This window comes from Gobio gobio (genome assembly GCF_949357685.1).
Source record: "Gobio gobio genome assembly, chromosome: 22".
Classification (NCBI taxonomy): domain Eukaryota; kingdom Metazoa; phylum Chordata; class Actinopteri; order Cypriniformes; family Gobionidae; genus Gobio; species Gobio gobio.
Window position 1 is genome coordinate 14,521,492 of NC_137118.1, and position 72,089 is coordinate 14,593,580.

The 72,089-nt window shown below is 37.7% G+C and overlaps 3 protein-coding genes across 11 annotated transcripts in view; 1 reads left to right on the forward strand and 2 right to left on the reverse strand.

Annotated features, from left to right (window-relative positions):
• Window positions 1-16,132: 16,132 nt before the first annotated feature.
• Window positions 16,133-51,244, reverse strand: dmtn (dematin actin binding protein). Of its 9 annotated transcripts, none has more exons than XM_079804953.1 (16): window positions 51,004-51,216; window positions 33,707-33,766; window positions 32,124-32,186; window positions 31,798-31,953; window positions 31,485-31,529; window positions 29,826-29,958; window positions 29,690-29,734; window positions 29,417-29,560; window positions 22,899-23,008; window positions 22,538-22,643; window positions 22,099-22,163; window positions 20,181-20,226; window positions 19,623-19,878; window positions 19,011-19,410; window positions 18,620-18,700; window positions 16,135-17,302 (listed from the first exon to the last, which is right to left on the reverse strand). In XM_079804953.1, the coding sequence occupies exons 2-13, from the start codon at window positions 33,713-33,715 to the stop codon at window positions 19,790-19,792; spliced, it is 1,011 nt and encodes a 336-aa protein (XP_079661079.1). In that variant the 5' UTR covers window positions 33,716-33,766; window positions 51,004-51,216; the 3' UTR covers window positions 16,135-17,302; window positions 18,620-18,700; window positions 19,011-19,410; window positions 19,623-19,789. The 9 variants fall into 9 exon arrangements, with proteins under 9 accessions (XP_079661078.1, XP_079661076.1, XP_079661077.1 ...); XM_079804954.1 differs by lacking the exon at window positions 51,004-51,216 and adding an exon at window positions 47,508-47,655; XM_079804952.1 differs by having other exon boundaries at window positions 16,133-17,302; window positions 19,011-19,878.
• A 4,147-nt stretch (window positions 51,245-55,391) lies between these two features.
• pbdc1 (polysaccharide biosynthesis domain containing 1) lies at window positions 55,392-57,006 on the forward strand. The gene is made up of 6 exons (XM_079804371.1): window positions 55,392-55,451; window positions 55,867-55,932; window positions 56,020-56,079; window positions 56,166-56,306; window positions 56,382-56,493; window positions 56,584-57,006. The coding sequence occupies exons 1-6, from the start codon at window positions 55,422-55,424 to the stop codon at window positions 56,691-56,693; spliced, it is 519 nt and encodes a 172-aa protein (XP_079660497.1). The 5' UTR covers window positions 55,392-55,421; the 3' UTR covers window positions 56,694-57,006.
• Window positions 57,007-59,801: 2,795 nt separating this feature from the next.
• Window positions 59,802-72,089, reverse strand: part of xpo7 (exportin 7) — a 23,213-nt gene continuing 10,925 nt past the window's right edge. The window contains exons 10-28 of the mRNA XM_079804821.1: window positions 71,555-71,701; window positions 71,262-71,434; window positions 70,972-71,165; window positions 70,785-70,890; window positions 69,556-69,691; window positions 66,520-66,593; window positions 66,334-66,414; window positions 66,115-66,178; window positions 65,823-65,931; window positions 65,606-65,712; window positions 65,349-65,437; window positions 65,036-65,143; window positions 63,435-63,517; window positions 63,125-63,339; window positions 62,903-63,041; window positions 62,629-62,789; window positions 62,281-62,379; window positions 61,576-61,703; window positions 59,802-60,035 (exon numbers count right to left, since the gene is read on the reverse strand). Of these exons, the coding sequence (XP_079660947.1) occupies window positions 59,942-60,035; window positions 61,576-61,703; window positions 62,281-62,379; window positions 62,629-62,789; window positions 62,903-63,041; window positions 63,125-63,339; window positions 63,435-63,517; window positions 65,036-65,143; window positions 65,349-65,437; window positions 65,606-65,712; window positions 65,823-65,931; window positions 66,115-66,178; window positions 66,334-66,414; window positions 66,520-66,593; window positions 69,556-69,691; window positions 70,785-70,890; window positions 70,972-71,165; window positions 71,262-71,434; window positions 71,555-71,701 (2,307 nt within the window). The 3' untranslated portion in view covers window positions 59,802-59,941. The remainder of the gene's footprint in view (window positions 60,036-61,575; window positions 61,704-62,280; window positions 62,380-62,628; window positions 62,790-62,902; window positions 63,042-63,124; window positions 63,340-63,434; window positions 63,518-65,035; window positions 65,144-65,348; window positions 65,438-65,605; window positions 65,713-65,822; window positions 65,932-66,114; window positions 66,179-66,333; window positions 66,415-66,519; window positions 66,594-69,555; window positions 69,692-70,784; window positions 70,891-70,971; window positions 71,166-71,261; window positions 71,435-71,554; window positions 71,702-72,089) is intronic.

Below are 72,089 nucleotides of genomic sequence, written 5' to 3' on the forward strand. Positions count from 1 at the left end.
AACCTTCAGATCCAAATCCTTCAGAAAGAATTACTAATTATTTGGAACAGTATTCTAAAGAGAACAGCATGATAACTCTATAATGATTGAAGTCACAAGCTTTTGAGGTTTTTGTAAGGTTTTTGATGGTATTGACTCGAGTGTTACTACATCCTTCTAAAGGAATATTTGGATCTGGATATTTGGAACAGTATTCTAAAGTAAACATCATGGTAACCCACTAGTAATGACTCAAGTGTTACTACATACTTCTTTGCTGATTAGCTAATCGTGAACTACCTCATTCCACTGATTGATATTAATTCACTTTACTAAAGTACACAAGCTAATAACTTACAAATTAGTTAATCAGAGTTTCTTGATAGCGGTTACTAGAATGTTAATAGTGCATTACTCATTTGTTCATTAATGACAGAACAGTATTTTAAAGTCACTTTTGTGCTTTTCTTAGCACTATCAGTTGTGTTTAGGAAGGGCGTTGCTAGACTCTTATTACTGGGGCACGAGCCCCTGTTAAAAACCGCTGTGCCCCTGTAAAACATTACTGATAAATCCTCATTGTTCAATGGAGATTACAGTATAACTTTGATAAACATAAAGAGCGCCAGATGAGGCGGATATTTACCCGCAATCCATTTTGGGAAACAAAACTTGGAAATGTCTTTGTTTTTCATTTTGTGAACCACTCTACTGGAGGAAAAGGCAATTTCCATTCTTAACAGTATCAAAAGAAGAGTATCAAAATATGTTTAGGATAGGGTTTAGTCTAGGTCCAGTTGTACGTTATTTTCAATTCCTCTTGAACCAAAACAAAGAGCTCATGCTGCGTTCACGCCATAACTTACATATTTGTAAGAAATGGAAACCTGTGCCGTTATACTCTGAGCGGTTTGGGATTCAATGGCAACACTATCAGTGCCGAAATGATTCTTCAGCAGTCAGGTGATACTGGTAAGTGCTCTTTAAAGGTGCTGTATGTAAGCTTTACTAAAGTACAAAAATACCATAATATGCTTGCAGATATTTAGGAATCATGCAAAATTCACCAACTTGTTTATCAGAAAACCAATGCTACAGCCAATTATTTTACTTCGAAATGTGCTTTCCGTGTTGGAATGTCTGTTTTTGTTTTGGTCTGCGCGATACAGCACGCCGCCAGTTTACCCAAAAGTATTTCGACACCACAGGTTGCCAGTTGGCAGAAAACAGTGTATTGTAGCCATGGAAGCCAGCAAACAAACTAGGTCAGAAATCACTGATTCCACTTGACCTAAGAAGCTTCGGCATTCATCTAAAAATCTCTATGAACGAGAACAAATTAAAACGCAGAGAAATCAACTCATCAACTTACATTGTGTAAGTCTCTTCGGCTTTCATTGTCAATTGCGCTTGCTTCTGTTGCGTGTTCTCAAGCTGGCAAGCCTTGAGTCTGAGGAGGAGGGGGCAGGGGAAACAACGATCTCCAATGTTTTGAATTTGGACTGCAGTACCTATTTCGACCACTAGCTGTCAATCCTACATATTGTACCTTTAAGTTGTTTATGTTGATTATTATTGTAATGTTATGTGCTTCAAGACATGAGGTAGTTTAAAGCCATCTCTCATGGCACTTTTGTTTGTTTCCTGCTGTATGCGTTTATGTGGAGGGAAACGGAAGGAAAGCTAGAAAATTACCCTACGTTTAATGCACAGCTAGATCCCTATCTGTTGTGCTTCCTTGAATTTAACATGAGATAGCTTTATTTATATGAGTGACAAAACATAATATGGTCTTTTCTTAAAAAACAAATACAGATTAAATCATACACAACAAATAAATAGGTAAAAAATAAAACAAGTTGATGTGGGTACAAATTTCAGATTTGCCATGAATAGGTACTGTGTAAATCTGCATGGAAGTTTATTGCTTTATTAACCCTTTAAAAGTGTTGTGGCATTTTGTTATTTGAAAATTAAATGTGTAGATATTAGGCCTGTATTATATGCACTTTTACAAATGTGTTGTCTGATGTGTAATCTGAACGGCGAAAGACGGGTTTAAGAACTTTATATATAAAGATTGTATAAATAATGTGACCAGATGTGCTAAATATTCAATTGACAATTTGAACTTCATAGTCAACACGTCAGAGAGCTTGTATCAGTATTCTGCTTGTATATGCTGTGCACTCAGTGTTTGTTTTGTAAAATGGTGTACGAACCTATAGCTGTCTCAATACTCATGTTTTCTTAATAAATATTACCCTAATGAATATTCAATTGCACATGCATTTCATTAGAATACGCTAGAAGCCCAAGTGTCTTCTATGCTTGTTTACCATGTGTTATAGGTCTTGAATATTAGCGCTAATGTGTTTACCTCAAGTCAGCATTTTAAAATCTGCCTGAAAGTGAAAATGACGGAAAAGCTAAATAAATATACTGACTTATAGTTTTGCACAGGCAAGCACCACTGAGCAACCACTTAGAAAACCACTGAGAACATCCTTGCAACCACCTAGTGTAACGGATGCCAGCTAGTGACGCCTCTGATCTCACTGATGCTAGCCTAGAAACTGCAGAGACACCGGTTTGAGTGCCGCTCTGAGCCGGGTGAGCATGACCAGAGGGGTTACATTTTACATTTAATCATTTAGCAGACGCTTTTATCCAAAGCGACTTACAAAAGAGTAGAGCAATAGAAGCAATCAGACAAACAAGGGGCGACAGCATGAAGTCTCAGTTAGTCTAGCACAGTACACACAGGTTTTGGTTTTTTTTTTAGAAAAGAAAAATGAATAGAATAGGTAAGAGCTAGTCTTATTTGGTCAGGTGCTGCTGGAAAAGATTTTGAAAAGTTTTTTTAAATTGGCTACAGACTCGGCTGCTCGAATCGAGATTGGCAAATCGTTCCACCGGGTGGGAACGGTCCAGGAAAATGTCTGCGAGAGGGATTTTGTGCCTCTTTGGGATGGCACCACGAGGCATCGTTCATTTGCGGAATGCAAGCTTCTGGAGGGCACATGTCTGAACAAGCGAGTTTAGGTACAGTATATTGGTGCAGAGCCTGTGGTTGTCTTGTAGGCAAACACCAGTGCCTTGAATTTGATGCGAGTGTCTATTGGTAGCCAGTGCACGCTGATGAAAAGTGGTGTGAAAAGTGGGCTTTCTTCGGCTCATTGAAGACCATCCTCACTGCTGCATTCTGGATCAGCTGCAAGCGTTTGATAGTACATGCCAGAAGGCCCGCTAAGAGAGCATTACCAGGGTTCCCACTCTTTTTCGGCGATCCTTTTCCAGGACCTTTCCAGGATATTTTCAATTTTACTACGACAGGAATAATTAATTCATTAGACAAGGATCATGCCAAATATTGCTCTCTAAGGGTGTGTTCACACTTGTAGTTTGGTCCGGACCAAAAAACGAAAACAAAACATATAGTCCTGGTCCACTTAGCGTTCACACTGGCATTTTTAACAGCGAACCTAAAGTTACCGAACCAAAGGCATAGGGATACGGTCACAGCCTGATTGGTCGGCTTTTATGACGTATATTTTGCGACGGAGCTTGCTTACCGAACATTCAAAACAATGCTGTGTGCTGGATTAAACGCCATCATTTTATGCGTGTACATATGGTTTTATTTTTACCAGTTGAGAACTCACAAAGAGCTCATAAAATGTTCAAAACATTCAAAAAAGCACCAGGATTCTGCATATATTGATGAGGCACTTTACCTCCTCGTTGCTCCACGTTTGCCCTCTCATTTTGGATACACCGATCTTTCCGCGTCGTCAAATCAGCTGACTTGTAGCGTCGCATCTTGTGACATCATGTCCTGTTTTTGGTTCGTTTACATGTCTCTGGTCCGTGTTACGTTCATTTATTAATCGAACCGAGTTCGTTTGGAAGCGGACCGAGACCCATCTTTTTAGCAGTCTTGGTCCGCTTGTTTGGTGCGCACCAGGGTTCAGATGGCAGTGTTCACATATGTTCAAATGAACCGCACTAACCGAGCAATCGCACCAGGATTCGTTTTAATCTAACCAAACATGACAAGTGTGAACGCACCCTAAGTCTTTAAAAGGCACAGTTTATTGCCATGCCTATAAAACCAGTTGTTAATATGAGCTCTTATTCGCCACAGAATAAACAAAAAAAAGGAAATTGCAACTTTTTATCTCGCTATTCTGAATTTTTCTCGCAATTGCGAGTTTACATAATTGTGATATAAACTCGTAATTGTGAGTTATAGAGTCAGAATTGTGAGATATAAATTCGCAATTCTGAAAAAATTGAGTTTATATCTCACAATTCTGAGAAAAGAAGTCAGATATGCAAGATATAAACTTGCAATTGTCCGAAAGAAAGTAAATTGTGAGAAAAAGTCAGAATTGCGAGTTTATATCTCGCAATTCTGACTTAATGATTCAATTGCAAGTGTACTGTATATCAAAAATATGTGATTAGGTAGCTGCTTACCAGTTAACATTCACTGCATACATTTGAGCAATTAATAGCATTAGCTGACTGTTAATAAATTGTTACATTTTTTATCCTTTCTGAATTACTCTGTAATTATTAACTATCTCCAGTATTGAACGGTATAATTGCAACAAAAAGTTAAAACAGAATGATTAAATGTGTGACTAACTATTAAAGATAAATTACCAAATAACCAATTGATAGTCTAACCTAAATTCGAGTTTATGATAAAATGGAGTCAGATAAAGAATATTATAATCAAATCCAGTTTGAAACACTGAACGCGCAGCGACCTTCAACCGCAGTAGTTACCGTCCTTGGAACGAGATTTTTGTGGGCCTTACAACCATAACTTTGTGAGTTGTGATTGATGATCAGTTAAACTTCACTGACCATATTACTACAATGGCCTGGTCCTGCAGATTTGCGTTAAGATTAGACCCTTATCAGAGCAGACCACACAACTCCTGGTCCAAGCTCTTGTTCTCTCCAGACTGGACTATTGTAATCAGGGTTCCCACTCGTCCTTGAAAACCTGGAAAATTGATGACCAATTTTCCTGTCCTTGAAAACACATGATGATGTTTAGTCTTGTTGCCACTTGCAGTAGTTAGTGTATAATGCCAATTACATAATCAATTCAAAGATAATCCATACACAACATCAAATACTCTGTAGCAAAGAATAAGATATTGATACCTGACTTCTGAATATTACGCAACGCAGAGACGGGCCAACCTCATTACAGTATGCTCCCCGAACTCATTGCTACATCGCTTTAAGTAGTTCAGACCAGACCGAAACCTCTTTCAAATGGAAACATCTGATAACAAAGGGAATTTAAATTGAATCGATGTCCCATTTGCCTGGATTGAAAGAAGAGACCAAATGGCTCCAAAAGCCACACCCACCAACATGAGTAAAATATATCTAAGCTCTAAAAACTCTTATTAACTTCTTATACTTCTGTGGTTATAATATTTTTGTACCAGTCGCACTGAGACATTTCAAATTATATCAAACACATATAATACTGTATAGTGAGAATTGACATTAAATAGATTTTGGGTGAATTCTAAGTGATATCTTAGCAGGAAGTGGAATAAGATGGTGGAAATTCGGGGCAAGGTAAATATATGCAAATTAAAGGTAGGGTAGGTAAGATTTGGTTAAAAAACTTTTTTTCCAAATTTGTTTAAACTTTCTTTATATATCAATACATAATTAAAATGTAAGTACTCTGAAAAAGAAAGTATAAAAATTGAGTGTCTGTAGACCTCTCACGACTGTTTTAAAGACAGCTCATTATTTCCATTCACTCCACCTTCTCCCTTCTGGGCTCTTTCCAAAGCCACACCCCCGAAACACATGAACGCGCTACGCCGACCGCGATCAGCTCAGCTGAAAGACGCATTATTTACCTGAGGCGAGCGGAGAAGAAGTGCATGTAGTGACATCATGTCAGAATCACATGTAATAAAAACTCTAACTTTATCATTATGAATATAAACAAATAAGATGTCTTTTAGTACTCACTATCAAGCTAGAATAACGATACTGGTAAAGTTTAAAATACACACACAACACAGTGTCTACGACACACACAGATACAAGATAAAAACATCAGTAAACATAGGTAGAGAATATAAAAACAAACCAAGGGCCGAAATAAACGTGCACGTAAAGTTGCCGGTGAACATGGTAAAAGAGTTTAGACAGAGGGTAGTAGCTAAAGCTATCTTAGTTCTAAAAAAGTTCCTGGATGCGGTGTACTAGCTTTTACACATGCATTTTGTTATCTAAAGTTACATTTTGCGAAATTCAACACGACAGGGATCAGCTTGAGCTAAGCATATTGAGTATTTATCATCTCTACTAATGGTTCGCTAAGTGTAACTTTATGCTAAGTAATGTTATGTTCGCTATATTAGGCAGCTACGTGTGCTAGTGATACATGCTTCGTGAAAACATAAACCAAAAAAATGTATAATCAAAATTAAAGATTACCTGTTCAGCAGAAATACAGCCTCTTGAACTCCTCAAATCAAACGGGTGCGCCAGGGTTGCCAAGTTTTCACAACAAAATCCGCCCAATTGCTACTCAAAACTAGCCCAAAACAAGCCCAATCGTGTTTCTCCGGTAAAAATCGCATTTGGGGGGTAAAATATGTGTATTTTTGGTAGGGCTGCCTGCTAAAATTCGCAAATCCCTGGGCAAAATATCACATAATTGGGGTCGCTTCAACCCGCGGACATGAAAATCAGCCCGCGGCAACAGTGTTGAAGTAGCCCGACTTGGCAACACTGGGGCGCGCGCATGTGGGCAGATCCTGTAGCAAAAGGGGTGGTAGCCATGGTAGCGAGAGAGAGTGACAGTCGCCCAAGCCAATCACTTGTTTCGTCCCGGACGAAAATAATGAGCGGTGTTTATTGCAGATTAAAAAGTCTAGAATCACTCGATTTTTATACTCTTTTTCAGAGTACTTACATTTTAATTATGTATTGACATATAAAGAAAGTTTAAACAAATTTGGACAAAAGTGTTTTAGATCATTCTTACCTACCCTACCTTTAAGGCCATTCCCAATTGATTCACTCAGTGGGACATCAGCTGCGAAAAGTGTCCTCTCAGTGAGTAATTGTCTTTCGCCAGACAATCTATGCAAGTTTTCACAGTCTTTCATGGTTGATGAACCTATAGCTGAATGGAGAAGTTGTGATGAAGTGATGAAGTGCTGGGTTGGCTGATACCACTAGCAGTTCTGTCTTAGCGAGGTTGAGTTGAAGGTGATGGTCCTTCATCTAGCCAGAAATGTCTGTCAGGCAGGCTGCAATGCGACCAGCAGCCGTTGGATCATGTGGCTGAAATAGGGTTACACTAGCAAGACCCTAGCAACCACATAGCAAAGTGCCAAAAATACTTGCGTGTGAATTATAAACATTTTGTTCTGCATGCTTTACAGTAAACTAAATCGTTCCTTACCTTGATGGTGAATGTGAGTTTGCCTGATTGAATGTTATGCTGTGTAACGTTACAAGCGATGACAAGGAATGTCCAGTTTATGAAACAAATGACTCGTATGAGCCGGTTACTTTCAGTAAATCAAACTATACAGCCTCCTGAAACAAATTAAACAACTGCCTCACAAAATTAGAAGAGTATTTGATATTTCAACACTCAATGTGTAATTTACAAAACGTGAGCAGAATAAATTTCTGTGTAAAACACGAAAGACATGCTTATGCATATTAGTCACACAAATAATGAGCAAATAATTTTGTACAATCCAAATTAAATAGTGACTCAAAACCACAATGCGACAAGTGTAGCATTATTCCAGAAACAAATGACTCTTATGAGCAGTTATTTTTAATGAATCAATAACATTGAAAGTGACCAAAGTAGCAAGATCCATTCTAGAAAAATATTACTATTAGCCTATGATCTGGTTCTATTTAGTGAATCAAAATTTTGTTCCAAAATGTTTTTATTCATTTTCAAATCACATGCGACGCGAACAGTGGCTGTGTCCGACTCAGTGACTTGACTTGATGCGATTCAGTGATTTTTTTCTGTGATTCCTCAAGATCAATACATTAGAAACACGACCCTGTAGAACAGTGGTTCTCAAAGTGTGGTACGAGTACCACTAGTGGTACTCAGGCTGCCTCTAGTGGTACGCAGAGGAATCACTAAATAAAGTAATGTTAAAACAGTCTATGGTTAAAACGCAATACATTTTTTGACTTTTAGGTACAACACATTTTAATGTAATCATTTAATTATTTAATTTACCTGTATGTAAGCGTAGTGCAGTGTTAATGTACAAACTGTGTATTTGCAATGTTTAAGTGTTTGACAACAATAAATATTATTAGGAATAAACTGCCTCGTTTTTGAACTGTACAGAGATGTAGCTGAACAGTTATGCCTACTACGCTACTGTATTCTAATGTTGGTCATTGTGGTACTTGGAGAGCAAAATACTTTCTGAGGTGGTACTTGGTATAAAAAGTTTGAGAACCACTGCTGTAGAATTTACACTTTATTTTATATGAAAGCAAAATGGAAATTATAATAGAAATATGCCCATATTAATCAGAATCGAATTAATGGGAGTCTTCAAAGCTTATGAAATGGAATCAAATTGATTCTCAGCCCTGTTAGATATCTCTAACTCGTCATTTCTTTGAGGAAAGTTGCACATACTAGATAAACACTAATAAGTGAAGAAACAGCAGCCACAGAGGCACTGAAGAACCACATGCAACTACACCATGAGTGGAGGTGTGATGAAGCTGCAAGATGCATCACTTAGCACTAAAGATATAGTGCAAGTCTGCTGCTCAGAATCATCAGATAACTTTTTTTGAGTGCTGCTCAAGGCCTTCTACATACACTTTCACTCGTGTACTGAAATGAAAGTTCTGAATTAGATCTACTCACTTGAGGGTTAGCCATCTGCCCTGGTTTCTCCATCCCAAAACATTGCTCCATTGAAGTGACAGCTTCTGACATCTCCATTTCCCCTTCTGGGTGATAAAGACACTGAACTTTGCTTAAAGCCAGCATGAAACGGATTTTGATGCAGCTATATCCAATTGAAATGGCTTCTCAAACAAGAACAAATGTAGGGCAGGACTTGATTTTGACCACTGGGGAATCATTGGACTATGGAAGCTTTTTCTGCCTCAGAATAAAAAATAAAAAAGTAATTGTGACTTTATAACTCGCAATTCTGACTTTATAGCTCGCAATTCTGACTTTCTAACATGCAAGTCTGACTATATCACGCAATTCTGACTTTATAACTGACAATTCTGACTTTATGACTCGCAATTGCGACTTTATATTGCGCAATTCTTAGAAAAAATAGCAGAATTGCGAGATGTAAACAAAGTGTCTGTGGATTAGAGTCCGAGAGACTGATGACGAGACGTTGTCCTGCTCCACTTCACAGATGATGAGTGGAAGGAGAACATTTAGAATGACACGACAGTCATTTATGACACTTTAAACTACGGGACTGTTGAATGCTTGAATCTGATTGGTTGACGAATGTCGACAAAAACCTGACAAATGTCTTGAAATAAATCATTTGAACAATGTTTTGAGGTATCTATTGACTCTGGGCCATTGAATTATTGAAAAATACATTATTTTTCAAATAATTCAACGGCCCGCCGTCAATTATTCCTTACTTATTCAACAATAACAACATCTTGTTCCCTTGCGCCAAACATCATTATGCCATTGCACATGCGCAGTAGCCTACTTTCCAGTTAAATTTTTTCCCTTCAATTACAAAAGGTTAAACCACCTCTTTTAATCCGGATGAAATTTTAAACGGATTTGGCCAATTTTTCCGATTGACATGGTTATGTGACTTCCGACTGTGCTAGTAGTTTAATCTCCACTTTCAAGGTAGTAAAGACATCAGTAAAATTGTCCATGTGACTACAGTGATTCAACCTCGTGAAGCACCAACGCTGTTCACGTGAGCACCACGACGCAGGCACAAGAGTCATTCTGCCATAGAACTAATGCTGCGTTCCAGGCAGGTTTTTGAGCCAGTAAGGTACAACTTCAAACCATGACTCGTGACTTTGTAGCGTTCCAGGCAAAGTCACGCCAAACTGCCTGAGCGCAAGGAATCGTGTGGTAGCTAGATGTAAACAAAGCATGGCGGACCGTATGAGGCTTATGCTAAATTTACAATAATTTCTATCGCCAAAGGTGCTTACTTACTTGCTTATTTAAGGGAAACGGAGGGGAAAAACGGCGTATACGGAAAGAGAAGCTGTTATACCTTTTATTTAACGTTAATTGTATATTTGTTTCATAAACACTGCATCCATACGGGGCTGACATTGTTGTTTCGCGAGCTATGTGACATCAGATCTCGTAACTGGGAGTATATAGATCTAGTACGAGTTCACGGGTGGGAAGTCACGGGTTTGACTGCCGTTCCAGTGCACTTTCACGGGTAGAAGGTTGTAAAAACACGGGTTACCAGTTGCCTGGAACGCGGCATTAGATGTTTTCACTAATGCCGCGTTCCAGGCAACCCGTAACCTGTGTTTTTCCAACCTTCTACCCGTGAAAGTGCACTGGAACGGCAGTCAAACCCGTGACTTCCCACCCGTGAACTCGTACTATACTCCCAGTTACGAGCTCTGAAGTCACCTAGCCCACGAAACAACAATGGCAGCCCCCTATGGATGCTGTGTTTATGGAAGTCGTACACGTTATTTTACAAATAACGTAAAATAAAAGGTATAACAGCTTCTCTTGCCGTATGCGCCGTTTTTTCTCCACAGTTTCCCTCAAATAAGCAAGAAGTAAGCATCTTTGGCGATAGAAATGATTGTAACTGAGCATAAGCACCGTACGGTCCGCCATGCTTACATCTAGCTACCACAATTCCTTGCACTCAGGCAGTTTGGCGTGACTTTGGTCGAACGCTACAAAGTCGTGAGTCGTGGTTTGAAGTCGTGATTTACGGGCTCAAAAACCTGCCTGGAACACAGCATAAGAGTCTGACAGACTTGAAGAAATTGTTGAATAAAGTTGTTGTTTTGTTTTTTTTGCGCACAAAAATATTCTCGTTGATTCATAAAATTAAGGTTGAACCCCTGTAGTCACATGGACTATTTTAACAACGTGTTTACTACCTTTCTGGGCCTTGAAAGTTGGCCTATTCAATAAATAGGTCTATTGATGGGTCAGAAAGCTCTCGGATTTTATCAAAAATATCTTCATTTGTGTTCCGAAGATGAACAAAGGTCTTATGGGTTTGGAACGACATGAGGGTGAGTAATTAATGACAGAATTTTCATTTTGGGGTGAACTAGCCTTTTAACATAGTGGCTAAGTCTATGGTCCCAGTCAAATTAACATTAGGCTAAGTTCGTCTAATTAAAATTGGATCAAAGTGAAAGGAGAGAAACTTAAAAGTGGTTTAGTTTGAATTTATGCTGCTTTATGGGGGATTTATTTGGTTTTAGCCTACTGATGGTTGTCTGTACCCATACTACATCCAGTCATTCATGTCTTAAAGCTCATGCTCATTAACGTGCTGCGAAGACATGAAAAGAATGGGGAAAAAATAGCATATTTCGTGTTCGTGGGCCACGTTAAATTTTCTTTAGATAAGCACAATGGAGCACCGAGGACTGGATAAAACGGATCGCCACTGAACCAGGCTGTCTCGGAACCGGGTATAGAGAGAGGTTCTGTATTTTTCAGTGCACTTGGCTTCCCTGCGGCTATCGCTTTGTCTTGATTTGAGTCATAGGTGGTCATGTGACCTGTCTCCAATCATTCTATTGAGGGAGTAAAACAGCCAGAAACCCATTTAGACCTCCAGAAAGTGAAAGGTATGGCAGCTAAGTCTAATGACCTGATGGGCCACCTGAGGGTTTGCCGCTCTAATCGCACAATGGAGATCTGCAGCAGCGCTCCTGCAAACCCAATTCAGCACGACATTATGGACAGGCAGTTTGTTTTATGAGGTGGGTATGGATACGGTAGAAGTTAACTTCCAAAAGTGTGGTAGAAGTTAGTTTGACATTTACGCTGCCTTCATGTGCTATCGGAATTATCTATAGGCCTACTAGTTTCCTAGTTAAAAATATTGGACATGAACGCCCTCTCAAGTCAAAATTTGGAGTGGGATGAGTTCACCTCGATTTCAGAAATGGGAAGTAGGAAATTTACGATAGCACGTGAAGGCAGCATAAACATCCTGATGATGCACTTAATTTGTTGTTTTTTTTCCCCTCATCCCCTCAAATACGTAATTTTTGACATCAATTGAACCCTATACAAGTGTATGTATGTATGTGTGTATATATATATATATATACACTCACCTAAAGGATTATTAGGAACACCTGTTCAATTTCTCATTAATGCAATTATCTAATCAACCAATCACATGGCAGTTGCTTCAATGCATTTAGGGGTCTGGTCCTAGTCAAGACAATCTCCTGAACTCCAAACTGAATGTCAGAATGGGAAAGAAAGGTGATTTAAGCAATTTTGAGCGTGGCAGGGTTGTTGGTGCCAGACGGGCCGGTCTGAGTATTTCACAATCTGCTCAGTTACTGGGATTTTCACGCACAACCATTTCTAGGGTTTACAAAGAATGGTGTGAAAAGGGAAAAACATCCAGTATACGGCAGTCCTGTGGGCAAAAATGCCTTGTTGATGCTAAAGGTCAGAGGAGAATGGGCCGACTGATTCAAGCTGATAGAAGAGCAACTTTGACTGAAATAACCACTCGTTACAACCGAGGTATGCAGCAAAGCATTTATGAAGCCACAACACGCACAACCTTGAGGCGGATGGGCTACAACAGCAGAAGACCCCACCGGGTACCACTCATCTCCACTACAAATAGGAAAAAGAGGCTACAATTTGCACGAGCTCACAAAAATTGGACAGTTGAAGACTGGTAAAATGTTGCCTGGTCTGATGAGTCTCGATTTCTGTTGAGACATTCAGATGGTAGAGTCAGAATTTGGCGTAAACAGAATGAGAACATGGATCCATCATGCCTTGTAACCACTGTGCAGGCTGGTGGTGGTGGTGTAATGGTGTGGGGGATGTTTTCTTGGCACACTTTAGGCCCCTTAGTGCCAATTGGGCATCGTTTAAATGCCACGGCCTACCTGAGCATTGTTTCTGACCATGTCCATCCCTTTATGACCACCATGTTCCCATCCTCTGATGGCTACATCCAGCAGGATAATGCACCATGTCACAAAGCTCGAATCATTTCAAATTGGTTTCTTGAACATGACAATGAGTTCACTGTACTAAAATGGCCCCCACAGTCACCAGATCTCAACCCAATAGAGCATCTTTGGGATGTGGTGGAACGGGAGCTTCGTGCCCTGGATGTGCATTCCACAAATCTCCATCAACTGCAAGATGCTATCCTATCAATATGGGCCAACATGTCTAAAGAATGCTTTCAGCACCTTGTTGAATCAATGCCACATAGAATTAAGGCAGTTCTGAAGGCGAAAGGGGGTCAAACACAGTATTAGTATGGTGTTCCTAATAATCCTTTAGGTGAGTGTATATATATATTTACAAGTAGCTAGGGAAAATCTCAGGGGACCCACTTTATATTAGGTGGCCTTAACAACTATGTACTAACATTGTAATTAATCATTTGATACATTGCACTTATTGTGTACATTAGACATGTGCCGGTAAACGGTAATACGATATACCGCAATAATGAACGTGCACAATATTGTTATCGTGGGCACTTCAAAATACAGTGAATAATTATTTATTACGAATTATTCAGATTTTTAGAATGAATTTTAAGAATACTTTACCCATCAACCATTTAAAATGAAAAACATGTCAAAGAGGAACGCTCACTGATGTAAATAGACCGTGCATGAGCCGAGCACATGGCGGAATGAGGAGACACGCTGAAGTGCACATTCATTCTTCGACAGCAGAGGGCGCTGACGGAACAGCAGAAATGCAGCCGTTTCCCCAGTAATCACATAACCTAATACATAATACTTAAAGACTTAAGGCTATTCATTTTCAAACTTGCATTTTATATTTTAATCTGGACTAAATTACATGCCCTAGATATTGTTTGAATATGTTCTGACTGTTGTTCAATCACACACTTTACAAGGCTCCAGTATTAAACATTAGTTCCTTCATTAACAAACTGACAATGAAAAATACTTCTAAAGCATGTATTAATCTTAGTTAAATGTACTTTTCAGCATACCTATTGTTCTTTATAATTCTTTTGCACTTTACTCTGTTTTAAATATTTGTTTACTTTATACATTTTTGTGTATTGCTTTATTGTATTTAAATGTTTGGTTCTTTTGTTATAAGAAAGTGATTTAACCTGTTATAGTATGACAACACTTTTTTTGCAACTTATTTCAATATCGTGATAATACCGTATACCATGATAAAAGCTTCAGCAATTAATCGCAACATGAAAGTTTGATACCGGCACATGCCTAGTTTACATAAATGTTTTTACATTGTACTTACATTTTTAAAAATACCTTCATGTAATTACATCTGTAATTAACTTCTGTAATTACATTTGTTATTACACTGTTGACACTTCCCTTACACCTAACCCTACTCTTAAACTTACCCATACCACCACACCTTTCCCTAACTTTACCTGTATCCCACCTTAATATCAGCAAAGGTGTTTTGCAACACTATATGAACACAGTAAGTACATTGTACTTATTTTTTTATGTAAGTACATAGTAGTTAAGGCCACCTATTTTAAAGTGGGGCCATCTCAGAATAGACAATACAGTAGTCAGATGTCCTGACAGAAGCATTGAACACTGCTGACACCTTGTGTTCAGTTATATGAAAAACAGACTCGACGGGTAATATTCTTTATTTCATTTTTTACAGTCTATGGTAATAAATCATAAAGGGAAAAAAAGAACATAGCTGCCAGTGCCTGTTATTCTCTAATGGAACTAGGCTACACTAAAGTGTCTTAATGTTATATAGGCCTAAATAGTTTACTACTTTGTGATTAAATACTGTGGTTGAGTTCACCCAAAAATGAAAAATTAGACTTTCTCCGTAGTTTAATACGGAAGGCAGATATTTTACTTCATAAAGTTGGATATTTATGGATATTTTTCTTACACAAACCCATCGATTCACTTCAGAAAGCCTCACCTTTTTGGGCTTCAAATTGTGGGCTGCCTTTCACTGCCATTATAATGCTTGAATTAGTCAGGACATGTTTTAATATACCGGTAACTCCCATTGTGTCCGTCTGAAAGAAGAATGTCATATACATATGAGGGTGAGGGTAAATTATGGGAAAAAAATGTCTTCGTTTTTTGGTGAACTATCCCTTTAAAATCAGTGAATAATCTGGAAATAAACACTTCCTTTTTCTATCACTATAAAATGGTTATAATTTAAACATTGCTAAAACATTAAAGGCCAGTAAATTGGTTACAAGTTATCTTATCAAATAGGTTAAAAAAACATGTAAATGTAAAATTAATATAGTAAAATAATAAAAATACAAACAATTAAAAATTTAATATTTTTAAAAAAAAAATCATAATATTATATATAATACATGTTAAAAAATATTTTTTTTTAAATATTTTTTAAAGTATGAAGTAACGTATAATGTACAGTGAAAATGTATACAATTTAAACAAGGTTTGGGGTAAGATTTTCTTTTTAAAAGAAACTATTAATTTAATTCAGAAGTGACAGTATAACATTCATTGTTACAAAATATTTCAAATAAATGCTGTTCTTTTGAGCTTTCTATTTCAAAGAATCCGGAAAAGTAGTGTAGTTTCCACAAAAATATGAATACGAAGCAGTTATTTGATAATAATCGTTTTTTGAGACTGAAAACTGTAGTTATGATGCTGAAAATTCAGCTTTGCATCACAAGAATAAATTACATTTTAAAATATAATCACATAGAAAACGGTAATTTAACAATATTACTGTTTTTTTTTAACTTTTCAAAAACATTCAAAATCTTACAGACCCCAAACTTTTAAAAGCTATGATTCTATTTAACAAAACATGTGTGCATAGTTAGCAGATTATTATTTCATTGATTCAAATTTACCTAACAAATGTTTCTCGACACAGAATCTAACATGAAGCTTTTATTTTTTTTCAACAGTACACCATGTTGTTACAGAAAAACGGTGATATGAGACACACAACTATGACCAGACACATAATCGTTGGACAGTCTCCATTAAGCGTGCAATGCATGATTTGATAACACCTATGCCATTTTAAAAGACACCGCAATGGAGACCAACTACTAACGGCAGTAAAAAAAAACGTAGGTATGCATCGACAACAGACATTCGAAATCTGAGTAAATGGATTGCTAGTGGCTTCGTGTGGAACAAAGATCTTCTAGTGTTGTTCAGTAATTACAACCTACTGCATGAAGCACCAACAGTGTACGAGAACCAAAAGCCAGAGCTTTCCAGCAAGCCCGAGCTTAGATATTTCATATTAGTCCACAATATAACACTGTTGCTATTAGCACGAATATGAGTCATATATCGCAGTGGGGTTTATCGGTAAAACTCAATAAATTATGTAGACTCGGTGTCCATGCATTTTTTAATGAATGAATGGATTTTTATGATTTTTTTTCTAGGTGTTAGAAATGTTCCTCTAGTGATTGTTAAAGCTGAACTTTGACAAATCAAGAATAGATAAAAATAACATGAAATATGTACAGTGCCATACATGTTTGGGATTCAATAAATTAAGTTTATAGTGTAATCTCAGTGAACACAGCTGAAAAAATGGGATGGTTTACAATTTAAACTTTGTGTAAATATATAGGCCTATTATTATAAACTTCTCTGGGCACTTTAAGAATTTGAAATAGACATAAGGCGTAAAGAAAGGGCTGGAGCGGTTGATGTTCCATCATTAATAATCCGAGTTTTCAGCTATGGAGCGACTGTAGGGGATGCGAGAATCGTCATCCTGTCTTTATTATGTACACCACAGACATATAGAGATTGCTGTATATGTGATTGAAATGAGCTCTGGTAATGTTGCGTCATCTTCCTTGCTTATCTTGAAATGTCTGCATAGCATCCGCATTAGGTTAGAGTGGATATTACTAGCGTCTCTGGAGGGAGAGTGTTTCAATGTCCAAGTCCAAATGTCCAAATGTTAGAAAAGGGACACTTTCTTCTTCAGGTCGTTTCGTTTCCATAGTGACAGACGATCAAATTCTGTGATGCACATTCCAAATAAGCTCTGGAACTCTTCTGGAGACAGATGCCTCTATAAAAGACAAAATAAAAACAATCAGTCACTTTGCAGTATATGTGCAGTCAGAGACAAAAAAAAAACACATCTTAACTTCAAATATTGCTATTAATATTATATATAAAATAAATTCTGATTATTGTTTCTCACCTAATATGATGCATGGATACCATAATCATTATAATCGTTTAGTCAGTTTTAAAAGCAAAAGTTTTACTAAATAAAAAATATTTAGTAAAAATGTCTTATTTTTATTTATTTTATTAACATTTATTTTTTGTGGTAGGAGTGTTTGGAAAAACATAATAATAATACTAATACTAATAATACTAATAATAATAATACTAATAATAATAATAATAATAATAATAAGAAGAAGAATAATAAGAAATGTATTAAAACAATGTTAATTTTAATTAATTAATTTGTTTATTTATTTATTTTTTTAATTGTGGCAGGAGTGTTTGGGAAAATGTTGCAGTAATTAACAATTTGAAAATATTAAAAATTATTTAAAAATAAATATATTTGTGGTAGGAGTGTTTCGAAAACATTTAATAATAATAATAAATAAATAACAACAATAAACAACAACAACAACAATAATAAATAATAAATAAACAATTTGAAAATAATCAAATGTATTTTAAAAATATTGTTTGTTTATTTGTCATAGGAGTGTTTGGAAAACATAATACAAATTTATTGAAAACAATATTTATTTTATTAAAATGTATTAAAACAATTGGAAAATATTTATATATATATTTTGTATTTATTTCTTTGTTGTAGGAGTGTTTGGATAATACTAAATAATAATAATAATAATAATAATAATAATAATAATAATAATAATAATAATAATAATAATAATAATAGTTTATTGAAAACAATATTCATCTAATTCAATTATTTATAGGACTGTTTGGAAATAGTAGTAATAATAATGGTGAAAAATGTGAAAATTAATTTATTTAAAAAATATATATGTGTGTTTGGAAAAAGAAAAACGTAAAATAATAATAATAATAATAATAATAATAATAATAATAATAATAATAAATGAACAATTTGAAAATATTAAAGTATTTTACATGTTTTTGTTTATTTATTTGTTGTAGAAGTGTTTGGAAAACATAATATATTAATAACAACAACAATAACAACAACATAATTTAATATGAATATTATTTGTTTATTAATATTATTTTTCTTTTGAGCTGATTGTGGCAAAGAAATTACACACTTCGCCTTTTAAGGACCTCTGAAACTGTTGCATTAACTTAACGTTAACTTTTTACTAATGTTAACTAGTGCTTGTTTGTGACTTACCTCTAATCTGGTTCTGTCAACCCCTGGAGGAAGCTTACTGCGCCCTCTGTGGGTAACAACTAGCATTTCATATGGATATATCTGAAGGGAGAGGCGAGATTTTATGATGTTGTGGGAACATTATATTCAGTACTCGCTCATCCTTTTTGATTCATTGGCCAAAGGCTTCCTTTCCTTTGGAAAGGAAGCCTTGCTCAATGGAAAATGTTTACTACACATTCAGCCTCCAAAGTTTTCAGTTCAATATTGTCTTTAGTGATACTGCCATATTGAATTCTGCATTCAATGGATGCAAGGCTGAGACGCAACATGGATGTGAGTGAATGTATGGCATGGGGTTAGAAGAGAGAAAGAGAGCATACTTTGGAGGGTCTCTTAAGATCTGCCTCACCTTCTGTTCCAGAATACTAGGAAGAGAGTTTCCTCTGTCCATTCTCCCACTCTGGGAATCGCCATTCTATGAAGACACCACCACCCCAGCCCCGAGAAAAATGCCCCCCAGGACAAAGGAGATCAATATGAGACAGGTACATCTAGAGAAGAGGGTCTCACTACATCCATAATAATGAATCAGGATCGTTTGACGCATTTTTATGGATGCAAACAGTATGTGGAGATCAAATGAGTCAGAAGCCATGAAAAAGGAGTGTAGGCTGATGTCAGGGTAAAGATACATTAGTAGCAGGAACAGGATGTGGTTTCCATGTCAGAGCCTATAGCTGTCAGCAAATTCTAAAATCCAAACGCCATGCTTGTTAAATCAAATAAACAAAGCCCTCTTACCTGTACACCTGAGGAACATATGAAGAAAAAAAAAGGATTAGAATGAGTAAAATAAAAACAGGTTCATTTGGGAAATATTCCGAAAAATACAGTGAGATCCAAAGGATTCAATCAAAAGGGGGATGTACCAAATATTCATTCATACTCATGTTCATTTCAATTCAGAATCTCACTCAAATTATTATGCTGTTAATACACTGATCAGGCATAACATTATGACCTGATATTGTGATGGTCCCCCTTTTGCTGCCAAAACAGCCCTCATCTGTCGAGGCATGGACTCCACTAGACCCCTGAAGGTGTGCTGTGGTATCTGGCACCAAGATGTTAGCGGCAGATCCTTTAAGTCCTGTAAGTTGTGAGGTGGACCTTTGCTCCCCACGTGCATCAATGAGCCTTGGCCGCCCATGACCCTGTCACCGGTTCACCACTGTTCCTTCCTTGGACCACTTTTGATTGATACTGACCACTGCAGACTGGGAACACCCCACAAGAGTTTTGTAGATTCTCTGACCCAGTCATCTAGCCATCACAATTTAGCCCTTGTCAAACTCGCTCAAATCCTTACGCTTGCCCTTTTTTCCTGCTTCTAACACATCAACTTTGAGGCCAAAATGTTCACTTTCTACCTAATATATCCCACCCTCTAACAAGTGCCGTGATGAAGAGATAATCATTGTTATTCACTTCATAATGTAATGCCTGATCGGTGTATAATTCATAAAGGAAATTTAATGCATAATGAGAATCTTGCTTGTGTATCCTAACATTTTCTGACCTTTTATTTTTCCATTGTCTGTGGAGGGAAAGTCTGCAGACTGCAGCTACATGCAGAAAGAAAAACAATTACACATATTAGAGACACTAAAGGACTACAAGAACATTTTAAACAACAATGACATGTTTTTCACATGATTGGCTGATCTTTAAAATGGTCACATGAAAAATGTGACTTGACTTTGTGAAATAAAAGTTCAATGTAGTATCTAAACCAGGGGTGTCAAACTCAGTTCCTGGAGGGCCACCATCCAGCAGAGTTTAGCTCTAATCAAACACACCTGAACAAGCTAATGAACAGACCAATCGGTGTACATCAAAGTATTGGAAGAGCACTTAGAGAGCAGACGGCTCTGTATGCTTTGGAATCATTCTCGCGGTACTTCGATGTCATACACCGATGTCTAAACAGAGCTTCAAGTTGAACACACCTACTGTCTTCAGGGTTTCTAGAAACTTCCAGGCAGGGATTTTGGAGCTGCTTGGAGCTAAACTCTGCAGGAGCGTGAGTTTGACACGTGATATGAGCAAACATAATCGCACAATCCAAAAATGGCACACCAAGTAAGCACTGTGCAAAGAGGTTAACCAATCAAAACAGACTGTATTAACATATTCAAATTTACATACAGGTTTAAAGGGTTAGTTCACCCAAAAATGAAAATTCTGTCATTAATTACTCACCCTCATGTCGTTCGATACCCGTAAGACCTCCGTTCATATTCGGAACACAAATTAAGATATTTTAGTTGAAAGCTGATGGCTGAGAAAGGCGCTACGTCATATTCTCGCGCATGCGTCGTGGAGGCACACACGGAAGACAAGAACAAGTTGGATAAAGGTGTTGTTTTGATTTTTTTTTGCGCACAAAAACTATTGCCGTCGCATCGTAAAATTATTGTAGAGCCACTGTGGTGAGATGGACTTTGTAACGATGTTTTAAGTGACTTTTATGGGTCTTGGGAGTGTAAATGTACTGAATGCCAATGGAGGCCTATCTGAAGCCTTTCTCAGCTATCAGCTTTCAACAAAAATATCTTCAATTGTGTTCCGAAGATGAACTTTTAATTAATTTTTATTTTTGGGTGAACTAACCCTTTAAAGGGGCTATATGCAACTTTTTCCCCAAAATAAACGTAACAATAGTCTTTTTATTTTACCATTTATGACTCAAACATCTCCTGATGAGCATACTGACACCTTGTCCGCTCACAGGGGGTGCACCTATAAGCCTGTATCCTATTTTTCCTATTTTCTGTCGGGTCGGATTTTTCCCGCGCTGTCTGCGGATGTGACGTCACCACCGCTGCGAGAGCGAGCAGGAAATAAGAGCAGTTCTGTTTTTTGGCCACAGGTGTCAGTTGCGAGTTTAAATTTCAGAAAAACGCATATGGCCCCTTTAAGGTACATTAGCAAAAAACGGTTTACATCTAAAGATAAAAAAAATGGAGGAAAATGTCAATAATTAATATTATGAATTAAATATATTATATAAATTATAATAACAACTAGCTTTTATAATACAATTATTTAAAAAAAAAAATTAATTGGTAAAAAAAAGATTGCATGTTAATTATTACAATAAATAATAATAATAATGTTTATAAATATTATTTTGTTTCATATAAAAAATAATATTAATCAGTAAAAACTACATTTTAATCATTAAAATGAACAATGCTAATTAATAATTACTTAATATTCATATTTAATATTACAAAAATGTAGGATATAAGCAAAAGACTACATTTGAATTATAATGAATAATGTTAGTAATTAATTTTTAAATGTTTTAATAATTTTGAATTTTACATGCAAAAAACTTCCATTAACATTATAGGCGAACTCAAGGATCAGGGGGAGGAACATATTATAATTCAAATGTACAATAATACGACCCCTTTAAAGATCTCTCTTACCCTTGTGAGGCCTGTTCGACTGCAAGGAGGTAAAGAGGCTGATTTAGTAGCACTGGCTGATGATCCTGCAATGAAATATTTAATCATAAACTCAATAGACATTTGTCTATAGACTTTCTATTCACACAGTATTTAATCATTGAGTGTCCTCTGGGTGGGCAATATTAGCAGTGATGCCACAGAAAATGCAACCATTTTTGGTTCCCCCCTTTCAGTTCTTAAAAGAAACATTTTTTTTTTAGTGTAAAGTACAGTCGAATAATCTAAATAACTTTTTTCCACTATAAATAATATTTTGTGCAATGGAAAGGTTCCATGGATGTTAACTTTTCTTGGAACAACAGATGCCAATAAAGAACCTTAATCCTTTTTGCATACAAAAATACTCAAACACTTCACTTTGTTGAAGCGCACTAAAACTAAAACAGACATCACATACCCAAATGTATGTTTGTCCCATCTGGCAGGGAACGTGTTTTTCTGCGGACGAGCACTGATTTCTCTATTTCCTCCTTCAGGATCAATTTGCCCAAGTTGGACTGTATCTGAAAAACAAACAGGCCTGTCATGATTAGCAAGCTCCATTAGGCGCTGGCCTCATGTTGTGTGTGCATATCCTTCCAGCACTCCCTTCAATTTAATGGCCCGCAAACAAAACACTTAATCATCGAGCCTTAGAGAAAATATTCCCAGCCCAGCATGTGATTTATTATAGACAGACAGACAGTGAGGGATATTAATCTTAACAGGATGTATTGATGTGGGACAGTAAGTCCTGCTCCAGACACAAGTGTTTTCACCTTCTGAAGTTCCTGTTCCTGGAGTCTCTTTGCATCTTCAGTCAGGTCCTCAAACTCATCGTCCTCCATTGGTTTTCCCTGCTCGGCTGCCTTCTTCCTCCACTCGATCTCTGTGAGGAATTGATAGACGTTGTAAAAAAAAACCTGTATCGTCCTTAAGTATGTACCATTTAAAGGGGCCGCGTGGTTATAGGAACTAAGTTATAGGAACTAAGTTATAGGAACTAAGTTATAGGAACTAAGTTATAGGAAACTAGCCACCAGGGGAGTAGAACTGTTAAACAAATAAAGAAAACCATATACGAAAAAGTATTATATCGTTTGCTAACTGAGCATAAATACATAATCATGTTTCGCTTGGTCCTTTCAAAGTTGCGTTGGATTTTGGCCTTAAAGCTTGAGAAGTGCCTGGACTTTGCGTCGGTCCATCTATCGCTGTTTTTCATGTTTGTGAAGCAATGTACAGGCTATAAACTGTGTTTATATGGCTTTTTAAAAATGCCTGGGTGCCAGTGTTTTGCATGTGTTCAGCCAATCAACGCGCACTTACTAATCAGGCACGTTTCCAGCATTAAGTATGTTTATAAATACTGCATTTTTATCATAGACTGTAAAAAAATATGGACGTAGTGTCCGTGACGTCACCCATAGGATTCTGATGAGCAGTTTTGAAGCGTAAAGTAGCGTCGCGTGCGTGTCACTCCCGGATAATAGAAAATGGGCAAAAAGGCGGGACGTGGGCGGAGCTGAAGTGACGCGATGACTAACAGACAGCAGATAAATGGCTAACCGCCTGTCACTCGAAGTGGCCACACCCTTAATTATGCAGAACTTTAAAGAGCACCTATCATGGAATTTTGAAATTTACCTTTCATGTAGTGTGTAACATAGATCTAAGTGAACAAAAACATCCTGCAAAGTTTGAAATATGACAGTGCACCGTATATATAATTATTTTCTTTCAAAAGTAAGAGTCGACTCTGAGTCATTTTTAAGAATCGTTAGAAGACCGAAGCTTTTTCTCTGACTAGATGACGTCAACTTGTCAAGTTATTTGAATACGATACACCCACTTATTGCGCTCCAAGACGCCAGTGAAAACTAGAAAACATCATGGCGATGAGACGCTGTGTTCTGAAGTGCGACTCAAAAGCAAACTTTTTTCATCTGCCCAAAGATGAGCATTTGAAGACTAAGTGGCTTGAAGACAAACCATACATCATCGCGATTGTGTGTTTATTAGTCTTCAAATATCTCTATTTGCATGTTTCGCGATCTCAGGAAGCTTTTATCATGGACTTCTATTATGGCACATGGTATCTTCTTTGTCTGTCTGTACCATATTTGGACTACATGTGCACAGAGCGCCCTCCGGCTGCCAGTATGAATTGAAAACAACACATAAGAGACTCAATCGCTCATGATTAGGCTACATCTGCGCATTTTGAGGAAGTATTGAATAAAAAATACTCCTCTGTTTAGAAATTTGACACAGACATATGAGAATCTATCAATATGTCTCCTCATCTGCACACTTTTGAACTAAAAGCCCTGAGGGATGTTGATTTGTCGCGAGTCTTCGTGAGGAGAATAGAGGAGTTTTTTTATGAATGAGATCAGCTGTGGCTCATATTACAATCAAGCGGTACCGACGTGGTTTTCATATTCATAACTCCTGACACATATTAACAAATTACTGTCACTATAAGACTTTGATGGGCGTTCCGTTTCCGAAAATATCTGCACAGACTATACCAATCACAACTGACTGGGTCATCGGACCAATCACCGCAGATTAGCGTCACGTAAAGGCGGGGTTTTGAAAAGTGAATCACTAAAGGAATCATTTAAGAATCGCTGTCAAAACAGGTAAAAATAAATGCATATTATAAGAAAACTAAAGTCTTTTTTGTCATTGCATGCATGCAAAACTGTTGTTGGGGACTTCTAGAACAATATTTGGAACATTTTAAATGCCATAATAGGTGCTCTTTAATGCTTTATATAATGTAAACAAATGAGTTATAAAAAAATTGTAAAAAACATGGGGCTCAATGAGATTCTGCTCCCTTCTGGAGCATGTCCCTAGTGGCCAGTCAATGAAGTGCAGTTTATGTCACTTCCGTATTGGCTTCAAGAAAAACTGTGGGAGGTTGCTGCTTGGTTTTTACGACAAAATTCAAAATGGCCAGTGACCAAAATGGTCGGCATGGGAAAAATCGCTTCCATTTGTCTCAGTATGTTGCACTAAATTAAAAGAGACCCGTTTTTGGCCGAACTATTCAGAAGTTATAAGCAAAAAAAGCAAATTTTCATATCTCCTGACCAGTAGGTGGTGCAGTGCCAAAATGCTGCAGGTAGCCTCAGGTCATGCTTTTGATGGCATGTACCAATTTTAGTCTGAATACGCTAAAGCATTGCAGCGATAAAGCCTTACGTCCATTTTGACGCCAGTTCGTGCGAATGACGCGAATTGAGGGTCTTGCGCGATACGCGCGAATGGTGCTTTTTGTGCCTTCACGTGTTTGAAGCGAATTCGCGTCTGATGCCCGAGTTGAAAAATTTGAACTTTGGCGTCAATTCACGCCAAAGGAGCCTGATGCCCTGTAGTGGTTCGTCTTGTGTGGATCTAACGGGCGATCTTTTGTGTCATGAATCTATAATTTGTTGTCTGCCAAATCGTTTTGACTGAGGGCAAAGAGAAGTTTCATAACTATTAATGTTTAATATATATATTTTTAATGAAAATGAAAAGAGGCAGAGTGGTGTTTTATGACATATTTCTCCTGGAGCACCTTGAACGCGCGTCTATTTCGCTTCAAGCGCTCGATTTATACGCGCGTCCAATTCGCTGTGGACGCGCGAATGGATTCAAAATGTTCAAGCTCCAAAGACGCGGTAGACGCATTTTTGACGCTCTATTCGCGTTTGGTGTGAACGCAGCATTGCGGTTCAAAAGTTTTTTGCATAAAATGTAAATTTGGACAGTTAGTGGTGCTAGAGGGATTGAGTTTGAGACTCCAAAATTGCTGTGGTTAATGTTCAGGCTGTCCTCTATCTGTGTGCAAAATTTCATAGTTTTCCCGAAAACACTTCTATGGGCTGCCATAGACTTCAAGAGCGGAAAAAAAGAATGTCTTATTCCTTAAAGCTACACTGTGTAACTTTTTTAGTCTATTCTTAGCTAAAAACACTTAGTTCTTTCAAAAATATATGTGCTCATTAATGTATATTTACTTCTTTCAAGTAATAAAGTATTCTCGTAAGTTTATAATATGCCATTGAAAATACATAAGGTAATGGGATCTAACGGTGGTCGCCATGTTGCCCCTCCATCTTGAAAGTACATTAGCCAAAGAGGGACATACCCGTAAATTCAAGCTTCGCTTTTCGCGTTTTAAACGGTTTTAATACTCGATGGCACTGTACAAAATTCTCTGCCTCGCGCATGTGCGCGTCAACTTGTTCAGACTTGTCTGGTGCATGTGCAGAGTGTTTTCATCTCAGCAGCGTCCAGTAACAGAGTAACACGGAGTTTTCCTGGCTTGTTTATTCCTCAAAAGTCTGTTTTTCCTTGTGTGGTATTTCTGTGCGTTAATAACTCCGTAAGTAATAATAGTTATTGTCATTGTAGATGTGTTTCAGAGTGTGTCATTAGAGTGTGTCGCGTAATTCAGTTGATGTCACCTCAGAAGTATTTTTGTGTCAACATACAATAGAGTAATGCTCACCTATTTGAATAATCATTCAGTTATTTTGTTATCAACAATGTTTATTCGTTTATAGAAAATATTTGCTTGTAATGTATGTTGATGGAAATATGGATCCAAGATGATCGGATGATCGGCATATTAACAATTGTTATACAGACAGAGCGCACTGCAGTGCTAACGTTAAAGCGGCGCACACACTTTTTAACCGGACACCGCTTGTTAGCAGCGGCAGCTCCGCTCCTTTTAATACAACTGCATTTAGCGCCTATATATGGTACAATAAGCTCTGGTTTACGGTTACATTATACAAATGTAACTTATAAGTATAGTTATACAGTTCTTAACTGTGTATGTATATTTACCATCCTTATTTGTTCTCTCACAGAAACCACATTTATGTACATATCCACGCAAACCTGTTTATGCCTTGCAATTGGATGACTGAATAAACATTACTATCATCAAAGTTCACTCTGGATTAGCTGCAGTTCTTTCTAGCCGAATAATTAGGCCAGTTGAGTTCCAAATATCCCACAGGCACCGTGTCGAATGTGGACGAGGTCGTCCACATGTTAATCTTGGACTAAATCGGCCACCGTAGGAGTTGAAACGAAATCGGAATTGAGAGGAACAGAAACTAAAATTCCATGGATGGTCATATACCTTTTCACCACTAGATGGGGGAAAATATCACACAGAGTAGCTTTAAGGTCAGTTCTATGTTCAAAATAAAAAATCTGTTGAATGCCCGCTGTGATACCAAGTCCTTTTAACAGTAAAGGGGTTTCACGTGTCCTCTGATAGTAACAGCGCTCATTTGTCAGTTGTGTCTCGTCCCCGTGTTCACTTCACACAACAAGTTTTAGTCCTTTCAATATAAAAGTGACTCATTAAAGGTAGGGTAGGTAAGAATGATCTAAAACACTTTTGTCCAAATTTGTTTAAACTTTCTTTATATGTCAATACATAATTAAAATGTAAGTACTCTGAAAAAAAGAGAATATAAAAATCGAGTGACTTTAGACTTTTTAATCTGCAATAAACACCGCTCATTATTTTCGTTCGGGCCGAAACAAGTGATTGGCTTGGGCGACTGTCACTCTCTCTCGCTACCATGGCTACCACCGCTTTTGCTACAGGATCTGACCACATGCGCGCGGCCCAGTGTTGCCAAGTCGGGCTACTTCAACACTGTTGCCGCGGGCTGATTTTCATGTCCGCGGGTTGAAGCGACCCCAATTATGTGATATTTTGCCCCGGGATTTGCGAATTTTAGCAGGCAGCCCTACCAAAAAGACACATATTTTACCCCCCAAATGCGGAGAAATTTTATCGGAGAAACACGATTGGGCTTGTTTTGGGCTAGTTTTGAGTAGCAATTGGGCGGATTTTGTTGTGAAAACCTGGCAACCCTGGTGCACCCGTTTGATTTGAGGAGTTCAAGAGGCTGTATTTCTGCTGGACAGGTAATCTTTCATTTTGATTATACATTTTTTTGGTATATGTTTTCATGAAGCATGTCTCACTAGCACACGTAGCTGCCTAATATAGCTAACATAACATTACTTAGCATAAAGTTACAATGTTATACACTTAGCGAACCATTAGTAGAGATGAGAAATACTCAATATGCTTAGCTCAAGCTGATCCCTGTCGTGTTGAATTTCGCAAAATGTAACTTTAGATAACAAAATGCATGTGTAAAAGCTAGTACACCGCATCCAGGAACTTTTTTAGAATTAAGATAGCTTTAGCTACTACCCTCTGTCTAAACTCTTTTACCATGTTCACCGGGAACTTTACCTGCACGTTTATTTCGGCCCTTGGTTTGTTTTTATATTCTCTACCTATGTTTACTGATGTTTTTATCTTGTATCTGTGTGTGTCGTAGACACTGTGTTGTGTGTGTATTTTAAACTTTACCAGTATCGTTATTCTAGCTTGATAGTGAGTATTAAAAGACATCTTATTTGTTTATAGTCATAACGATAAAGTTATATTTTTTATTACATGTGATTCTGACATGATGTCACTACAGGCACTCCGCTCATCTCAGGTAAATAATGCGTCTTTCAGCTGAGCTGATCGCGGTCGGCTTAGCGCGTTCATGTGTTTCGGGGGTGTGGCTTTGGAAAGAGCCCAGAAGGGAGAAGGTGGAGTGAATGGAAATAATGAGCTGTCTTTAAAACAGTCGTGAGAGGTCTACAGACACTCAATTTTTATACTTTCTTTTTCAGAGTACTTACATTTTAATTATGTATTGATATATAAAGAAAGTTTAAACAAATTTGGACAAAAAGTTTTTTAACCAAATCTTACCTACCCTACCTTTAAGACCATCTAATGGCATAATGAAGTAACTTCTTTTGCTGTCACTAATCTAATAGAGAACATTTATATAAATCAGTGGTTGCCGTTCATGGACAGGGACTATTTTCTTCCGGCGGGAGGAAGGCTTTTAGTGATTTTACTTCATGAAAGTTGCATTGATACATATATTTTGGCTTTAATATTTGTATTGTGTGGTAACTGTTTTATAAAAGCAATAAGGCCCGTGAAGCCGTGGTTTAGTCCCCTGAATAATAAAATTATTTATATTAATCAGACTGCATTTTAAGCACTAAATATTTATCTGGTTTCTGCAATGTCTGCAAATCTGCATGCTTCTCTAAAGCAGCAATAACATAATGGGGAAAACATGTCACATTTCACCTTTAATATACAGCTGTGTGGAGCAGTAAAATGTAATTGTGGGCAGGGCTACTGTCCAATGTGACAGAAATATGAAAGCTGGTGAGCACTTACCCACAGTAGCTAGAGAGGGTGGACAGGGCCAGTACTCGGTCTCTATCTTTGAAGGCAGGTTGGGATCAGGTGGTTGGGCTGCTGGGAACTTGGAGGACTCAATGATGATATCCTGTTTATTATTAGACATTACAGTCTCTCTTTCTGAGGACAGGGAGAACATAAACATCACCAGCATGATGTTACCAGTGAATCTTTCCTTACACCTTAGAAAACCAATAATCTAACAACAACAACAAAAAACATGATATTACATTATAAATGAAAAAATACCGTGTTTGTAAATTGGTGGCTTCTTATAGAGGTTGGTGCCACTGTCTGAAACATGAATGGATGTACAGTTACAACACCTTTGAATGATTATGAAACACGTCATTGTGCTATAAAAATTCTCTCATGTACGAAGTACCTGGCCTGTGGAAGTGCTGCATGGGGCCTTTGGAGGCAGGGCTGATTTTGCGGAGATGCACCGTGGAGCCCATGTTGGACCCTCCTGGAGATCCCGGCTCTGACCACTCCTTTGACTCTTTTGAGGCAAATATCTGAAGAAACAGGGGCATTTCATATACCTTTTATTTTATTATTCTGGAATACTAATAATGAAGCACTCGCTTATGGTTACATAACTTCCTGTTTCAATCCTGATGTTAAGAGTGGACACAATTTAAGCACTCAGCGTGTTAACAGAAGCCTGACCATCATATTTCACTGCCTGCATCAATAATATGACACTGCAAACTCATGCCTTCCTGTAATATATGCTAACGGCGGTCAGCAGCATAGGATGCCGCAGTTCAATGTTCTAGAATGTTCAAACTTAATCATTTATTTATTTAATTATTTAATGATGTTACAGCGATAACCAGCGAGTGGCCGATATTAAAATTCAATACATTTTATTATTTTATAAGATAATACACTAAAATGAAATATAATATGGATAATTCTTTCGAGATTAGCTAAATAATGATTTGTTGAATAATGTTTATGACTGCACCACAATAATGTGAAAAGACATTAAATTAAATCATAAATAATAATAATCGATCATTTTAATAGTTAATATTATTAATATTCAATATTACAACAATATTAGAATACTACAATATTGTATTATTAGCAGTATTAATTGTTATTAATACAAATGAATAATATTAATCAGTGGAGAAAGACTACATTTTTACATAATGTTAATAATTAATCGTTTTAATTCACATTCAATATTTAGAATATTACAATACAACAATCTTATATTATAATTAATAGTATTAAAACATATTAAATCATGTATGACCTTCAAATTCTAGCTCATTACGATATGCTGCTAATTATTATTAGTGGCAGATATTGAAATTCAATAGTACTTAAAAAAAAAAAAGATAAGTTGAATAATGTGTATGTCTGCACTGAAATATATGTGAATCAAAGATATAACATTTCTTATTATATTATCAATTCATATTTATATTAAATATTACAACAATATTATAATACTATAGAATTATATAGTAATTAATACAAATCAATAATAAACTTAATTAAAAAAAGACTTAATTATGATTAATAGTGTTAATAATTCATTATTAATTCACATTCAGTACTAATTAATATTCATTATAAAAATAAAAAAAGAATACTACAATATAATAATCAAATTAATATGATTACTTATATAATGAATGAAAAAAAAATGTTTTGTCCGATAACAATATGTTACTTATTATTCATGTTATGGCCAATAACCAATAAATAGATGATACTAAAATATACCCAATTTTTTTTTTTTCAAATTAAACAAAAAACTAAAATTAAATATAATATGGAAAATAAGTGGATGTCTTTAATGTGAATTAAATTAAAGCACATTGTGCCATATTCACACTAGCAATCATAACTGAAATACAAAACTGAAACTGAATGCCATTTAAATGGCAGCGTCATTCATTTAATTGAGTGGCTCAGTAAAACAATCACATTTGAAGTGTGTAGGAAGATAAATGTGGTAGTTAAAGCTAGTGGTCATCAGTGACTAGTGACCGTCCTGATTGACGGAGGCTTGATGTCTCACCTCAGGGGAAGGAGGAGGCGAGATAGAATGAGGTGACATTGATCTCTGGAGAAGACAAGGAGAGAAAACAGAACACACACACAGTGCATGCATTGTCTTCAAGCCACTTTTACACACACAAACGATTTAACATGCATAACAAAGCTTGACTAATAACATTAAAGTTACATCTCACCATTATATGCAGCTTTCTGTTTGCCAAAACACATATTGATTCCACTTTAAGTGGAAGTTGTAAAACGTACAATAAACCTTTTCAGATGGAACAATGAAACAAAGACTCGATCTAAAGAGACACTGGTTCTTTTCTGACCTCTCTGCTTCTGGAGAGACCCGTCCGATCCAGCGCTGAGATATTAAAATGCGGCTCGTACACCATCAGATCTGGCCGTTCCACCTCAAGTATGGCTTTGTCTTTGGGAATGGCGGCCAAGTCCTTATATCCAATGACCTGATTGTCCATTCGTGCCTTTGGGGATTTAAAAAGAAAGAGGCTGAGTTCAGTTTGCCGTGAAAGAAGCGGTTGTCCTCTGAAATGCCTCATGGGGTTCCTAGAAACTGGGATATTGAGCATGTGCTTTATGTCAGATAACAGAACGGAATGTGTTATCTGTCAAACGGAAAGCTAGTTTTACTTACCACAATAGAGGTGGCTGGGGATCCAGGAGCACTTGGACCCCGGGAAGACGGGGCCGTCCCTGCCTGCAGCAGTGGAGCAGATCAAAAAGGTCAGAGGTCATAATTTAACTGCTCCTATCCAGTGACATGTTGTTAATGAGAAATAAGACCTATAGCTAATCTCATCAATCAAACTGATGATGTCTGTCGCTCAGCCACGCCCCCTTGCAGAAAGACAGAAAACCCAGTGCAGATATGATCATGCTCTAATGGGTTTACGTTGACAGAAATAGAATATACCACCAGTTTCACAGGCAAGGCTTAAGCCTAAAATGCATGTATGAGCTGTTTTAACTTAAAGAAAATTGTACTGACATATCTTAAAATACACTATATTGCCAAAAGTATTGAGACACCTCTCCAAATCATTGAATTCAGGTGTTCCAATCACTTCCATGGCCGAAGGTGTAGAAAATCAAGCACCTAGGCATGCAGAGTGCAGACTGCTTCTAAAAACATTTGAGAAAGAATGGGTCGCTCTCAGGAGCTCAGTGAATTCAAGCATGGTACCGTGATAGGTTGCCACCTGTGCAATAAGTCCATCTGTGAAATTTCATCACTACTAAATATTCCACGGTCAACTGTTAGTGGTATTATAACAAAGTGGAAGCAATTGGTAACAACAGTAACTTAGCCTCGTAGGTCTGTAGCTACAGAGTCAATGGATCCTGGCCTTCAGATTAGCTCAAGAACAGTGTGCAGAGAGCTTCACGGAATGGGTTTCCATAGCCGAGCAGGAGCAGCTGCAAAGCACCGGATGCAGTGGTGTAAAGCACGCCGCCAATTGACTCTAGAGCCGTGGAGACGTGTTCTCTGGAGTGACGAATCACGCTTTTCTGTCTGCAATCTGATGGACGAGTCTGGGTTTGGCGGTTGCCAGGTGAACGGTACTTGCCTGACTGCATTGTGCCAAGTGTAAAGTTTGGTGGAGGGGGGATTATTGTGTGGGGGTTGTTTTTCGGGGGTTGGGCTTGGCCCCTTAGTTCCAGTGAAAGGAACTCTTAATGCTTGAGCATACCAAGACATTTTGGACAATTTCATGCTCCCAACTTTCTGGGAACCGTTTGGGGATGGCCCTTTCCTGTTCCAACTTGACTGCACATCAGTGCACAGAGCAAGGTCTATGAAGACATGGATGAGCGAGTTTGGTGTGGAGGAACTTGAGTGGCCTGCACAGAGTCCTGACCTCAACCTGATAGAACACTTTTGGGATGTATTAGAGCAGAGACTGTGAGCCAGGATTTCTTGTCCAACATCATTGCCTGACCTCACAAATGCGCTTCTAGAAGAATGGTCAAAAATTCCCATAAACACACCACTAAACCTTGTGGAAAGCCTTCCCAGAAGAGTTGAAGCTGTTATAGCTGCAACAGGTGGGACACATCCACATTAAACCCTACAGATTAAGAATAGATTGATATTAAAGTCCATATGCATGTAAAGGCAGGCATCCCAAAACTTTTAGCAATATAGTGTATGTCAGTGCCATTGTTTTGTCTCAATATGCACACCAGAAAAATCATCATAGCATCAACATACTTTACCTTCTGCATGGCTGAGGAAAACTATAAAACGGCCTTCTTTGTCCTTCCAGTTACACAGATCTGCAATTAACCATAAAAAGGCCAAACGTGAATTCAAAATAGAAACAAATTTGATTATTGTAGGTATTTTATAAAAGTAACTTATTTGTTACCTGGATGGATTTTTATTATCATCTCATTTTCCAGTAATAATAATAATAAAAAAAGGCTTATTTCCAGAAAACATTTCTTGAATTATGTTAATTTTTCTTTATTATAATTTCAAGAAATATATTACTATTATAATGTACACTACCATTCAAAACTCTAGAGTTGGTAAGATTTGTTTTGTTTTTGAAATAAGTCTATTCTCACTATGGCTGCATGTATTCGATTAAAAAGTACAGTAAATATTGTGAAATATTTTTTACAAATGAAAATGATTATTTTCTTTTTGAATATGTCTGAAAATGTAATTTATTCCTGTGATGGCAAAGCTGAATTTGAACAACTGTTGAAAACTCATGCTGTGTGTAAAATATTTGTGTAAACTGATACATTCCAGGAATCTTTGATAAACAAAAAGCTAAGAACAGCATTTATTTGAAACAGAATATTTTACAACATTAAATCAAATTTCTTTAAAAAAATAAATCAATAAAAACATTGCACTGACTTTTGAACGGTAGTGTATTATTTATTCTTTATAATGTTTGATTTATGCTTAAATCAAAATATCCTCTTAAATCAATTGATTAATGTTTAAAACCTTCAAATAGTGTTCTATGTATATATTCACACTGAACAAAATTATATTAAAATTACTTTTTTTTTGCCCCCATTTTTCACGAGCTGAGCTCAAAGATCTAAGACTTGTACACAAAAGGCCTATTTCTCTTAAATGTTGTTCACAAATCTGTCTAAATGTGTGTTAGTGAGCACTTCTCCTTTGCCGAGAAAATCCATCCACCTCACAGGTGTGGCATATCAAGATGCTGATTAAACAGCATGATTATTGCACTGGTGTGCCTTAGGCTGGCCACAATAAAAGGCCATTCTAAGATGTGCATTTGTATTGTACTGGGGGGGGGGGGGGGGGGGTCATCTGATGTGACACACAACACATCTCCTTCGCATAGAGTTGATCAGGCTGTTGATTGTGGCCTGTGGAATGTTGGTCCACTCCTCTCAATGGTTGGGCGAAGATATTTTTAGTGGAAAGTGTCCCATTAGCCCATCTCACATTAGCGGACTATATCACCGGAACATTCCTGAAATTCAGTCTGAGCCGATCCATTTAATTAGCCTCCTACTGAGGGCGTTCAACACGCCCGCTGATATCACACACATTTCACCACCCACCACAGGATATTTGGATAACACAGTTATTCCACATCTAGTTTATATGCCACTGTATTCAGAGATGCATATCATCTGTTTTATGAATTTGCACTGCTTTAAATTTTAAAGAACCATTTATGCATAAAGGTACTATATAGAAAAATGTCTTAAATGATTGCATAATACTTTCATGTTTAACAGGCTATTTCATTTTTTATATGGTGATCAAGTATGTTTACAAGCTGTTTAAAGGGTTAGTTCACCCAAAAATGAAAATTCTGTCATTAATTACTTACCCTCATGTCGTTCGACACCCGTAAGACCTCCGTTCATCTTCGTAACAGAAATGAAGATATTTTGGTTGAAATCTGATGGCTCTGAAAGGCCTCCATTGGCACAATGCACGGTTCACTCTCAAGACCCTTAAAAGGTACTAAAGACGTCGTTACAAAGTCCATCTCACTACAGTGGTTCTAAAATAACTTTATGAATCGGCGAGAATAGTTTTTGTGCGCAAAAAAACCCTAAATAACGACTTACATAGTGATGACGATTTCAAAACAAGGCATCATGAAGCTTCGAAGCGTTATGAATCAGTGAGCCGAATTGTGATTCGGATCACGTGTCAAACCGCCAAACTGCTGAAATTTGGCGATTCAAACCGCTGATTCGACTCGCTGATTCATAACGCTTCGAAGCTTCATGATGCCTTGTTTTGAAATCGTCATCACTATGTAAGTTGTTATTTAGGGTTTTTTTGCGCACAAAAACTATTCTCGCCGATTCATAAAGTTATTTTAGAACCACTGTAGTGAGATGGACTTTGTAACGACGTCTTTAGTACCTTTTGAGGGTCTTGAGAGTGTAAAGTGCCATTGTGCCAATGGAGGCCTTTCAGAGCCATCAGATTTCAACTAAAATATCTTCATTTCTGTTCCGAAGATGAACGGAGGTCTTACGAGTGTCGAACGACATGAGGGTAAGTAATTAATGACAGAATTTAAATTTTTGGGTGAACTAACCCTTTAAGTCATAAAATTTAATTAAAATAATAAACAAAATAAAAAAAGAATTAACTAAATCCATAAAATGATCCCATGATGGGAATCCCTAAAAGGTTCTCTGTGAAGCGCTTAAATGGAACCTTTTTTTTTTCACCTTTTATTTGTAAGCTGATCGCTCTGAAATATGTAAACACTGAGATTATGTGCATTGTTATTTTAGTATTATTTATATATACTTTGAAGTATTTATTCATATTTTGAATTATCTTTTATATTTATATTATCAGTTTTAATTTCAGATTTTTGAATTCTTATGTGCTTTTGTCATTATTATTTTTTTTAATTTAATTTAAATTGAACTTTCCTTTAAATCTATTTCAGTTTTAATAATTTTAGTACTTCAACATTTTATTTCAGTTAGTTGCCAAAGTAACAGTTCCATTTTTTTCCAATATTTATATTTGATAATAATTCTATTTTTCTTTTTTATTTATTTATATCTGTTTCAGTTTTAGTCATTTTTAATACTGCAACTCATTTTATTTCAGTTATTTGCCAAGGCTCCAAATTAAGTTTTTCCATTCAACATGTTTATTCTATTTTATTTCTATTTAGCTTTTATGTATATCTATTTCAGTTATAGTACTTCGGTTTTAGTCATTTTGATACTTTATTTTATTTCCGTTAGTTGCCAAGGCAGCGGTTCTAATTTAAGGTTTTCATCCAATATTTCTGTTTTAATTCTATTTAGCTTTCATTTATATCTATTTTAGTTTTAGTCATTTTAGTTCTTCAACTCATTTTATTTCAGTTAGTTGCCAAGCCACAGCTCTAATGTAAGTTTTTCCATCTAATATATCTATTTTTTTTTTATTTCAGCTTTTCTTCAATTAACAAAAACTACCTTTAATAGTTTAGTTAGCAATAATAAAACTGATTCAGAGATGCTTTTAACTCTTGCCTTCATCTCAATCAGCCCGACCCAGCAACACTGGCTCAACCAATAGCATGAGTCGGGGGCGGTACTATCTTTTTGCCCAAATATTGGAAGAATTGACTTTAAAAGCGGCTGTCAGTGTGAATAAATATGAAGGAAGCAGTCACACCATCCATCTGATCTCCACTAAGGGGATCAGTGGACTAATGTCTTCATGAAATGAGACATTAATTCATTAGACACAGGACCGTCCTGTTAGTGTGGGGGAGGGGAAGTGACATCAAGATTGCTCGCCCAATTTCACCTTACATGAGCAGAGAATTGTCCACAGAAATCATGATCCAGCATCAGAAAACAGCAGAGAATTATACAGCAGAGTACAGATGGTTTCGGGTTGGCAGTCGTTAATGTGCTAATTAGTTTTAACAGTAATTTCAATTTCATACGAGGATGAGCCTTGAATATTTTATGACAAGAGCATAAGTAACACACTTAAAGCAGGGTACAAGCCTCAAGGCGTTTTGAATCCATTTCCTTGCATTGAAATAGTCGACAAAGATGCTCTATTTGCAAAAACAGCTTTTTGATTTGATGAAGTTCACTCGGGGTAATGCTAGAGCTTTTCCGTTCCGGTTTGTTTTGGCTGCTCATGGGTTGCTTCAGGGGACAAAAGACTATAAATGTCAAGGGAAACACATAACAGTCACGGGCAAATCTCAAAATGAAATGTCTGGGTCATATTTCACCTCAAAATGAAAAGACAAAACATGAACATTATATTTTACATAAATAAATTATCTATTTTAATATATATATATATATATATATATATATATATATATATAAAATTTCTTGCAATATAACGTTATTTTCATGACCACCTAACTTCTCAATACAGTAATACAATTTAAAAATGCTTTAATTAAATAACATTTCTAATTATAAAATCAAATAATTCTAAAAAATAGTGTAGTTAAATTTCATATTACAAAATGAAATTATTTAAAAAGTATTAATTGATAAATATTAAAAAATATATAAAAATTATTCTAATATGGCAATTCTGAGATTTAATCAAATTTTCTGAAGTTTCATTGGTTAACATTAGTTACCTATATTAGTTAACATGAACTTACAATGAAAACCCTTCTAAAACATTTATTAATCTCAATTAATGTTAATTTCACATTTACTAACACGTTAAATTAAAAGTTGGACCTGAGCTAACATTGAACAGTTGTAGTGTTATTAAAGGCACAATATGTAAGATTTTTGTATTAAAATATCCAAAAAAAAGCCCTAGGACAAATGTTGTATTTTGTTGACTTGTGTACTTACATTATCCCGAATGTTTCCAAGAATGTCTAAATCCAAAAAAATAAGCAATTTTAACCTGGACACAGATCGTGTCCGTGCTTCGCCTATCAATGACATCATACCCATGTTACCCTCGATTTTATTTTGTAGAAACAATGGAAACACCAAAGAAGCTTTTATTTGACAGGTGATTAACTGTTTGGATACATTCATCGACTGAAAACTATTATATAGCGTTATATAGTATTGTTATATAGTGCAACCATAGACTGTAAAAACGTCGACGCGCCTTCACTTTCTTCCGTTGACATAAGTGAAGCCGCCAGTGTTCAAATGTGGTGCTGACATATTGGGTCTCGAGTCTCGAAGTGGAGCCGTGTTATCAAGGTCCCGCCTACACTCTCGCCTAATAAACAACTTTTTGTGAAATAAACAGTTATGGAAATGTAGAGATTAAAGTTAAAGCTCCAATCTCCTCCCCAAAAAATGTCCGTTGGTGCCTCAGTGACGACTTCACTCAGAGAAGCTGTCAATCATAACATCACACCCCCGTTTTTTATAGCATCAAATAACTAACTAAAACCAAACTTATTTAAAAAAACGAACACTTGAACTAACATCAGCATGATGATAACTGCCTAAAAAGACAGAAAATATCTTTGGAAAAAAATTATTTGAAGTGTAATTAGATTTTTAAGTTTGTTACATTACATGGAGGGGGCGGGCTTTATGACCTATACTGCATCCGGCCACCTGGGGGCGATCAAGATGCGTCATCTTCAGTTTTCAGGACTCGTGTGGCGGGCTTGTGTGCAACCAAGCGGCAACCTCCCGCAGTTTCTCTTGAAGCCAATACGGAAGTGACATGTACTGCAATTCATCGACTGGCCGCTAGAGACAGGCTCCAGAAGGGAGCAGAATCTCATTGAGCCCCATGTTAAAATTCCCAACTTTAAAGCAGATTAAAACATGTTTACAGCCTGGTACAAATTGTGTTTTTGGTCTATACAGCTAATTTTGCCCTTCATGACAAGTGTGAGGGGGGTGAATTTTTTTATAACTCATTCGTTTACATTATATAAAGCATTAAAGTTCTGCATAATTAAGGGCGTGGCCACTTCGAGTGACAGGTGGATAGCCATTTATCTGCTGTCTGTTAGTCATCGCGTCACTTCAGCTCCGCCCACGTCCCGCCTTTTTGCCCATTTTCTGTTACCGGGAGTGACGTGCGATGACGCGCTGCCAAGATGGCAACGGCCATCTCGTCCATACTTTGCGCTTCAAAACTGCTCATCGGAATCCTATGGGTGACGTCACGGACACTACGTCCATATTTTTTTACAGTCTATGTGTGCAACTCATAGTAGCCACTTAGAGAACGCAAAGAGTAGCATTATAACATTACTTTGAACACACTTGAATAATGTATCTAATATGATAAAACAGCGCTGCGTTACCACACATACGCATGACCGAAAGAAGTGAAAGCGCTCGTGTGCGACATAATAAAAGCTCTGTGAAATCAAAGCATCATCAAGCTACGCCTTTGTTTTGAATAAGCGACCTCTAGGTGCGAAAATTTACATATTGTGGCTTTAACATTAACAAAGATGACTAAATAATGTAACAAATGTATTGAACACTGCCAGTTATTGTTAAATGCATTAACGAATATCAACTAATGGGACCTTATTGTTAAGTGTTACCATTTTCCTTTTGCTTTTTGGTAATACAGACGTTTTTTTTTTGCCAGTTTAAAGAGACTCACCCTTAAACAGCATATCAAACCTTCCCTTGTCTATTTACTCAAAATACTGATTTCTTTAAACCTCGATTTTGCCAAAAACAAATCTGTGACAGAAAAAGCAGTGAGAGAGAAATCTATTAGCACCAAACATCCCTGTTGGTTTCCTTTCCTCCATCTTTTCCACCCTCGCCTGATCTCAGACGGCTGTCCCTGCCGGTTAGAAGGGTTAGCTAGCTCAGGTCAGGATTACTCTGGCGTGAAGGGCGCTGTGTGTGCTGAAAACCCTACGCACCTCTTTACTGACGTGATTGATCACCCTGAGCACAATGTAAATGGCCTGTCATTTGAGACGAAGGGACCCATGTGCGTCAAGCTGTCTGTAATTCAAGTTCAATCTGGCTGAGAAGAGTCCCTGAGCACCAGGCTCAAATAAAGTTTGATTTAGTGCTTTTTCACATGATGAGAAGACGATTTAGCACTTAAATAATTGCTTGACATACTAACCAGTTACCTACTGTGTGGATATTTCATTGTGTTTTTATGCTGTGGCTTGTAGTGAACTTCAGGATACTGCTGGTGCACGTCAAAATTGAGAAACTTGCTGTCCAGCAGGAATCTGATAGCACACATCACCTCAAAAGGTAGAGAACGAGGCTGAGTGTTTTTAGATTTTCTTTCACAGTGAAGTTCTACTGCGCATCTATCTGCCATCTTTTGTTAAATAGTCATGATTGCCACTAGTAATAGTGACCAACACACAATATTGATCTTTAGTAGAAGTCCGAGACAATGTCAAAAGCATGAACCAAATTTATTCAACCAATGTTCACCAAAAAATTCATCATTAATTACTCACCCTCATGTTGTTCATCTTCGGAACACAAATTAAGATCTTTTTGATGACATCGGAGCGATTTCTGTCCCTCCAGTTACGCAACTGAATCTTTAACACTTCAAACTTTCATAAAGATATCGGAAAAACGAATCCATATGAATTGAGTGGTTTAATCTAAACTTTTCTGAAGAGACACGATCACTTTATACGATGAACAGATTTAATTTAGGCTTTTATTCACATAAACAATCATCAACTCACACATCAGTTGTGGTAAACCAACAAATGCTTAAGCATGATCGCTTGACGTGCAAAAACCAACAAGGTTCATTCTCGTGTGTTACGCAGCACGTTTGAGCTTCCGCAAGAACCACTGAGGTTTATTCTTATGCTACGCAGCACGTTTGAGCTTCTGTAAGAACCAATGAGGTTCATTCTTGTGTGTTACGCAGCATGTTTGAGCTTCTGTAAGAACCAATGAGGTTCATTCTCGTGTGTTACGCAGCATGTTTGAGCTTCTGTAAGAACCAATGAGGTTCATTCTCGTGTGTTACGCAGCATGTTTGAGCTTCTGTAAGAACCAATGAGGTTCATTCTCGTGTTACGCAGCACGTTTGAGCTTCCACAAGAACCAATGAGGTTTATTCTTGTGTTATGCAGCACGTTTGAGCTTCTGTAAGAACCAATGAGGTTCATTCTTGTGTTACGCAGCACGTTTGAGCTTCCACAAGAACCAATGAGGTTTATTCTAATGTTACACAGCACGTTTGAGCTTCCGCAAGAACCATTGAGGTTTATTCTAATGTTATGCAGCACGTTTGAGCTTCCGCAAGAACCAATGAGGTTCAATCTTGTGTTACGCAGCACGTTTGAGCTTCTGTAAGAACCAATGAGGTTCATTCTTGTGTTACGCAGCACGTTTGAGCTTCCGCAAGAACCAATGAGGTTCATTCTTGTGTTACGCAGCACGTTTGAGCTTCCGCAAGAACCAATGAGGTTCATTCTTGTGTTATGCAGCATGTGTGAGCTTCTGTAAGAACCAATGAGGTTCATTCTTGTGTTACACAGCACGTTTGAGCTTCCACAAGAACCAATGAGGTTTATTCTAATGTTACGCAGCACGTTTGAGCTTCCGCAAGAACCAATGAGGTTTATTCTAATGTTACGCAGCACGTTTGAGCTTCCGCAAGAACCAATGAGGTTTATTCTCATGTTACGCAGCGCGTTTGAGCTTCCGCAAGAACCAATGAGGTTCATTCTCATGTTACGCAGCGCGTTTGAGCTTCCGCAAGAACCAATGAGGTTCATTCTCATGTTACGCAGCACGTTTGAGCTTCCGCAAGAACCAATGAGGTTCAATCTTGTGTTACGCAGCACGTTTGAGCTTCTGTAAGAACCAATGAGGTTCATTCTTGTGTTACGCAGCACGTTTGAGCTTCCGCAAGAACCAATGAGGTTCATTCTCGTGTGTTACGCAGCACGTTTGAGCTTCCGCAAGAACCAATGAGGTTCATTCTTGTGTTACGCAGCACGTTTGAGCTTCCGCAAGAACCAATGAGGTTCATTCTCGTGTGTTACGCAGCACGTTTGAGCTTCCGCAAGAAGCAATGAGGTTCATTCTCGTGTGTTACGCAGCACGTTTAAGCTTCCGCAAGAACCAATGAGGTTCATTCTCGTGTGTTACGCAGCACGTTTGAGCTTCCGCAAGAACCAATGAGGTTCATTCTCGTGTGTTACGCAGCACGTTTGAGCTTCCGCAAGAACCAATGAGGTTCATTCTCGTGTGTTACGCAGCACGTTTGAGCTTCCGCAAGAACCAATGAGGTTCATTCTCGTGTGTTACGCAGCATGTTTGAGCTTCTGTAAGAACCAATGAGGTTCATTCTTGTGTTACGCAGCACGTTTAAGCTTCCGCAAGAAGCAATGAGGTTCATTCTCGTGTGTTACGCAGCACGTTTGAGCTTCCGCAAGAACCAATGAGGTTTATTCTAATGTTACGCAGCACGTTTGAGCTTCCACAAGAACCAATGAGGTTTATTCTTATGCTACGCAGCACGTTTGAGCTTCTGTAAGAACCAATGAGGTTCATTCTCGTGTGTTACGCAGCATGTTTGAGCTTCTGTAAGAACCAATGAGGTTCATTCTTGTGTTACGCAGCACGTATGAGCTTCCGCAAGAACCAATGAGGTTCATTCTCGTGTGTTACGCAGCATGTTTGAGCTTCTGTAAGAACCAATGAGGTTCATTCTCGTGTTACGCTGCACGTTTGAGCTTCCACAAGAACCAATGAGGTTTATTCTTGTGTTATGCAGCACGTTTGAGCTTCTGTAAGAAGCAATGAGGTTCATTCTTGTGTTGCGCAGCACGTTTGAGCTTCCACAAGAACCATTGAGGTTTATTCTAATGTTACGCAGCACGTTTGAGCTTCCGCAAGAACCATTGAGGTTTATTCTAATGTTACGCAGCACGTTTGAGCTTCCGCAAGAACCAATGAGGTTCAATCTTGTGTTACGCAGCACGTTTGAGCTTCTGTAAGAACCAATGAGGTTCATTCGTGTTACGCAGCACGTTTGAGCTTCCGCAAGAACCAATGAGGTTTATTCTTGTGTTATGCAGCACGTTTGAGCTTCCGTAAGAAGCAATGAGGTTCATTCTTGTGTTACGCAGCACGTTTGAGCTTCCACAAGAACCAATGAGGTTTATTCTTGTGTTATGCAGCACGTTTGAGCTTCTGTAAGAAGCAATGAGGTTAATTCTTGTGTTACGCAGCACGTTTGAGCTTCCACAAGAACCACTGAGGTTTATTCTAATGTTACGCAGCACGTTTGAGCTTCCGCAAGAACCAATGAGGTTTATTCTAATGTTACGCAGCGCGGTTGAGCTTCCGCAAGAACCAATGAGGTTCATTCTCATGTTACGCAGCACGTTTGAGCTTCCGCAAGAACCAATGAGGTTCAATCTTGTGTTACGCAGCACGTTTGAGCTTCTGTAAGAACCAATGAGGTTCATTCTTGTGTTACGCAGCACGTTTGAGCTTCCGCAAGAACCAATGAGGTTCATTCTCGTGTGTTACGCAGCACGTTTGAGCTTCCGCAAGAACCAATGAGGTTCATTCTTTTGTTACGCAGCACGTTTGAGCTTCCGCAAGAACCAATGAGGTTCATTCTCGTGTGTTACGCAGCACGTTTGAGCTTCCGCAAGAACCAATGAGGTTCATTCTCGTGTGTTACGCAGCACGTTTAAGCTTCCGCAAGAACCAATGAGGTTCATTCTCGTGTGTTACGCAGCAAATTTGAGCTTCCGCAAGAACCAATGAGGTTCATTCTCGTGTGTTACGCAGCACGTTTGAGCTTCCGTAAGAACCAATGAGGTTCATTCTCGTGTGTTACGCAGCACGTTTAAGCTTCCGCAAGAAGCAATGAGGTTCATTCTCGTATGTTACGCAGCACGTTTGAGCTTCCGCAAGAACCAATGAGGTTTATTCTAATGTTACGCAGCACGTTTGAGCTTCCACAAGAACCAATGAGGTTTATTCTTATGCTACGCAGCACGTTTGAGCTTCTGTAAGAACCAATGAGGTTCATTCTTATGCTACGCAGCACGTTTGAGCTTCTGTAAGAACCAATGAGGTTCATTCTTGTGTTACGCAGCACGTTTGAGCTTCTGTAAGAACCAATGAGGTTCATTCTCGTGTGTTACGCAGCATGTTTGAGCTTCTGTAAGAACCAATGAGGTTCATTCTCGTGTGTTACGCAGCATGTTTGAGCTTCTGTAAGAACCAATGAGGTTCATTCTCGTGTTACGCAGCACGTTTGAGCTTCCACAAGAACCAATGAGGTTTATTCTTGTGTTATGCAGCACGTTTGAGCTTCTGTAAGAACCAATGAGGTTCAATCTTGTGTTACGCAGCACGTTTGAGCTTCCACAAGAACCAATGAGGTTTATTCTAATGTTACGCAGCACGTTTGAGCTTCCGCAAGAACCATTGAGGTTTATTCTAATGTTACGCAGCACGTTTGAGCTTCTGTAAGAACCAATGAGGTTCATTCTTGTGTTACGCAGCACGTTTGAGCTTCCGCAAGAACCAATGAGGTTCATTCTTGTGTTACGCAGCACGTTTGAGCTTCCGCAAGAACCAATGAGGTTCATTCTTGTGTTATGCAGCACGTTTGAGCTTCCGCAAGAACCAATGAGGTTCATTCTTGTGTTATGCAGCACGTTTGAGCTTCTGTAAGAACCAATGAGGTTCATTCTTGTGTTACGCAGCACGTTTGAGCTTCCGCAAGAACCAATGAGGTTCATTCTCGTGTGTTACACAGCACGTTTGAGCTTCCGCAAGAACCAATGAGGTTCATTCTTGTGTTACGCAGCACGTTTGAGCTTCCGCAAGAACCAATGAGGTTCATTCTCGTGTGTTACGCAGCACGTTTGAGCTTCCGCAAGAAGCAATGAGGTTCATTCTCGTGTGTTACGCAGCACGTTTAAGCTTCCGCAAGAAGCAATGAGGTTCATTCTCGTGTGTTACGCAGCACGTTTGAGCTTCCGCAAGAACCAATGAGGTTCATTCTCGTGTGTTACGCAGCACGTTTGAGCTTCCGCAAGAACCAATGAGGTTCATTCTCATGTTACGCAGCACGTTTGAGCTTCCGCAAGAACCAATGAGGTTCATTCTTGTGTGTTACGCAGCACGCTTGAGCTTCTACAAGAACCACAGTTTCAGTTGCTTAGCTGTCAATGGAGGGACAGAAAGCTCTCAGATTTCATAAAAAAAAATCTTAATTTGTGTTTTGAAGATGAATGAAAGTCTTACGGTTTGGAATGACATGAGGGTGAGTAATTAATGACAGATTTTTCATTTTTGGGTGAACAAACACTTTAACAGTTCTATATCTAGTAATAAATTAGTCAAAACTGTCCATAACTAATGGATGGAGAATGGAAGCGCTGTGTGCAAAACATCAGCCAAACAGAAAAACGCATCGGCACTGATTAAAAAATGCCAAATATCGGCCACTACCACTACCAACCTCTATAGTCCCATTCAACCACCTTTTACAAGAAAATTTAAAGCTTTAAAAAAGTTATTTTATACTGTAGAAGACAATGTGAAAACATATTGAGCTTGTGTTCCCCTCTGACATTATTTCAAGCATTTAACCAAAAACCCTTTAAAAAAACATTGACTTCAGGACGATGGAACCGGAAATGCTAAACTCGTTTTTGGCCTTGAAAAATACTGTACATCATCCCTGCAGCACTCTATATTATTACTGGTTAACATTACTTTATTATGAAGAGTTGTTTTAATGTGGAATTCATTATTTTAGCTGTCAGAAATAAAGTTTCAAGTAGCAGTCTAAGTGGGACAGCTGATAGTTTTTGTGAATCAATGTCATGGATCAAGGGTGAATCATGGTTGAATCGTGTTTCAATTTTAAAAATGTAATCAACTTTGATATTGCGACATTGTTTCAACATATTTCTACAAAATCTTGTTAAAATTGGAATTTTAAGTATTTAGTATACAAGTATTTTGATTTATAAGTATTTGAATTTTTTTTTTTTTTTTTACAACGTTTAGCATTAATTGTCGTTTGAAGGTTGGTCATGTGCAGACTGGGATGTTATAATAATTTTAAATGTGTTAAAATATATTGATCCGTTTTCAGTTGAATACCTAAATGAAACAATGTTAATTTTCTTCAATTCAATCGTACTATTTTTAATTCATAACTAGTGGTCGTGATAAAATGAATGCAATTAAATAAATATAATAGGCAACAACAAAAAATACTTTAGATGATGACCCACTGACATTAAAAAGCTGGTGGGCTGCTATTACTATCATTACACTTATAAATTGTAGGAAGAGCTTTTAAAATGCATCTATTCCATTGTATTAATGCACTGAGAACATATGAACTGCATGTATGCTCAAAGCAGGATCAAATAGTAGTAGTAAAGTACTTAAAAGCATTGCTGATCAACCACAGACAAGCTTAAATGATCTACCATCACTTACACTACTCTGTTAAAGACAGCATAGTGTGTCAGAGCGGTATTAATGGGCCCGCTTCAAGCATTACTGAAAACAGTGTGTGTTAATAAGAAGCAAGGCAGCGCACTCACGAGATCCCGAGAATGCCCTTATCTCCCATCAGAGAGGTTTAGCGTGCATGAGTAAGCACTGAGGGAATAAGATTCTTATTCACAGCAAAATCTTAATCAGTATTTGTGCCTGAAAACTAAAGACGAAATGATCAGAAATCTTCTAACACCCATAATGAGGCAAAAAGACCACTTCCTAGCATCATCACAACATACTTCCAAGCATAATTTTTTTTTGATCAGCTTAAATATATATATATATATATATTAAAACAGTTGAATTTAAAAAGGAAAATAACCATATTTTAATCTGGACTTGAATATAAATATTAACTTGGTTTGGTTTTACCAAAGTAAACAGAAGATAAGTGGTTGCATATTTAAGTCATAAACTGCACAGGACCAAGCAAAAACCAAAAAAAAATCCATAGCTTCATAAAATAAAATAAATTAAGGAAGGGATCACAGAACCACCCATAATTAGTCTGAAAGGACAGGGTAATTTTGGAGGCAAAACAAGCCACAATACACACCAGGATTCCACCTCAGCTCCAGCTCTGTGATGAAGAGGAAATCCTACGCTGAGAGATCCAGACTTCCTGTCATCTTACTCCCGTTCTCCCAGTCCTCGTCGTCTCTCTCTCGGTGTGCACGCTGTCTAAGACCCCACCCACTTCTCTCTCCACCCAAACTGAAATGCACTTATCTCAGCAGACCAAGAGCAGCCAACGCCCAATCAGACACGTCGGTTACGTCACCGGGGCAACGCTCTGCTCCGTCTGATGAGAATTCTCCAAGCAGCGCTGATGGATACAGGATCCATTACCTTGGCGAGGCCTTCCTGCTCCGCTGGGAGCGCGATGTGACGGGCTGAGGTGCTGGGGAGCTTGTGTTTCTGGCTTGACATAAACAGCCCGAGGAAGCCCTGCTCTTGAAGATCTTACTCGTTTGAACAATGGCCATGCTGCACATCACGTCCCAGAAAACAAGCCCTTCCTAACTCCTCCCCGTCACTTCTGATGTGCTGCACGTGGTCTGGCCAGCCATGTTTTTTTTTTTATTCTAGGCATAGTTTTATTCCGCATGTTATGCTTTCCAGGTCATAAGCCTGGGGGTTTAGCAGAGCTCTGGATTGTCTTGACTAGTTCAGTCAACAATCCTGTGAAGATCAGACCAGCGGAGAGACTGACTACTGGATTTGTTCAATCAGATTAGTGTCCCATTGATTAAACCTGCAATGCTTCTCAATTTCCACTCTTAGCGAATCACTTCACTGCAAACTGAATGACAGGAGGAGACCATCAGTGGATGGAAAGTGTCTTATCACAACTCTATTCAAAATACATTTTCACACAAAGTATTACAGCCCATTTTGCAGTTTTAGGACAGGACAGAATAGAATAGGACAAAACAGAATAAAATAGGAGAGAAGGGAAGGGAATGGATCTAGACCAGACATGAAATAACAGAATAAAATATGACAGAAATTAATAGAATAGGAGGGAATAGATCTAGACCGTAATAAATAAATAAGGAAAGAATAAAAACTAAATAAAATAGAATAGAAATAAAGGAAATAATAGAATAGAATAGTACTAAATAGACAATATAAAAACAGAATAGAAATAATAAAATATAACAGAACAGAATAAAATAAAATAGGAGAGATTGTAATGGAATAGATCTAGACCAGACATGAAAAAACAGAATAAAATATGACAGAAATTAATAGAATATTATGGAAAGGAATAAGGAAAGAATACAATTTAATATGACAGAAAATAGAATATGCCACAAGAGGATTGAAGGAAATAGTTCTGGACAGGAAAGAACAGAATATAATAGAATAGTCTTAAAAGTGCAAAATACAATAGAATATGACAGGAAAGAATAGAATATGACATAATAGATGAAAAGAGAGGGGAATGAGGAAAGAAACAAAATAGTATAGATGAGAATAGAATGGTCCTAAAATGAAAAGACTAGAATAATCCAGGAGAGAATAAAATATGACATAACATGATAAAATAAGAAAGAAGGGAATGGAATAGATCGAGGACATGGGAAAAACTGAATAAAATATGAAAGAAAGTAATAGAATATGACAGAATAGTTCTAGACCATAATAAATGAATAAGGAAAGAATAGAATAGAATCAAATGGAATAGACTTAAAAACTTCACAATGGAATAGAATAGGAAAGGAATTAATAGAATAGGGCAGACTATAACAGTAGCCTTATCCTAAAAACTGGAAAAAAAATAGAATATGACACAATAGAAGAAAAGGGAAGGGAACAGATCTAGGACAGACAGGAAAGGATAGAATAGCCTAGTCCTAAATAGAATAGAATAGATTATGGCAGAAGAGAAGAGAAGAGAAGAGAAGAGAAGAGAAGAGAAGAGAAGAGAAGAGAAGAGATCTAGGCCAGACAGGAAATAATAGAATAGTCCTAAAATTAATAGAATATAATATGAAAGGAAAGAATACAATATGGCAAAATAGAATAGAGCAGAATAGCTCTATCTGCCCTGTCCTAAAAACTGCAAAAGGGAATAGAATAGGATAGAATAGAATATGACAAGAAAGAATATAAGAGAATAGGATACAACTAGACCAGGCAGAATAGAATAGACCTGGGCTGGATAGAACTGCGATTTCTTTTCAGCATTGACTTTCCATGCAAATCTGATCTAAATGAAACAGTGCAGGAAGGGAAGGTCATCTGCTGTCTAACTGGATTTAAAATAGCCTATCAAACAGATGATCTGTCTGCTTCAGTGTTTCACTACATCTTCATCTGTTTCAGTACAACACAGTCTCCCGACCGACCGTCATGGGGAATATGAAATAAATTCATATTTAGCTACAGGTAAAATACTCAACAGGAAATATGCCACCAGAGACCGAAGAATCTCTGGATCTACACAATTAACATGCGACTCTTTGCTCCTTACATCTTACAGATGACGAGAAAGCCTTTTCACTGCCATCAATGCTGTCACTTCAGTGTGTGTGTGTGTGTGTGTGTGTGTGTGTGCTCGAGAGGAAATGTGACAGCAAATTGCTCCTCTGTTTTGTTTTTGTGTGCAGGCAATATTCCTATGAATATTTCCACAAATATGAATCAGAGTGTCTGGTATTACTCAAACTAATTACTCGGGTAATTTCCTACTAGTAAAAACGGATACAATAATTATTATTATGATTAATAATATGAATGATTATCATCATCATTGTTGTATATTTAATTAATTCGGACAACCAATGAAGAATAAGAAGCGAAACTCAAAGAAAAACCTGCAGGACTGAGGCATCCTTAAAGGAAGCAGTAGTTTCCTGTTGCTTTTGACAGGAAAACACTGAAGCAGCGGGGACGCGCAGCTGTTCGGGGGCGCGTCTTTCAGTGTCAGCAGTGAGACTGTTGCTGTTTTCCTTTCCTTTTTTTATTAACTCCGTTTGCTGTTATTTCGTGACGCTTGTAGGAAACATGTAAATGTAATTCGCCAATAAATCAAACAAGCGTTTATATATCTCCACATTTTAATTTAGCCTAATCAAATTTTTTTTTTTAATGGTAATAGAGAAAATGTTCATTATATGACTCGAGTCATGAATAATAATGCGTACAGGACAGGCCTATACACAGAACATCCCTTATTTAAGGTCTCAAGATTCTGTTGAAGGTTACAGCTGTAGCCTACGTGTCCTAACGAAACGACACGTTTTATTTTCAAATCGGCTTTTTTAATCCAATTCTGACGTTTTTCAAATAGAACTGGTTTGAAATCGTCCTCTAGCGATCGCGAGACTCTTCTGCGCGTGGAGGACAAGTGACCGAGGATGCCTCACAGCCTCTACTGATGCTTCTAATCGACTACGGCAAAATATTAACAAACACATCCATCATACATCAAACAACAACAAACGATGACTGCACATCAATGATTTGAACATTTAGCCTATAGTGTGCACATTTTACTCCACCGCATCCCAGATATGAGAAATAAACATGTCGCGTGCTCGTACCTCAGATTGTAAAGCAGCGGTTTATTCTGTCCTTTCCGTCCAGAGATGCAGAATTTCAAAGGTCTCTTAAACACTCAAGCTCATTGCGTGGATTACGCGTTCACATGCTCGTGCCACATTGGCCGTGTGTCAAACACCAGGGAGCTGCCTACCTAGACCGCATTTTGTGCGTCATAGTCGGCGTCAGCTGACTCGGAACGCGCTTTTAAACCCAAAAAACGGTCTGTAGTTTTTGAAACACAACCGCTGTGGAGGAAAGGTGCGCCTGAAGCATATTTTACAGTAAATGGCCAGCCAATGAGAATAAAACAACTGTATACCTACTCAAGATGGGACCGTCCTGCCCTTGGCACTATTCATCTCTAGATGTGAACCTCTCTGAGCATGGTATACCATATTACTGGAATTGATGTGCTATATTTTATCCTCTACTGATCTTTATAGGCCTACATCTGTGATTATTTATGTTTTATATATTCTAACTTTGCAAGTCGCCTGTGACTTTACTGAGGATACAACTGTGTTAAATCGTTTTTTGTTTTGTTATTGCCAAAGTAATATAACACAAAACAGAAGTATAAAGATATACATGTGTATCAAAATGGTTAAAACGTGTTGGGAGTAACCAGAGTTACATAATCAGATTACTTTTTTCAAGTAACTAGTAAAGTACCACATTACTTTTAAATTTAAAACAAACCACTTACTTAATTTTTCAAGTAACACAAGTTCATTTGTTTTCCAATTTATTGACTGACAGCTCTCTTGTCCCCTTGTTGAGAAAAATCAGGAGTAAGAGTAGAGGCGCTGTGTGTGAACATGTTGGGTATTGTAGTTCTAGACTAAATGTAAACATGCATTTACTCATCTCACGTGCACAAAAAAAAAAAGATTCCGTATTCCTCAAAATGAATAAAAACAGTGAAATGCAAAATCAGAATACTAGCCTACACTCTAAAAAAAAGGTTCTATATGGCACCAAAAATGGTTCTTGGCTCGTAATCATAGGGGAACCTTTTTAAGTGATATATAGCACCAATTTTGGTGCTTCAGTGGTTCTTCAGCGGTTCTTCAGAGGTTCTTCACCGGTTCTTTGACTAAGGTGCTATATAGTACCGCTACCATATACAGAACATGTTAAGATATGGTGCTATATAGCACCAAAAGTGGTTCCTCTATGATTACAACAAAGAACCATTTTTGGTGCCAGATAGAACCTTTTTTTTTAGTGTATTCAAACCTCTAATAATTAAACTTATTAAATAAAACTAATATTTTGATGCATTTAATCAACCTTTATTAACCAATGTACTTGCTGCTGACCTTCTATGATTCAGTTAAACCATAAGCAAAAATGACTGATTAGATTTAGTTTTTATTGGTGACGTAAGTGTTAAAGGGGTGATAAATTGAGAAATCAACTTTTCCTTGAGCTTTTGATATATAAAAATTCATGGTAATATAAGAATATCCTGTAAGTTTCAGAGCTGAAAACGTCCTTGTTAGTCAAAGAAAAGCTTTTATAGACACCAGACCCAGCAAACGATCGATCTCAGAATGTGCCCGGCTATGACGTGAGAGTGTAGAGAAGCACCGCCTCAACAGAAGAAGAACAACGGCCCTTATTCTGTAGCCCCGCCCACCGACTCATGCCACTAACATGACAGCTAAGAGCAGCATAGAGCTAAACAGCATCGAATATCTAAGCAGTAAACATACCACATAAGCTTCATTTGGATTTCCAGTATTATGAATGCGTGGATGAACTTTATTTTTAATGAATATCCAGCTCACGTGGGGAAGACATTGCACGTATGTTCATTTAACCACGGAGTCGTTTGTAAACAAGAGACTGGATTTGCAGACAGGATGAGATTACGTGAACGAATGAAGCAACACACTAATGCGAGTAAAATTTTTATTTTATATATGATAGTATTGCATTGTTACAGATCGTTTGGTATCAATGGATTATGTGTACGTCTCAGAACATGCCTTAGCATGCTGTCACAGGCTGGAGAATACTATATTTGTGGTGTTCTTGGTACATTACTGTCTTGATGTGCGTTGTTCACTCTCTTGACTCGATATTTGAAGGGCGGGCGTGCGTGCGTGTGTGTGCGTGTGTACGGTTCATGGTTATATTCATTGATCGGGCGGGCCAAGTAACGTTAATAAAAAACTAACATTCCTATCAATCGCGGGTGGATGAGAGATAAATCATTGTGTTTGTTTGATAAAGACATTTTGCGAGCCCTGGCTGTGGGCTGGGCATCATTGGCGATTCATTCCGGTTGGCGTTTGCCACACGCTTTCACTGACAGGGAGATTAGAAGCTCATTAAATATGCCAATCTTATCCAATCCTAGCCGTGGGCGTTTACTTCCAAGTCTTCAGTGCGACACGTCAAGAAAATCAGAGTGTGCAGGAGAGAAAATAGACTATTATTTATTCATTATGATGTTTTTGAATGTAAAAACCAATGCGCATGCAATAAGTTGACCTCAGACAACAGTAATTATATAATATATATATATATATATACTGTATATACTGTATATAAAAGCCAGTTCATGACCCCTTTAAACTTTCAACCTGCATCCTATTCTTCTACAGCACAGCTGAAAGGTTTGTTTGAGGCGCCCCCTGTACTGTACACACATGAACTTGCATTTCCTTCAACCTGATGCTGCGTTCACACCGAACACGAATAGAGCATCTGGCGCGAGTTATTTCCATGTTAAGGCAATGGAAAGGCGCGTTGGTGTGCGTCTGGAGGTCCTGCGGCACGATGGACACGATTCCGCCTCATTCACGCGTCCAGTTCACGCGAATGACGCGACTTGGACGCGAAGTGAGCATCCTGGGCGATACGCGCTAGTGGTGCTTTTTGTGCATTCACGCGTTTGACGCAAATTCGCGTCTGACGGCCGAGTTGAAAAATCTGAACTTTGCCGTCAATTCGCGCCGCGTTAACCAATCAGCAGCCTGCTTGCTGCTGTCACGTGGTAAAGTGACGTGATGAGAACCCTGCATCATTTAAAAATACTACTATTGTGTCACAAAATGTAGTTAAGACTTTTTCAGGTGAGAATGTAGTTGTTTAAAGCTCAAATCTGTGGTTTATTTATAAAGAGAGCGCCTATTTAAAAAAAAATAATCTTGTGTTTTTGGAGTTGTGAGCTCCAGTGGATCAGTGGCTGTCAGCGCTCATTAACCCCGGCGAGAGCAGCCTTTCCTCAGCCAGTCCTTCTTAAGAGAAGTTTCATAATTTAATTTTTTAAGGATATTTAAATATACATGCAGTGAAGATAATGTAGGTAGTGTTGCCTGGACTACATTTGTGTGGCTATTAATGTTATATATTTTTAATGAAAATGAAAAGAGGCAGAGTGGTGTTTTATGACATATTGCTCCTGGAGCGCCTTGGACGCGGGACGCTCGAAATGTTCTTGAACGCTCAAAATGTTCACGCGTCAAACTAGACGCGATTTTGACGCTCTATTCGTGTTTGGTGTGAACGCTGAATTAGGCTTATTTGCACTTTTGGTGTAAAGGGCCTTTACATTTGCCCCAAAATAGTTTTTTTTGTTATATATATATATATATATATATATATATATATATATATATATATATATATATATATATATATATATATATATATATATATATATATATATATATATATATATATATATATATATATATATATATATATATATATATATATATAAAATAAGTCCAGGTTAGAAAAAGTAATTTTCTTAAAAAGTACCGGATTTAGTTACTTTTTAAGGGAGTAACGCAATATTGTTGCAATACATTTCCAAAGTAACTTCCCCCAACACTGTTCATGACTGTGGAAATGTGTCCTTGCAGTCAGTGAAAAGGGTCCTTTCTACTACACTAATAGCTCGCATAAAAAAAGGATTGCAAACACGTAAAAAATTAACGTTATATAGGCCTAAATTATTTAAATTAAAATAGCTTAAAAACGGTCACAAAAAACGTAGCTGTAACAGAGCCTAACTAGCTACTAGAGGACGCGGTGAAGCGTCTTATTATTTAGGTAGTATTTCACATACATTACATTTTGTATAAATATAGCATTATTTAACGTTATGTTTCAACAATATGAACTTACTTTTGTTGTAACGTATGACCGAGAGTTGTAACACAGCCTAACCACTAGAGGGCGCAGTGAAACCTCTATACGCCGTTTCATTTTTATACACCTATATAAACGTGTTTTCTTTGAATTATTTTACATTATTATTATTATTTTTCTAAAATAATTTTCACTGCAACAATACACCTGATCTGAACAGCAAACAAAAACAACAGAACGCATTTAAATCACATGACCTGCCGTCCTGACGTGTTTGTGTAGCTCATCCGGGGCAAAAGGCGTCAACATGGACACGGGGGATGTTCTTGCATCTCTGGTAGGAAACGACTTATTTTATCGTATCAACAAACACAACGCACTGCACAATAACGCGACAGGCAAAATTAGTATTTTATTGAACCGATGCGCTCAGTTAATGAATATTCACAACTGTTTACAGCCCATATTACTACATATATTAGTTAGCTTGCATGCTAACACGCATGGCATGAGCAAATGGCAACAAGAACCAAACAGATCAGGAATAAGAATTATTATCCTTAATAAAAAGTGACATGTAAAGTTATATTCATCCAGGTTTAAAATTCTTGGGTAGCTCTTTAGTAGTCTAAAATTGATATTGGCAGCGTCTCGTGTGTGCATTATTGGCACGAGTTTTACGTATGAGATGTATTAATGCAATGCAATGTTTCATTCTCCTCTGAATTTAATATTTCTGTTTTAATAAACAGGGGATAGAAGGAGCCACCGCGGCTGCGCATGCGCTCTCTCTTCCAGCAGAAGCGTATGGAAATGATGTGAGATGTTTTGATATCTGCACAATTTTAAATTTTCTATAAAGTATTATCTCTTCAAAACACTACCATTATTTTGTTTCCTATCAGGCCCAGTTGGAAGTAATGTGGGCTATGAAAGCCTACAATCACGCAGAAGTTTACTTTAATGTAAGTGAATGAATGAATGTTACAATCTATAATGCAATTTGGAACACTTGAATGTCCAGCTTGACTTACAGTCTCTTTCTCTACAGCTTATTTCCTCAGTTGAGCCGAAATTTCTAAAACTAACAAAATCAGACGAGCAGATATACACTAAATTCCGGGAAGCGTTTGCTGACCTCAGTCTTCAAGTTCTGGACCCGGATCTGCTGAAATCAGCAGAGGCTAAAGAGGTTTGTGACGTTGCGTGAGATGCGTTTCATTTTAGCCATTTCTCGTGTCAAGCTCGGTCTCAATTTTGTTTCCAGAAATGGAGGCCCTTTTGTAACCAGTTTGAAGGTGTTGTGGAGGACTTCAACTATGGCACATTATTACGTCTAGACTGTCAGAAGGACTACACGGAGGAGAACACAATATTTGGTATGCAGTGCCACACATGCACCCATTTCAGAAATAGATCAGTAAATGCACAAGGAAAAAGCCTAATTTTCTTCCCCATTTTCATTTCAGCTACCAGAATCCAGTTTTACGCCATTGAGATTGCCAGAAACAGAGAAGGCTATAATGACGTCGTCCACAATGCCAATTCAAAAACCAAACATAAAAAAGATGAGAGTTAATCACAACAGTGTATTATTTAAAGTGGCCTTCTTGGTGTAGTAGAGATCTTCACATCAACTTCAAAAGTGGAGAAATACGAAATCAATGTCCTACTAGTTTGTGTAAATGTATGTAAAAGTTGTTTTTTTCACTTGTACCTACAAGTCGGAAGGTGGATACAATTTAGTTGATTTTCCTGTAATGTCTCACCTTTTTTTTTGTAATAAATAATAAATTTCCCCTGAAGAAGTGCTGCTGTACTGTGTGAAAGCCATGAAGTTGCATTCACATTTCACTTTAATATAATGCAATTCTAAGTAAAACGGGATATTCAACAAAAGCAGGCCATTTATTACTGTGAAGTTACACACCTAAATTATTTTGTTTTGGAGTGCTATGTTCACCTTTGAGAACATCTTGATGCATCTTAACCCCTTAACTGTCACCACCCTTTTTGAGAATAGTCATGAAAATGCACTATCCAAACTTAAAAGGGCTGTAATTCAAGAATGCTTTAGACCCAAGTTTGGCCTTGTTTTAAAGAAGACACTCAGCAGATTATTGCTGAAGTGAAAGCATTTCAAAACATGAAACAATTATGGAAGTTTAAATTTACTGTAAATGAAAAATTCTGTACTAAATATATTTTTTAATATAAAATATATATTTTACAAAAAATGTTTTACTATAAAATCAAAGCCACATATCTAACCAAGTTGTGTTCCAAATTTGAAGTTATCACACAAATTGAAGTCCCAATAAGATTTAGTTTAGGCGCTATACCAAAAATAGCCACAGAGTGTCATCCACATTCCATTGATTGTTTTTTAAATGCATTTTCCTGTAAATTTCTGTCCAAGTATCACTTCCATCACAATTCAGTCACCAAATATGGAATCTCAAGACTCAGACCTTTCCGACGATATGCGTTTTGTCAAGATTAGAAAAGATTTTGATGATAAAGTACATTTTGTAATATGAAACATGAACCCGCCCACTAAAGGAGGAGCCCGCTCAAAGAATTTAGAGTACCGTTTCCATGGTAACATCTAATTTCAAAATGGTTTCCACAGGATGAATTTTGAGTTCGTAAGCTTTTGAATGATACCTAATTTATGATAATTTAATATGAAAAAGGCGATAAAAAAATAGCGGGACGGTGAGAGTTAAGGGGTTAATGACAACTTTCTTGCAATTTTGTCATTATTTGTCTTTTTTGCTCTAACCTTTACTTACTGCCACACTGAGGTTATTCTAATGAGTAAATTCAATCCACTAGAATATTGTTGAGCAGAGCATAACTAGAACAATAGATTATATTCACTGCAGACTACCATGAATTTGATTTACAGTTAATATTAAAAGGGCAGGTTCACCCAAAAATTTACATCTCACAGGGTTGCAACAACTTGTGGGTGAGTAAATGACCGAATTTTAATTTTTGGGTGAACAATGACCATGGGAACCTCTGGCGCTATTAAGAACAGACCATGTTGACTTTAAAAAGTCTGGTCATGATGTGGCGGTCACAAAATGTGCACATACTAGTACAAACCAATGATGTTTATTTTGCAGTCACAATGCTTACACTATATGTAGCAGACATCCAAACAAACAATCAAACAATTCAACCTTATCACTCAATGGACCCAACACACAGTCGCCAAAAAACACATTCACATCAGGGAACCAAGAAAAGAAAGTGAACATCCATGAGTGTTGGACATGGTTAAGAGATGAGCTAGTTCTTCACAAACAGTTAGCAGCAACATCTGTTGAGTAGCACAAGTTGCTAATATACTCCATTCACCTCTGTTTAAATCTACCATATTCTGATGCGTTTTCTGTCATTAAAAATAAAACTGGAATCCAGGGGGAGAAAAAAAACAAAAACAAACTTAAAGCTAGAGAAACTGTCGAGAGTGATCCTGTTGCAATGACTCGAGTACCAGGGTCTTTTTTTTGTGAAGGACACGGCTACATTCTACAGGCTTCACTACCGAAGAACGCCAGATCAACAATAAAGCCACGAGAGACTGGAAGTCTGTGAGATTAAAAAGCAAGGAAAACAGTTTGACGAAAGCTCAGAGAGCAACTTCACCACAACCAAGTCACTTTATCTAATCAAATCCACAGACGACATGATCAAACCCTTCAGAGACGAAAGGGAAAAGGTTACGCGTGCGTTCTCCTTTAACGGAGGTCTCAGAATTCATTTTTACACTAAAAATCGGTCGTTTTGGGACAGTTTCCAGGTCAGCGTGAGCAGAACTAAGAACATCCTCAGCAATGGAGGTGGTGGGGATGTCATGATGACCTTAAGGGGGAAGGTTGACGCAAGACAGACTTCTTCATGCCCAAGATTTTAGGGAAATGGCATCCCTCCTGAAAAAGTTAACGCAATGGGTTTTTGTGTATTTACAAATCTCCTGTTCTTGTTCTATCTAGTCAATTTGAAGAGTTGGGGGGGGGGGGGGTAATAAATGTACAACTTGTGACCCCTATAGGACTTTTCATCCCGCCCCCTTCGCGGACAGGTGTCTATTCCAGCACTCATGCCACAATCCCACATTGTCACCCGGATATAAACAACTCTCCATACAGACAAACCCGCACTAACTTACTAGACTGTAAAAAGTTTTCAATCACACTCATTATTTGTCTTAAATTGTAATAATTATAAACATTGTTGAAAATGTTATGAAAAAAAATGTACACTTTTTTTTTCCTTATGTGTTTCTATACAAGGCAGGCAAAAGCAGAGCACTATGTATACCAGCTCATCCTAACCCTTCCTCCCACGGACATGCTCTCAAACACACTCACTCTCACACACAGACACACACACACACGCACACACACAGAGACGGCCGCTTCCCATCATCCCTCAGAGCGATTCAGGTGTGCTGTCCACTCTAAAGTCCACACTGGTGCCATCCCACACCCCAAACCCATTCCCCAGCCATACCCTCTTCACTCTCTTTGGACTTTGAGCCCCAAATGACAAGAGAATGGTCAAAGAGAAGGACCTCTAGAAACTGGCTTTAAAATATGTATATATTTATATGTGTATATATATATTTATATATATATAAAAAAAGGGTGGGGGAGGAGATGTGAGGGGAGAGAGGTAATGGGTTTTTTTTTTTTAGGGACTGGGGAGCGGGAGGTGCAGGCTTGCGCAGTGGTGGTCCCCCGGCAGCCGGGCCAGGGGCGGGTGGGAGTACGGGGCGGGGCCGGACCACATGGCCTGGTGCTCTATGGAATGTCAGCTCATCATATCGTTGCTGTTTACCCCGTATGTGGAATTCTTCATGGAGTCATTGACTTCTCTTCTAAATACTGAAAGATTCTGTGTAAACCTGCAAAATGAAGGAACACATTTAAGTATACATGTATGTGTGTGTGTGTAATGACATCTAAAAAGAAAGTGCGAGTGTCGGCTTCATCTTTTAGCATGGCAAAATCAATTATAGATGAAAAATTATGTTGATACTCTCAACGCTTTAGTTTACGGATATAAGATAACAGTGTAGCAGTAACAGTGAAGCTTGTACAGCTGCCCCCTAATAGTCAACCAAACGTTAAACGATGAGAAGGCTTAGTCAACTAAATTTTAATGGTTGGTTGGTCACAGAAAAAAAAATCCAAATGGTGAAGTCACAGTCCAGACCGTTGACACGGCTGGTCCATGTGGTAATTACAGTATGTCAGGCAGGAAATCCAAATGTTTGTCTATCATTTATCGACCTCAAACAGCTTATCATTTGAAACTTTAGCCACTTTACATGGCCGCTCGCTCTAACGTAATCTAGATAAATGCGTACTATTATTAGGGGCAGAAGTGTTTGTGTGAAAGCTAAACTAGTACAGCGCTTACTGCATGACGTTTAACTTAACGTGCATTTCTCTCAAAAGGTGCATCCACTAAGCGTAGTCAACGTAGTCAACTTCATCTTTGCAGACAACACTGACTCAGAAAGCGCTAGTTTATAAAATTACATTCATAATCATTACTTTTGCCACTGCACTGAGGCAAGTTTTGTGTGTGCTTAAAGGGTTAGTTCACCCAAAAATGAAAATTCTGTCATTAATTACACACCCTCATGTCGTTCATCTTTGTTCATCTTCGGAACACAAATGAAGATTTTTTTGATGGGAGCTCTCGGACCCCTCCTATAGACAGCTGTTTAGTTAACACTTTCAAGGTCCAGAAAGGTAGATAACAATGTGACTCCAGTGGTTCAACCTTAATTTTATGAAGCGACGAGAATACTTTTTGTGTGCAAAAAAACAAACAAAAATAACGACTTTATTCAACAATTTCTTCACGTCTGTGTCAGTCTCCTACGCTGTTGATATTGGTCAGCTCCTGCGTCGGCATCACGCGCATGTGTCGTGGTGCTCATGTGAACAGCATCAGCCAATGGTAAGCTGGCGTGCTGGCGCAGCTCTGATGTAACTCGGAAGCACTGTACTGTATTTACTACATCAACAGTGTAGGAGACTGACACAGACGGGAAGAAATTATTGGATAAAGTCGTTATTTTTGTTTGTTTTTTGCGCACAAAAAGTATTCTCGTCGCTTCATAAAATTAACATTGAACCACTGGAGTCGCATGGACGATTTTTGAGTTTACTACCTTTCTGGGGCTTGAAAGTGTTAATTAAATAGCTGTCTATGGAGGGGTCAGAGAGCTCTTGGATTTCATCAAAAATATCTTAATTTGTGCTCAGATGATGAACGAAGGTCTTGCAGGTTTGGAACGACATGAAGGGCAGAATTTTTATTTTTGGGCGAACGAACCCTTTAATATACATTTTAAAGGATCTTTATTATGGTTTAGTATTTCTCTGTAAAATGAAATGCAAAACGAGATGAAAATCATGAAATCAAATGACCTGTCTCTGTTTTTCGTGAGCAAGTTTCGCTCAATGCCCTCCATGAGATTTTCAAAGCATAAGTGCATGGCTTGCTGCTTTTCTGGTGGTTGGCTGTTCACAATGCTGTTCCTCAAATCTGCAAAATACTACAAACACAATGCTCTGATCACAAATGGTGTTGCAGTGCAAATTAAAAGTTAAAAACAATAGTGTGACTATTAACAGACTGATGTCATATTTACATTACATTGTTTTTACACATGCAGACACTCATTTAAATGTTTAGGGTAAGGTATATATACATGTTATTCATACTGTTATTCATCAAGGATGCATTAAACCGATCAAAAGTGACATTTATAATGTTACAAAAGATTTCCATTTCAATCCTGAAAAATGTGTACTTTTTTGATTTTTCGAGCATCAAAATCAGCATATTAGAATGATTTCTGAAGGACCATGTGATACTGAAGAATTCAGGTTTGCATCACAGGAATAAATTATGTTTTAAAATATATTAAAACTTATCAAATAACATTGTGGCCTTGGTGAGTACAAGAGAGACTACTTTCAAAATACTTAAAACAAACCGTCTCCAAACTTTTTAACAGTAGTAACACACGCATAGATATATGCATACACGTTTTCAGAATCGGTGAAGAGAGAATCCCGAAGTATCAAAGAATTGATTTTTTCCCCCCACCCTCTGATCCACACACACACCTTCTCATTGAGCAGAATCAAGCCAAGCAGTGGCCGTGACATTGACCACTGATTCCTACAATCTTCAAAAATGATGATATTCAACACTGTGGACAGCATCTGGATAATAAGATTGTGAGAAATCTGTCAGATCAAATATCTCCAAAACACTTCAAAATGTCAAAAGTAAATGGATGCATGAGAGAAATATATTTTATACTAAACATAAATGGCTGTGAAAATCTCATTGCAAATTATGTTTTAACAGGACAAAAGACAATTCCTGAACACCAAATAATTTATGACGTAAACATGTTTTTTGTTTTTAGATGTCTTTCAAAGCCTCAGATGGCTACAGATGCAGCTCACCTGCTGGATCATCTCAGGGTGCTGCTGCATTATGTGAAGGAAGCGGTCACTCTCCTGGGCCATGGGCGCCGCTCTTTTCTTCGTGCTGCGTGATAGCTGCTTGAATAGATAAGTAACTATGTGATCCAGGCTTGAGCAGCAACCAGTGCATACCATTGTGTCTGTGAAGGGACAAACAGAAACAAGAGATCAGACTCATAGATTCACAAACACCTAGGCTCCATGATGGAACTGAAGGGGGAAAAAATCCAATGTTTGAAGAGAAGGTCCATACCAAGTGCAGTAAGCCCCTCTGATATGGAGGACAGGATGTACATGACCACATGAGGCTCCAGGCTGGCGATGAAGTTCATATGGTCTTGGGTTAGCACCTCCAGAAGAGAGTAGTAAGACTGACTAAGCTTTGGATAGTCCTGCAGGAAGAACAACCAACCAAAATCAACCAATCTGAATGCTGAAGGACACAATCCTGATACTGATGGCTGACGGCTCTTACCAGCAGGTCACTGTGAGGGATGGACAAGAGCAGCTTAATAAATGTCTGCAGGGCATTGTCCAAGGCATCGTCGCCATACAAACGGAAGACGCCGAAGTTGACATAGTTGCCGCTTAATACAGCTTTCAGCATGGAGAAACAAATAGAGATTCCCTTCAGTTTCAGTGCATAAACCTGATCTTTTGGCACCTCGCCCAGTGTCAGGATCCGATTCCCTTGAAGTGAAAAAAGACAAACAATTATTTAAGTTAGTGTACACCAAACCAGAGGAAGATCTCATTGAAATATGAAAACTGGGTCATTATTATACCATATGTTGTAATCATCTTGCTGGTCTCCCTGAACAGCAGGATTCCATTCGGTGACGACACATCAAACTGTAATCTCTGTGACCTTCATGTAAAAAACACACTTTAAGTCAGAGAACATGCATAACCTTCAAACACAGCTCTCAAGGACATGTGTAAGATGTAAAATATGTATACCCAGGCCCTAAAATGAACACTGATCAAGCGCAAAATGCGAGTAAAAATCGGTGTTGGCGAGTATATGAAACTGCGTCAATATGCAGTTGGCTGGTAAAATTTTTATGAATCCTAACAATCCTGCAATGTTGTGAGAACATGACCATGAACACTGCTCAGGACAGTTCACAGGCCAGTTCTACATTGTCACGAAAGTTAAAACTTTGCCAATTTAACTAGTCAAGCGCAAGAAGACCCAGAGGGGTAGTTCAACCAAAAATGAAAATTACCCTATGGTTTTAATCACCCTCAAGCCATCCAAGGTGTAATTGACATTCTTCTTTCAGACGAATACAATCGGAGTTATATTAAAAATGTCCTGGCTCTTCCAAGCATTATAATGGCAGTGAATGGCCATCCATCATTATAAAAGTAATCCACACGGCTCCGGGGGGTTAATATGCACTTTTTTGGGCTTCAAATGTTGGGCTGCCGTTCACTGCCATTATAATGCTTGAATTAGCCAGGACATTTTATTATGTAACTGATTGTATTTGTCTGAAAGAAGAATGTCAATTACACCTAGGATGGCTTGAGGGCGAGTAAACCATGGGGTAATTTTCATTTTTGAGTGAACTATCCCTTTAATGTTAATCAAAGAACAAAAGACAAAGAAAAATCACTCACTGCTCTTGACTGAATAAACCGGTTCCAAACCTGTATCAGTTTCTTTGTTCTGCTGAACACAAAACAAATATTTTGAAGAATGTTTGTAACCAAGCAGATAGAGCAACCATTGACTACCATAGTAGGGAAAAAAATACAATGGTAGTCAATGGTTGCTCCATCTGCTTTGTTAAAAAACATTCTTCAAAATATCTTATTTGGTGTATCTTATCAGAACAAAGAAACTCATACAGGTTTGGAACAACTTGAGGGTGAGTAAAGGATGATAGAATTTAAATTTTTGGGTGAACTATCCTTTAATAAGGATTAATCTATGTTTAATTTATACAGTGTTGACTAGGGGTGTCCAATCCTGCTCCTGGAGGGCCACAGTCATGCAGAGTTTAGCTCTTACTTGCCTCAACACCTGTCTGGAAGTTTCTAGTATGCCTAATAAGACCTTGATTAGCTGGTTCAGGTGTGTTTAATTGGGGTTGGAGCTAAACTTTGCAGGACAGTGGCCCTCGAGGACCGACTTTGGACACCCCTGGTGTAGACTATCCAGTGTTATTGTACATTTGATTACTTCATTAAATTTCTGTGCCTGGAAATTGTGAATTTTCACTGGCATCTAATTTTTTGGTGTCATAACTGCCTGCTTTGGCAAAAACTTGCCTGCTTTGCATGGCTGGTACATTTTTTTTTTTTATGACCTGTTCATTTACTTAAGTCACTGGCTATTGGCAGGTGTGGCAAAAGTTAGTTTAGGCTTTGTGCATACCTGTTGTGGACAAGCTCAGCCATGAGTTTGAGGACCGGTGTGGTGCAAGCAGGTACATGGTACCAGAGCTCTATTGCCCTCTGTAAGATGGGCATGTAAGTGGGGTAACTATGATCTGTTAAGGAACATATTAAAATTGGCATTCAATCTGAAATGTAGTTTGGACAAAGAGATTAGTTTTGTATCATTTTCTTAGTTTGTTTAAATTTGAATTGATTAAAATAGTTTTAAATGAAAAATTACGAAAAAAAAATATATAAACAACAAAGAAATACACAAATAATTACACATAAAATATATATTAAAAGGATACATCCAATCAAAGAGCATCATAAAGCTGGTCTTGGCATTGAAGGCAAAGGCAATTCCCCTTAGGTCTCTCACCAGTCCTACTAAAGTTCTCTAAAAGAAAGAAAGGAAAAAAGCAAAACATTTGTTCATCTCTTATGTCAAAACACTGAGGTACAGATGCATTATAAAGGTCACCAACAAAAAAAACAATAGGGTTTTTTGCAAATGCTGCACGTTACACTGAGAAGGTGCAGTATGATAAAGAATACGACATCTCACTTTTGCTTCTTGTTCATTGAAGGTGTTGGTGCTGAACATCTGAGCTACGGCTTCAAACGCAGCAGTGAGAGGAAGCATGAACTGTTCAAATTGGTCCTCATCCTCCCCTGTCAAAGACAGAACATAGTAAAAGATGTTCTTTTACACGACACTTGCATGCTTTAGTTCATACATATCTGATGATTTTAAATATGAACTATAATAGGTACACCCTTACCCAAATCTACCATAAGAAGTCTTCCCAAGGCTGTGTAGAAAGTGGTCCGACACCTCATATCACTAAGGTTGGCCTGATTGTTCACGCCCAAGAAAGAAAAGTGCTCACTCTGTCACATGGAAGAAAAACAAGACATTGTCAGCTTGTTACTGTAGAAACTATTTTAAGAATAGTTTAAAAAAAAATGTAAAATAGCTTTTAAAAGAAATTATTAATTTAAAAATTATATTACAGTTTTATTTATATTACAGTGACAAATAAAGCTGAGGTTCAGTTAAGAAAAAAACCGTACCGTATGGTTGTTTAGCATGAACTGGACAGCGCTGAGTTTCACTAGTTTTCTAACACTGCTGTACGTGACAATAATGTTAAGGAAACACACAAGAACATATTTACTGTCACAAACGCCACAGACTGTTCTATAGATTTACATTAAATAAACGTCCATCAACCTCAGTAACAACGCTGACACCTTTTAAAATTTAAACAAGCAAAATGTGTGTAAGGATATCCAATAGAGAGATCATTGAGGAGCTGTAGTGTCTTAGATGTGATTGGTTCACACTGTCCCCAGTACTTCAAGTTGGTAATTCTGCAATAAAACAAAACTCTTCATTAAAAATGCGTTTCAATTGTAATTCTTGTCAAAATAAGGTTTCCTATTAATAATATCCATCATTAGTTGACATATACTCACATTTTCCCAATGAAAACACTGAGTACCATGGTCTCATCATTCAGGCCAAGAACCTCTGATAGTCTCCGATACAACTAGGGATAAAACAAAAGTAGTATTATTTCATGTCATCTTGAATTCATCTTGAACAGGTGTTTTGCATTGTAGCTCTTACTAATATATCCTGCATTTTAAATGGAATGATGTATTAACCAATCAACACCCAAGATTGGAAGCATCCATTTTATAAAAGCATTTAGTATGTTAAACTACTGAAACAAAATAGGTTGGGAAATAAAGCCACGAGAAGCAAGCAACTGTGACAATTCACAGGGGGTTCTCACAAACCAATAATCTATATATGTGGTGAGAAAAGGGGGATAAAGCGGTTCAATTTAACTTACAAATGAAACACTTAATGTAACATTTAATGGCAAATACAGTATACATATTTTTCAAAAACATAAAATTACACGGCTAAAAATAAATTCTTGGAAGGAAAAAATCCTTTTAGTTGAGTCCTGATTATGGCCCAGTCCCAAATGGCACCCTTCCCTGAGTCTACACTTTGCAGCATGAGCTGTTGGGTAATAGTACACTGTGAAATCTGCATCTCTACAAACCAAATTAAGTGTGCCATTTGGGACACTATGCCCAATTCGCCATTAAATTTAATCCATCAAAATCCAATCAGACTTCATAAATTATTTTTGCACTGTTTAACAGTTATGAGGAGGATTAGTTGACTTTAAAATGAAAATTACCCCATGATTTACTCACCCTCAAGCCATCCATCCTAGGTGTACATGACTTTCTTCTTTCTGATGAACACAATCGGATTTATATTAGTAAATATCCAGACGCTTCCAAGCTTTATAATGGCACGAGTTTGAACCTCAAAAAAGTGCATCCATCCATCATAAACGTACTCTACACGGCTCCGGTGGGTTAATAAAGGCCTTCTGAAGCAAATCGACGGGTTTGTGTAAGAAAAATATCCATATTTAAATATGTATAAAGTAAAATATCTAGCCTCCGCCAGACCGCCTTCCATATTCATCTTGCGAAAAAAGCATAACTGGCATGACGTCAGACGCAGAGTAAGCGTATTGAATATGGAAGGTGGTCTGGCGGAAGCTAGATATTTTACCTTATTACATTTTAAATGTTTATATTAGTAATGGGAATAGATTTAAAAAAATTAACTAATGAATCAAATTTTTTTCTGTAATTAATCGCAAGTTTTTAATATTTTGATATTGTAATAATTTCATTTCAGTTACTCTCCAAATTAATGTAGAAAAAATTTAAAGACAGTATATTTTAAATATGTGTTGTAATGGCATCTTTTTATTATTACAGTATAACTGAAAGCTCCCAATTTCAAAATGTATTAGGCTTTAAAAAAACAACTTTTAATTTAAGTGAACTTAAAACTATTTTTTACATAAACCCATTATAATAAATGTCATTTTTTCCTGTGGCCTTCCCTGTTAGACATATACAGAAATGTAATAGTAATCAAACACCTTTCTTAACTGCATAAATAATAAATGAAATATAGATTAATCATCATTAAAGCTACAATTTTCTCTGTTCCCGTTGTTCTTTGATGAACATTAATGACAGGCATCATCAGTGCTCCTGTCACTTTAAGAACGGCCGCTGACGAACATGACGCGCATCTCATTTCCTCACAACTCTTTAAGTTCATTTAAGACGTTATTTAACTCATTTAAGACTCCTAATATGAGAATACTCAAAATTCTCTGTGTTGTTGTTATTGTTTTTTCAAGAGCAAAAGAGAACTCGATCTGAGCAGGAGACTGACGCGAGTCTGTCTGTGCGTCGAGTGTGTGTGTGTGTGTCAGTGTCCCTTGATTAGCTGACATGACATTGACATACAGCACGTTCTCTTGTGTCTTGTCGTGCTTGGAAGCATTTACATGAATAGGAGCGTGATCATGTAACGCTAGGCAAAAATGGATATAAAAACGGACGCTGCGTTATTTGCGTTAAATATTTTTAATGCGTTAAGCTGAAAAAATGTATTTGCCAGCCCTAGTTTATATTTAATTAATAAATTATAAAGTTTACATTTTTCTTTAAAAAAAACCCCCATTCATTTGATTCAGAAGGCTTTTATTAACACACCAGAGCCGTGTGGAGTACATTCATGATGGATGGATGCACTTTTTGGAGCTTCAAACTCATGGGCCCCATTCACTGCCATTTTAAAGCTTGGAAGCGTCAGGATATTTATTAATATAACTAAATGTGTTCATCAGAAAGAAGTCATATACACCTAGGATGGCTTGAAGGTGAGTAAATCATGGGGTAATTTTCATTTTAAAGTGAACTAATCTTTTAAGGCGTTTAATTCCAAGGTTAAGGACAACAGGCTAAAGCAGAACTAAACAGTTTTAAGGCCAATTCACACTGCGCCGACATATGCCGTCCAAAGCGGACAATCGGCAGATTACAGTACATCACTTCTCAAACATTCTCCGACCTGACAAGCAGTGATTCAACATGTTTGGCAAAAACAAGCTCGGACAGACGGCGACAGGATCCCACATTGATCCGACAAAACTCGACAAAGTGTCTGTTGCCGTCTGTCGGTGCAATGTGAATTGGCCTTTAGAGGAACAGCTAGTCTCTCTATGTGCACTTATCTTCTCTGTTCACAGTTTGGAATCTGAGCAACAAGAGAGAAAACTTCAGCTTTCTGGTTAGTTGAGACAGGAAACTTTCATCTCCAACAAAAAAAAAAACCTATTTGTTTTCAAACCTTCAAGTTCATTTAGAAAGCCAGACTTAAAAGAGTGAAACCACAATGAAGCATGCAGTAAAGCTGAATCGACTGTCTCTTTTCAAAGCCCAGACACAACACCATAGCAAAATTCAACCATTCTGAGAGTTCAAAAGCCAAACCTTGTGAAAGTTACAAGAGATCACTACTGGCTGATTTTTTGTTTTAGATTTTGTCTAAACAAACCACAGCTTGAAGTTTGTGCTCGTGCAAACAGACAAACTACAACTGTAATATAACTGTACCTTTGATGATTTTTGCACCTGGTCACCGATGTAGATTTTCCGAAACTGTTCGAAGAAACTGAGCATGGCTAACTCGAGCTTCTCATTTCCTGCTTGAGCCAGCCGCGAGTCTGTGAGGTTCATTAACTGCAAAACTCTGAAAATGACAAAAGATTAAGTTTATATTAAAGCAATTAACCATCTCAAGTGACTGTATAATAAAATGTCATTCTTTAGCAATTAGTCAAATAAATGTAATTAAGCACTAAAACCATAAATCAACAGGTTTTAATACAAGTGAAATTAGGAATCACATCATACATAAAACTTTAATCGATGCGTACGGTGGATTGCTGGAAGTTAGTTATTTTAGTCTATAAAGTTTTAAATATGAATTTTTCTTACACAAACCTATCACTTCAGTTCAGAAGGCCTTTATTAACCCCCCGGAGCTGTGTGGAGCAGTTATATGATGGATAGATGCACTTTTATGGACTTCATAAACGAGGCAACAATTCACTGGCATTATAATGCTTGAATTAGACAGGACTTTTTTAATATAACGCCGATTTTATTTGTCTGAAAGAAGAGTGTCATATACACCTAGGATGACTTAAGGGTGAGTAAATCATGGGCTAAATTTCATTTTTGGGTGAACTAACCGTTTAAGATCAAATACACGAATTACAAACATAGATATAACAAAGTTACAAATAAAGTAAGGTCTAACTGTAGTATATTCAGTTACAGACATGTAATAATTAGGCCTAAATGTTACAAGATGGACAAATTATTAAGTTCCTCTAGCAAAGTTTGTTGATTGAACAATTTCATATGAAGTTATCGTTACTTGAAAAAACGGTTGCATTTTTTGTTGTTGATAAGTCAACATATATTTGCCAACACATGGCACTCACAAACAGCCTATTTGGTGATGGCACAATGAACAACAGTGGAAAAATTCCGTCCCGGCTCTCTTGCCTCTATATTCTTGTATGTGGTGTGGTTAGATCAACTTTTCATTTTGTTTGACTTCCTTTATTTTCCTTGACAAAAGGGTGTCAGAAACAGAAAGTTCTGCCGCATTTCTGATTTTCTGTAAGCACCACCTACTGTCAAAGAATGATTTTGCATATTCATTAAGCCCATCTGTCTTTTTTATACATTGGTCTGAACAGACAAATTGCATGCGGAACTTCTATGCCAAACATTTGTCTTTGTGTGAACAGTCTTCAGTGCCAATTCCTCACCGACACACAAGCTCCCCATCCATGGCATCTTGCTCATCCGTGCTGGCGAAGGATACTCTTCCTCCAATGACTGCACCAATGATGTACACCAGCCACGTCAAACGACCTGGACAACACATTCATAACGTAAGGGTTGTATCATAGCGTATGTTTGTGCATCAAGAAAAGTGAGGTGTTTTAAGCTCACCCTCCTGCACTGCTATGTCCATTGTGCTGGAGTTGGTGGACTGCAGAAGCTCCTGGTATGACTGGGCCGACTGATCGAAGAGCTGGACCAGCAGGGCACAGGTCTTCTCATACTCGCACCGCCCGATAGTAGACAGCTGGTCTAGCTGCTGTTGCACCAAGCCGGCATCATCCAAGGGATCTTCAAGACCATCCCTGTATAGAATGGATATTGTACATAGAAAACATTACACATTTATGACATTCATGCTCATCGGACCTAACCGTGACTTCAGAGAGTGCTCACTCTACCTCAGAATGATGTGCACGGACTCTAGACGAGACGTGATGTAGGCCTTGGTCACCTCAGGGGTGTAGGTCTCAAGCATGTGGGGCTCCGTGGCCTTCACATAAGGGACAGATGCCGCCAAACGCTGCCACAGGCTCAGCAGATAGTGCACACTGTTGGGGGCAAACTCCCAGTGCTGGGACGCATCAAACTATTATCGGTCTTTGAAAAGCCAATATTTAAATATTCCATGGCTTCAAATTCATTAACAATCACAAATCAGATCTGTCTTTAGCATGCCAAATCTTTCACTCACCTGCAGACTAGTTACTGTGAAGTTAGCGATCAATCTTATGACCTCAGGGTAGTTCTCTACTTTAACCAGCTCTCCCAGTTGATAGTTACTCTTGAGCCGAGCCAGCAGTCGGCAGAACTCATGGTAGTTGTTTGGGTCCGACAAACTCTACAAAACAAAACATGACAAAAAACACAAAAATATTACTGTTACCCAAGCAACCATATACCAATTGCTGTGAAAAGACTTCACAATTCGCACACAAACAATCTCTCTCTCACTAATTCAAATAAATGCAATCTTACCACAATGCTTTATTTCTGGGTCTGATTTAAAGTGGGCAGAAGCTAGATCTAAAGACCCATAAACAAAATAACGAATGAAAATTAACCATCATTCTTACCCATCCAGTCTGCTTTAACTTGTCAACGCTGGCAAATGACCAATACTGCTACTCCCTATACACAGACACCTTCTACCAAGGTGGGGACCATCCGATCTGACCCTGCCCCCAACCACCGTCAGGCATCGAACACATGTTCAACGTGTTCTGAAC

Excerpts from the sequence above, each read along its gene's own strand:
- dmtn (XM_079804950.1), bottom strand. Across the intron at positions 31,954-32,123 it reads CCCCAGCCACCTCTATTGTG|GCACGAATGGACAATCAGGT; the intron begins GTAAGTAAAACT and ends AAATCCCCAAAG. Across the intron at positions 19,077-20,170 it reads AAAATAAAAGGTCAGAAAAT|AATGGCGATTCCCAGAGTGG; the intron begins GTTAGGATACAC and ends GTGTCTTCATAG.
- pbdc1 (XM_079804371.1), top strand. The coding sequence starts at position 55,422 with ATGGACACGGGGGATGTTCTTGCATCTCTG. Across the intron at positions 55,452-55,866 it reads GGGATGTTCTTGCATCTCTG|GGGATAGAAGGAGCCACCGC; the intron begins GTAGGAAACGAC and ends TTTAATAAACAG. Across the intron at positions 56,307-56,381 it reads AATCAGCAGAGGCTAAAGAG|AAATGGAGGCCCTTTTGTAA; the intron begins GTTTGTGACGTT and ends TTTTGTTTCCAG.